Source organism: Myripristis murdjan, chromosome 10 (assembly GCF_902150065.1).
Source record: "Myripristis murdjan chromosome 10, fMyrMur1.1, whole genome shotgun sequence".
NCBI classification, from domain to species: Eukaryota; Metazoa; Chordata; class Actinopteri; order Holocentriformes; family Holocentridae; genus Myripristis; species Myripristis murdjan.
The window spans coordinates 10,493,471-10,565,160 of NC_043989.1; the positions used below are offsets into that span (position 1 = coordinate 10,493,471).

The following is a 71,690-nucleotide window of genomic DNA, read 5'->3' on the forward strand; positions in this document are numbered from 1 at the left end:
GTCAGTGAATGATGGCCTGTTCCATACAGTGGAGCTGCTGATTCAGAACCATTCGCTGAGCCTGGTGGTGGATAACGGCACCCCCAAGAGCCTGGGCAAGCTAGCACGCCAGCCCTCTGTTGACCACAACACCCAGCTTTACATAGGAGGTAGGATCACACACACACACTGCACTAAACTCTGCATGCTGGATGGAACACATACATGTGTGTACAATAATAATCATATGTAAACGGTTAGGGTTTTTACACTTTCTCAGCTCAACAAAGTAAAGGTAAAACATTGATTTCCTCCTCTTTCCTCACAGGTGTGCCGTCCCAGGTAGTGGCATCAGGTCTACGGCCCGGGCCTGAACGCTCCCCTCAGGCCTTTAACGGCTGCATTCACAATGTTCGGGTCAACGGAGAGCCTCAAGACCTGGGCTACCGGGCGCCAGGAGGAGGGGCGGCACCACGAGCGGCCGATGGCAAGGTACTTACTGGGAGAAGGCATGCTGTTGACACAAAGGGATGTATATAGTGTCAGCAAATGGTTATTTGAGTGTGTATGATAGCAGTGGTGCTATTTGCCTCGCCTTAAATTGGACCTGGGTAATCTGTGATCTCATCAGCAAGCAGGAGGAACAGCAATAGCGTCAAAAGAACTTGCCTTATCCTCCGTGGCCCATCTGCTACCCTTGAGCTATGGTGTCCTTGTAACACAATAACAATAATAACAATCACAATAACAGCACACAATAACAGCAACATCACATTTTCACAGTAGAGAGCAGTGAGATAACTAACCGCAGCAGAAATCTGACTGGAAAAAAACGGTTTCAGTTGGATTGGAATGGAGTTAATTTATCATAGTGCAAAAAATGAATAAATAAATAAATAACAAGACAAAAGTGAGTTTTTCGATGTCTTGTTATGGTAAGTTACAAAAGGGAGCCAGAAATTTCAGCACTGGCAAAGAAATAGAGTCATCCTTGGTCAAGAAACATAGCAACCCCCTGCAGATATACAGTATATTAGAGTCATTCTGCACTATGGGGCAGAAGAAATCTTATTTATTTCTTCTTTCAGAATTCATGAAATGGTAAAAAATCAGCAGTATTAAATGACACTGGGTTTTTTTTATTGTGCCAGAGGGTTTGTGAGATAGATCCACTATCCTAACCAAGATCCCTGGAGGAACCCTTGTTTTTCTGCATATTAGAGAGAGTGGGATGTAGACAGAGAGAAAGATAGAGGGAGAGGGAAAAGAATAATGTTACTGTTGCCTACAAAACTATAAATTACTTAACAAATAGGCTGCAGACAGGGTTTGGCTTTAGGAGCTAAAGACACAGAAGTCCAGATCTGAAATGTCCTCAAATGCATGCAAGCAAACACAAATGCTGTCAGTGCACAAGGAGGCAAAGGGATTTTAGTTTTCACCTTGATGCTACCATATGGTAACAACATGACTCCCAACGGAGAGGGAGAGATGACAGCTTACAACCCAAAGTAATCAAATAATTGTAACAGTGCTTGGCATTTTATTTGTCACTAATTTTGATAATGACTGAGTAAAAACATGGGTTATCAATACCAACTATCAGTGCTCTTAGACCCCTCGTTTTTGTGTGCCTAGATTCAATGATGACCCAAACACAACAAAACATAACAAAAATGCTATTTTGAAGTAATACAGCTTAAGCCCCAATCACAAAACATTGCAGGTAGCAGCTATGGACAACTAGAAATCCATTTTGGCATGAGCACTGCACACCCAGCATCGGTGCAGGCTGTTGTATCAAGATGTATTCAACGTGAAAATGTTTGCTAGGTAGTGTTACAGCTCCTCTTTGCTTTTTCCTATTAGTTTTAAGAGGCTCCTTGACACTCTCTTTGGTTTCTCCTCCCAGTATTTTCATGCTCTTTTGTTGCTCTGTCCCCAGGGTGAAGGCATTCTCCCAGGGTGTCATTCCTGCAGTGTGTGTGCCCAGGGTGCGTGCAGGCAGGGAGGGGAGATGGGCATAACATGTGAATGTCCGGCAGGACGCACTGGAGCCTTGTGTGATCAGAAGACACCGCCTAGCTCCTGTCAGACCAGGTACATTGGGAAAAAAAATGAGATGTGTGTACATTTTTGGATATACACATGCAGACAAATGCATATGTTGGTGTGTGCACAAACACACATGCATGCGCTTTCTGACGCTGAACACATGCACACAAAGCATGTGTCAAGTCTCACATTTACAGTGTTAGCAATGTGGTTGCTGCAACTTTGAGAGGCTCCAATTGCATCTATTTAATGTTTGTTGCTAAAAAAAAATTTAACATGAAACTGACATTGTTTTAATTAGCAAGGGTTAATTAGGTAGCGCTATTGTAAAAATAATAATCATAATAGTAATCATCATCATAATAATAATAATAATAAATGCTCCAACAGTGGAAACAACTATTCTCCACCGTTATTTCTGAGATGTCTACTCATGTGAGTGTTCACATTAAATTGTCGAGAACTGAGAAGTTTTGAATAGCTTTAATTTTCTGAACTGTTGTTCAGAAAATTAAATTACAATGTTAAGGAAACAAGAAAACACTGAAAAGTGGTGTGTGTGGGCTGTGAAGTCATCCGCTGAGTTTGCCTGGTCGCTCGGCTGTATTGGAAATGAGTGGATTTCTGGTGACTTGTTGATGTTTTTTTCGCAGTGTGTGCTTAGGGTAAGATGTTGTTCTAGTAGGTTTGCAAAGGGCTTGCACACTGCACACACTCACACACAGCATATTTGGCAGCCTTCACAATTTTCTTAGGATGCTCTTGCCCATTTCCAGTGTGCTTCCAGGGTCCCAGGGGAACTTTACTCCCGTATTTTGATTAAATTTCCATATGTATTAAATTTTCATGATAGTGAGGTGCCTAAATAGCGAAATGATGAACTGTGAATGGTGGGAAAATTAATGGAAAATTATTTACCTAAATAGTGAATGATTGTCTGTTGTTACAGTTTTTGTAATGTATTTTCATTAATATTGCACATGCATGAAAACTTTATGCAAACTGTCTTGTCTTGCCTCTCTCCGCTCCCTCTAGATGTGTTCATGGTCTGTGTGTGCCGAAGGGTCAGTCCTACGTGTGTCAGTGCGCTGACGGCTACCAGGGCCAGTACTGTGACCGGCGCCAGGAGCCTCCAGCCTGCAGGGGGCAGCGTTGTGGGCACGGGGAGTGTCGCGTGTCAGAGGCAGGAGAGCCGGTCTGCCACTGTCAGCCAGGCTACAGTGGCCCCGCATGTGAAACTGGTAAGAGAGAGTGGAGGTGGCAGGGAAACAGGAGAGAGAGAAAGAGAGGGAAATGACAGATTAATCCTGAATATGAGATAAAAGCTTTTGCATTCAGGTTATAAGGCAGTTTCCTGGACGGAGATGTAATTAAGACATCACAAGGCCTTAATCCAGAATAGCTAATCATGGCCTACAAAGTGACATTCTAAAATTTATCTTGACTCCAGATTAGTTACTTTTGGACTGGGGTCTTTGATTAAATGTGATAATCCACCAGTTTCAAGTTTTTCTTGGTTTGGATGCCATGCTTGGGGTATTTTCTTTTACCATTTTGTTTGGTAATTTTATGGTAATTTTCTAGTTATTTCCCTGTAATTTCTTACTCATTTCTACTAATGAAGATCTACAACTGTTTCGAGCCATGACCCAGAAAGTGAATTTGAGTTATTCCAGTTTAAAAAGGCATTTTATTCTGTGAGTAGGCCTAATCCCTGTCTGGAAAACTGTCCCTATATGTACATAATGTAAGCATGTAGATTAGACACTAAGCTTCAGTTATGGATTCGTGATCCTGGTTCATCCATGTTAAACCATGCCAGGGAGAGTGAGTTTTAAGATAACTTTTCAGTATATCTTAAATGTTTATCATGTAAAACCATCCGTCTAAATTCAAAGGTTGTGAGTGACAAAGTACAAAAACCAAAGTACACAAGAAAACTCGGTCACTCTTTATTTAGACTGTGCAGTGTTAATATTCAACCTAGTATCACCTTTGTACCAGCTGACTCTGACAGTGCGGTACTTCAAGGGATGTTAATCCCAGTTAAAAATGAGCATTTTCTCAGTTAATATTATTCTTGAGTATCATCATCATCCATCAAGATTTGAGAGTTCCTAAAAGTCAATCACTTTAATAAAATGGAGTTGTAGGGCAACAATATTGTTTTGATACTGTTGACTAGCAGAATTATATCTATGAACAGCACAAAGTCAGTGTACAGTCAGCTAACTGTTTCTGTTACTACTGTTTGTTGAGCAGGGAAAACCGGTGTAGTTGAAGAGTCAATCAAATGACTGTGGGAGGAATAAAAAGCAGAAGAAAACAGCTGATCGGCTGCTCTCAGCACAGAAGAGACTTACACAATTGTTCCTACATCTAATGATGGCAATTAAGGAAAAGATATCGTGAAAAAAATATGTTTTAGTTTTCCATCCCTTTAACTTCTAATGAACCTGTGCAGTGTAAATGCTCAAGACTATCAGCTGACCTTTAACTTAGCATCAATTTGGTCAAGGTTATGGGTAGATCGATGCTGAACGGATACAAAGTTGATAGTAAATTGAACAATTGCAAATGGACATTTTCAAATAAAGTGTTGATGAGAACTGTCGTCAGTGTATGTTATATCTGGAGCTCGTCTCTCCCCTTGTCGTGCAGAGCTGACGTGTCAGGGCGAGATGGTGAGGGAGCAGCTGAAGCGCCACCACCCCTTGAAGACGTGCACGTCCACCAGCAAGATTCCCCGCATGGACTGTCCCCGATCATGCCAGGCCGCAGCGCCCTCTGGTGTCTGCTGCGGCGTCTCCAAGAGCCGGAGAAGGAAGGTGGTTTTCCGCTGCAGCGACGGCACCTCGTACTCCGAGGAGATGGAAACTGCCCTGGAATGTGGCTGCTCCAAGTGCCCTTTGTAACGGCGCCGCGCCCTGCCTCCGTTCTGTTCCTCCATTTGTTTGTTTGTTTTGCAACACCCGCCGCTGCCATTTTGTGACACATCAGCGGCGCAATCCTTTTGAGATTTTTCCTCGCTGATGAGCACCATCCTTTTGTGATTTTATTTTATTTTATTTTTTTTTTTTTTAACACAATGATTTTGACCACCGCCAATTTGCTGCCAAGTGAAAATACAAGCAAAAACAGAAAAGGGACCTGTGTGTGTGTTTTTTGACAGAGAGAAAATATATTGTAAGATATAAGTGAGAAAAAACATAGAACTTATTTTTATTATGGGATTTTTTTCTTAAAGAAGATAAAAGGACTGATGAGTTTGTTTGTTTTTTTTTTGTTTTTTGTTTTTTTATATGTTGATTATATAATGTGTTACATATGAAAAGTTATTTTGTACCATGTAAGAAAAAGTACACAACAAAATAGATTAACATTCCTAAAAGTATATGAATTTATATGTATGTATAAATCTATATAAATATATGCCTAACCCAATGAATTTTATATTTTTAAGTGTATTTGCATGATGTTTATGTGAGTGCTGATGTGTGGGAGGCTTTGGACACTGAGAGAGGAGGGCTGTCTCTTTTATAATGGCGGTCACGTCATTTCAAAAGGGCCACCAGGAAGGGATTGGTGCTCAGCTCCCTAGGTATCAGAATAAGCAATGGCAGTCTTTTTTGTGCCCTCATCCTCGGAGGCTGAAAAGGGAACTGTACGCGCCTTGCTAATCCGCTTCATAACATAACGGACGTCATCCTCACATGTGAGTTCTCTGAGAAAAGATAACCGACTCTCCCCGCCAAGGTTGTTCTGACGTTGCGCCATAGGAAGCCATCTTTGCTGTTGTTCCTCTTCAGTTTGCTGTTGCACACCAGACGTGGGTCCAATATGAAATCTGACAGATATTCAGGTGGTTATTCAGCAGTAATGAAACATAACAAATAGAAGAGTTTCCTTCTCAAATCAGCTTTTCTGAAACATTTTCAAAAGGCATGTCCTTGAATATCACACTGAACCTTTGCCCTCTGGCTGCTAAGGTGGAAATTGAACTTAAAAATAAGGATCCCAAGGCGATTCCTGATGGAGGTACACCTGCGTCATTTGTAGGAATTTTATTTCCAAATATAAATGCCTTGGTATCCTTATTTTGACAGTCAGATTTGTCTTTACTGACAGTTATATGGAAAGTTTTAAGGGTTTAATGATGATTTGAATGCTCATTTTGTATTGGAAATAACATTTTGGTGTGTTGCATGAGACAAACAGTCTAGAGACGGTTGTCTTCATCACTTAGAGGCTCATACACTGTTCACACATGAAACAACACCTGTGTCCATGACAGTGCAATCGAAACTCTATGGCTGCCATCTTCTGGGCAATAAGGAAGGCGAAGCAACTGGGGTCGGGGCTTTATCGCTTCTACATGCAAAGGCGAGATCATTAATCCCAAATTAATTCCACATTCACTGCTTTTGGTGTAAACAGTTGGGTTTTACTGTCACTTATGTGAGGTTTATATAATGCATGTCTTTGTAGCCTCGTGTGGAGGATGAACTTACAGCACTAATAAAACGTCCAGATACTAAAGTGTATGTTTCCCTCTCCCAGTATTTATTTGTGATGAAGTTAATGTAGCCTGAGTCCACTGATTTGAACTGTAAACCGTACGATACGTAAGGTGCATTCAGAGTATTTACACTTGAAGTATTCAGGGGAATGCAAGAGACCAACTCAGAAATTTCCACTTTTAATTTAAACCGTGAACTGAAATAATTTGATAACAACAAAACGCTTTATTACACAGTGAATACAGGGGGAGGAAATCAATAAACGGACCTGCATTTATTTGATTGGAAATGTGCGCTCATTATGAACCACCTCAGTAATGACTGTTGTCAGCTTCTGTGACTCTATGAGATGAAAGAGTGTGGTTAGGACCAAGGTACCATGACCCAGCTCTCTCACCAAGTCTTGCTACATCATTACGGTTTGGAACCGTCTGTAGGTGACTAACACTATTAAAGACATAGCAAAAGACAATAATGTTACTACTACTGTATTGTTTACTTTATGAATACACATTGTTGCTTTGTTTACTACAGGGTGCCAGGTATTGTCACACTTTTACAGCTAATTTACAGCAATCCTTTTTCTTTTGTTGAGCTTTGGTCGTTCAAAATGCTTATCAGTATTATCATTGTTTTCCCGGTTTGGTGCTTCTGCCTCTCCACTCAACCTTCTTCCATGCTGTCACTTTTTTTCTTTATTCCTTCCCTCATTTTCCTTTCTGCTAAGCCCTCTGTTAGTGGGCTCTCTGTCTTCCCTCCCTTCCTTGCCACTTCTATTATTTCTTCCTTTCCTTATTCCGCCTTTACAGCACGACAACACCTACAGCTCCTCTTCCCTACATCCCTCTGTTTTTGTCTCTTGCCTTTTCTCCATCGCTTCAGCCATTTTCACCACTTCTTTCCTTACCTCTCCCTGGAATCTCTCGCTGTCTCATCTTCCTCCCCATCACTCCTCTTAAATATTGAATTCTGAGTGAACAGAATAAAACTCTACACATCATATAAGATGCCATGATAATAAGAATAACAAGTATTAAGTCAGTGACAAACATGTGCAGATTACTCACATTCTCCAGGTCCTAGGTGAAATAAAAAACATGACTATGTGAGCAATGATAATGGATACTTATGTTGAATGTTGAAATTAAACTACCATTGAAATTAAATTGATCTCAAGTGTCTGAGTTGGGAACTTGTAACAACTGTGTTACAAAAACTCACTGTGTGAATCAATATTTTCTCTCTCTCTCTCTCCCCAGTATTTGCTTAAGGTTATTTGGGTTCCATTGCGGGAAAAAGAAAGAAAAAAGAAAAAGAAAAAAGAAACAGAAAAAAGAAACTTTTTTTTTTTTTTTGCATTTTTTTTTTTTTGCATTTTGGGTGAAATTTGGCAAGTCAACCCTGAGTAAGTATATTAGTCAGGCATATTGATTCCTCTTAATTTTTGAAGGGATAGAACGAATTTTTTTTATGAATATGTTGCTGATGTAAGTTTACTGTGGGAGATAAGAATGTAGTGTTTTGTATTATTTTGCCAGTGACAATGATCTGTGGACTGAGTCCATACAGATCTGTCATAGAGATTATTCACAAATTAAAATCCTTATCATGCAGGGAAACATTCCATGTAATAAGGCTGTAATAATGATTAGAGGAAGAAAAATAAAAAGATCTAATATAAGATAATTGCAATATGTTAAGTTTATCTCTGTGTTTTTTAATTAAACAAGCTCATTAATTTTCTATGCAAATGCCCTACTGGGCCTGCTTGTGGTGCCAGAGGGAAGGTGGATATCAATGTTGTAACCAAATGTCAAGGAAATGCAAAATTTTGAGGCAATAGTGTGCAAGAGTAAAACTTTTGCCTAGTCGCACCGATAGAGGGAAGGTCCTGGAGTCCCCGAAAATGACGAGTTCAATTTGACCTGTAGGTGGTGCTAGAGGAAAAGTTCTCAAGCCAACATGCATGCCATCACTGTATTTCATGGTGATTCACCAAACAGAGTTGGAGAAATGCCTCCCTGGACCTAACTGCTGACCAACAGTCACTGACATGGTTGCCCCACATCCCCAGCAGGTCCAAAATATAGATACTGTATGAATAAATACAATACACTGTGTGTATGGAACTAGGACCTGTCAGCTTCAGTCAGCTCTATTTGTAAAATTGTAAATACACTTTTGAGTCCAAAGATGTATCAGCCAGGTCTGCGAAGTGCAAAGTCCTGTCACCATCTGAGTACATCCTCAGTTAATGTTAACAGCTCCTCATGCTGCTAAGAGCAGCATGGACAAGACATTGCCTACCCCTGACGATTTGGCAGAGGTTGTTTGAGTCTGTGTCCATGCCCTCACCAAACGCTCACATCCATGACCAGCAAAGTTTCAAACACAGAACGCCTATCTTCCTGATGGTGTCCACAGTCGGGTTCTTGGGTTGTCGTTCGAGTGTCCTGAATGTATGAAATCACTGTAAAATCTATGATTGACTATTCACCTAAGGACCTCTCCCATCAGAAAAAAGTCTGTTGCTTATCTGTTGATCATTCTGATCTCATGAGACTAACTCGAGCCTCTCATTTTTGACTCATTTAGCAATAATCTGCATCTAATTTATTGCTTATAAGGCCTTTTAGGAGTAATAAACCTGACCCAGTGGAGTGCTTCTAAAGGCCCTTTTGAGCAATGAAAAAAATAAAAATGGGATGACCATAGGAGACTTCTTTAGGGCAAATGAAGTTGACTTGAGCAATACTTGAGAAGTAGGATGAAGAGAGACCTCATCATCCCCAGTCTCATCCATGTGTTGGTTATAGTAAAGAGAAGAATGATCCCTGTTTGAGTTATCATCATATGTAAAACATCTCCTCCTGATTTATTTATCTTATATCTTATATGCCTGAAACATGATATTTATCTGAGATAATATAAGACATAATTGAGACAGAGACTTATCTGAGAGCTTGTTCTACTATCATTTTCCGTCTAGTGGAGACTGTAGAAATGAGACACCTGTAAGAAAATGCAGAAAACTCAAACAGCGTCCACCATGAGACTGAACCATGTTTACTTCCCAGGAGTCACAATTGAGATTAGTGAATCAAATTCCCAAAATCTCTCTTTCTTCTGGATTATTGCTCATTTTTGTCTTGGATATGTAAATGTGATATAAAGGATTTCATCCTCAGTTTTACTGTGCTATGGGTGGACTGACTGGTATGGATCAACAACACTCATCAACCAACAGTGCTGTGTTATGGTCATTTGCAAATTTGACTAAGAAAAATATTTTAAGATATTTAAGCTTACCTTTAACAAAGCGACTCCATATCAATGAGAGGCCAGATTGTTAATTTGCTGAATGTAAGCTTATACTAAAATTATATTGAAAATGATACCTTATCAGTATAAATCTATTCTATACATACATATTCTATATGGATGTTTTGCAGACTATGCAAAGTCCAAAGGTCAAAGGTCTATTGATATTCTATAGATATAGCTTAGTATTTATTATTGTTGTTGTTGTTGTTATTATTATTATAGGGTATTCAAAGATTTTTCTTTCTTCTTGCATTCTTGTAATGATCCGCTTTATTTATTTTGTTATTTGGTGTGTTTTATTTTTCTAAAATTATATTTCTCTCTCTTCTAGTGTTGAGAGGTGTATTTTGTGTATTTTACTATGGTTCCTGTGCAAAGTCTGGACAACCAGCTGTTGGAAAACTCAAAGAATTACTCAATTTGGGTTCAATAAAGTACATCTATCTATCTATCTATCGATCTATCTATCTATCGATCTATCTATCTATCTATCTATACTTTGTTACATTTGATGACTAAGTATATGCAAATTTGTAACAAGATAGATTTTGATGGGTTTTGACTCTTCATAAAACTAAAACCCAGTGTGCAGAGGACTGGACCACCTGTTTATTTGCTATGGGATAACTTGGCACAGAACTGTGTCATAACAGAAAGTAATTCCCCTGTTTTCCCGAAAACACACAGGGGTTGCAAGTGCCAGTGGGTCAACAAGTCAAAGTTCAAAATAAAGTCTATAAATGATTCAGCAGGGACTTACAGGCAACTCACTACCACTGACTGCTATACCTGATACAGGTAATTATGCTTTTTGTGACCAGTGTTATGCTTTACTTTGTTTGTTTGTTGGTATTTTAAAGCTCTTGATGTGTCTATATTGTGTTCTAGGGAGAACAAACAAGGTGGTGAGGTGATAACCACATTACTTAAAAAAAAAAAAAAAAAAAAAGGTATGTCACTGTTATTACTTGCTCTTATATCTCCCAGTGTCACTGGATACAGTTTTATGCACATATTTTATGTCTTGGCTGTATTGCATTTTGGCATCCCTAATGTCATTGCAAATGTACAACACATAAACACAAAGATCATCTTAAATCCTTACTCTTAGATTGTCAGTTTTTTGTTTTTTGTTTGTTTTTTTGTTTTTTTGTTTGTTTGTTTGTTTTTGTTTTTTGTTTTTTTGCATTTTGCATTTTGCTATGACTGTGTTCAGATAAATTTCTTTATGAGCCAGATTTAATTGCAAGCACTAAGAAATATGACAAGTTGGTCACACAGTGGACAAATGCAGACCACACAATCCCCTGATGTCTATTTTCCTTTGAGATTAGAAATATTGTTTCCTGGAAGGAGGGACATAATGGGCAAATGCTCAAAATCAGTGTGGATAATACAGTGAGCTTTCAGTATAAACAAAAAAAAAAAAAATGCTGCTTCTCACTGCTGCTGGCAAAGCTACAAACATACAACAATCTATACTGGCACAAAGCTTGAAAATGTGAGGAAAATGCGTCTCTTCTTTCAGGGAATCATGAGGATCCAGGTTGTCTGTGTGTTGCTGGTGTCTCTTTGTGCCACCGTGCTCTCCCAGCCCGCAGACGTCTATCCCCGTTACCAGAAGTTCATCGACCAACATATCAACAGGCAGATGAGAATCGACAGGTGTGACGCGGTGATAAACGGCAAGAGAATCAGCAAGACCAATAGCAACGAGTGCAAGGAGACCAACACCTTCATCCGGGCCAACCTCAATACTGTCAGGTCAGTCTGTGAAAGGGGTGGAGTGCCAGCTGGAAACGGCTTGACCAGAAGCCTAAACCCATTTGACATTGTCGTCTGCACACTGAAAAACCATGGAGGGACGGTTCCCCACTGCCGGTACAGGGGTCAGTCCCGCACCAGGTATATTAATTTCGCCTGCGACCGAGGTTATCCTGTTCACTTTGATGGAGATATTGTACACTTGGAGAACTGATTCAACAGATGCTGTGTAACTCAGCTGCCTGATAAATAAAATAAAAGTTTAAAAGCTTATATTTGTCTCTTCATGTGATGACAGTCTTGCAATAATTGACCAGAATGACAAATAACATGTATATAATTCTTGTTAATAATGATAAGTATACTGTTATTGGCCAGTGCATAATCACCATCTCCTGAGTAAACATTTCTTTGCTGTCAGTCAGTCAATCAGATAATTGGGTGGTTTACAGTAATGAACATGAACAAAGATAAGTCTGCCCAAATGTTTGAGAAAATGAGGACAGTGAAGTAGATGGAGCAAGTTTTAGATGAACAGCAAATCACAGAAAATGTTTTAATTTCACTTTAATTAGAAACTTTATTCTTATTCTTGTAATTACTGCAGTGATTGACAGATGTGAAAAGGATCAAACAAAGTCCCTCTGAGTTTGGTCTGTGGTTTATTGTGTACATTTATAAGTTACTAACAAGCAACACTGAACCAGGGTTCATTTTGAATAAACCTGTTGACCTAAGTCTGTTTTGTTTTGTTTTGTTTTTTGTTTTGTTTGTTTTTTTTGGTCTCATCCTCATTTTACCAAAAGATGGCAGCAGAACAAAGAAAGAGAAAAAGATATTAAGCTTGGAAAAGCAATTTAAGCATTTCCTTTCATCACAGAGGAAACCTTGAACATACAAGTCGCAGGTTGCATGAAGTCCTGTGTCTGGAGAATTACATCATAACCTGTGAGCGAGCTTATCGAAGAAATACTGTATACTCTCAGAACTGATAAAACAGCTGCTGTGTAACTCAGTTGCCAAATAGATAAACTAAAGGTTTGGAAGGTTATTTTTTTCTTCAATTTATGCGAAAACCGTACAATAATTGACCAGTTAGCTGTGAATAACAGTAGAAATAACATGTATATTATTCTTTTTAATAATGATAGGTATAATTTTATCAGTGATCATGACCGTCTTTTAAGTTCACATTTGTTTTCTTGTGAGGTGGTAAGTCAGAGTGTGTGGTTTGTTCATAATATGCAGCATATCACAAACATAAGTTGAAATCTGCACTTATTTTAGAGAAAAGGAAGGCAAAGTGCAGAATTTGATTACTCAGTTTATTAGTAGTATTTTTACTATATGTAGTAGTATTATTCCCTGCAAATGAACTGCTACTTTTGAAATCGATGACAAAATCATCAATCAAACCTTTGGGCCGTGCAAACATGGTCTCTTATTGTGTATTTTTATAAGTCACTTATATATTTACAGACCTTTGGGATCAAGGCCTCTTCCAACACAAAAACTGTATAAACAAGGTTTCATTTTGAATATTCCTGCTGCCTCAAGTCCAGCTGCTCACATACAGTATCTGCTTCCCACCACAAGATGGCAGCAGCGTAAAGAGAGAGGCAAAGGACTTTTTTTTTTTTTTCCTAGATGGATCCTGTAATTCTTCCTCGCTATCTCAATATCTCAGTTACAGGAAATCTCATTCATTTTATCACATTTACAGGAAAATCAATATAAACCCTTGAGGTGCTGGTTATATCTCATTATCCTCTTTCTTCAACATTGTGTGAAGGAAAAAACACCTTTGAGCAAAACATATAAATAACACCTGCACAACAAGACATTTTCAGATATTTTTGTGTCTTCAAGTGATCAGTGGATTTATATTTTCAGCCTGTAAAAACGTATGTATTTGCTGTTGATGATTTTTTTACATCACAGAGAAGAACCTGTGAGTGAAATGTCTGCATTGTTTACTGTAAGTTATTTATGGAAATCAAACACAAGTCTTCATTACAGTAAAAAACAAAATAAAAACCTACTGACACTGGTATTGTTGAATTTCTTTCATATGTGCAGATTTGAAAGATTCAGCTGACATTTTTTCCACTGTGGTATTAGAGTGCGAGGCCAACATGACAACAGGCCAATCAGATTCAGCTTGAAATTTGTTCCCTCCCATTTAATGTAATCATAATACGGCAAATCTTCATCCAGGATGGTTTAAATGAACAGCTCTCTCAAGTGGATTCACCAGAAAATGTTGTTGGTATTTTGTATGCTGTTTGTGCTCAGTATTGGACGTAAGTATTGTGTGGAGAGGTCAGCTTCACTCCTGATTTATTTCAAGAATTGTCATTTTAATTCAGTTTACATGCAGATACATGTAAGTGTAATTCTGCTGCTGTTCTACATTTGATTTGTTTTTACAGGATGCACAGATGATCAGAATTTCACGACAGTGACTGCTCATGTTGGGGAAAATGTGACTCTAACGTGTATGCGACACGACTCTTCAGACACAAAATTCTTATTTTGGATCCGACTTGTTGCTGGAAATTTTCCTGAAGTCTTAGGAAGAACATTTAGCTTTCCATATATAAGCCATGATGGAGTGGCTCGCATTACAGCAAAACAAGAGCCTGGAAAATTTGTTCTACATATTACAAAAACACAACTAAGTGATACTGCAATTTACTACTGTATAAAAGTATATCAAATAAGAATGACATTTTTGAATGGAACATTTCTGAGAATCAAAGGTAAATAGAGCAATATCAGCAATGACTTTCAGGTTCATGAAAAAGTATAAAATGATCATGTTGATATCCAAAATATCTTTTCAAAACAGTATTTTTAAACAGTCTATTGTTCTTTATTGCATAAATGTGTCATGTTTGTTATGTGTTACATTTCTCAGACTCAGAACCAAACATCACTGTTGTCACTCAAGTCTTTCCGTCTGAGCCCGTCTATGAAGGAGACCCTGTGACTCTCCAGTGTTCACTCCTCTCTGACTCGGAGAACAAAGCCTGTCCAGCAGAACACAGTGTGTTCTGGTTCAGAGCCGGATCAGATGAGTCTCATCCCAGGATGATTTACACTCATGGAAACTGGGGTGATGGATGTGAGAAGAGTCCTGAGGCTGGCTCTCCTCCACAGAGCTGTGTCTACAGCTTCTCCAAGAACAGCGTCAGCTCCTCTGATGCAGGGACTTACTACTGTGCTGTGGCCACATGTGGGGAGATCCTGTTTGGAAAAGGAGCTAAACTGGACATTGAAGGTAAAGGAGCTAAACTGGACATCAAAGGTAACCAAACCATTTTCATATTAACATGGAAATCTGCATTTGAATCTTCACTGTCCTAAATAAAGTCCATGAAGTCCACCTAAAAGCAATCATTCATTTTAAATGAGTTAAAAACAGCATCTTGCCAAATGGATTACTTAATGTTAATTGCACTGATGTTTACTGTTTTTGAACTCACTTAATGTGTTCCTTTTCATAAAGTTTCAGCCACCAGAAGGCCTATGTTATTTGAGGATGAAGAAAAGGTCAGGCAGGTACTTCTGTTACTTCTGTCCTCTGCCTTGGCTGTGGCTGTTATGGCCGTCCTCATCTACACCATCAAGAGAAACACACCCAACTGTTGTAACGGTATTATAAAACTTTTTCTTATTTGTCTGTGTAAAACATTATTTCGCTGAATCTCACTTTACTCTCTCACAGTAAAATTAGTGCTGTACATTTCTTCAGTCAACAACAAAGTTAGTATATATGAAATGAATTTTGCTTTGGTGCTGGGAATCCTTATTTGACTGCTGTTGTTGATCGATTTCTCATTTTCCGCTGCAAACAAATTCTGCAACAGCACGTGGTGATCGGGACATCCAGCAGGTAAGGGACTTCAAGATGGAGCTGATCATAAAAACAAAATTTGCAAAGACGTTGTTGTTTGGTGTTTTTCTCTATTCGTGCATGTTGATTTCTACAATCTCTTTTTCCTTTCCTCAGAGAGTTGCAGACACGTTAGTTTATTCTGCAGTAATGTTTACCAGGAGGACAAATGGCAACAGCAGAATGAGGAAGAGAAAAACAGCAGAGGCAGAGGCCGTCCACGCTGCTGTCAGGACTCGGGATTAGCAGCACAAACAAACCAGATGTGGGAATGGATTCATTCATTAGTGACATGTCAAAGGAACTGAAGTGGGTAATGTTGTGATATGGAGGTGCCTTTTTGGCATCTTTTGTGGATATATTTGTACATATATTTTTCACCCAGTGTGTTGTTAAGTGATCACTGGAGCTCCAGAGATTTCACACCAACCTGTCAGGCGCTGAGCGTGTCGTTCAACAGGCCAGCGGTCAAGTCCTCTCTTTCTACTACTGTAGATGTTGCTTGCTGTCACATACTTAAAAAATCTCTTGAGCAAAGTGCTAAACAAATGGTTATTCTTTTTATGTGGAGGTTAATAATAATAAGACAACAATGTGTGTGCCTTTATTACAGAATCATGTATGTAACATTAAAAATGGTAGACATACAGACAAAATTTTCCCTCTGAAGCACCAGTATAATCATGGGATGCCTTTGGGACCTTTGTCCACAGTTCTAATTTATTTAACTTTCTGTGGAAATTGTTTATTGTATTGGTCTTACTTTAGTTATCTTCTCCCACTGAAGAACAAAAGTCTAATAACTGTGATGTGGTTGCAGAAAAGAATTAAGACAGGGTGGAATAGAAATTTCACAAAAAAAAAAAAAAAAAAAAAAAAAAAAAAAAAATCAGTATTAGTATGGAAAAATATTTAAAAAATCATTGAAACTTTGGGAGAAAAGCATTATGGTGAAATCACAATTTGTCAAGTTATTCAAAACTTTATATGTTAATTATTGGGTAAACTGTCTGTATCTGAGTGAAAAAAGCAAAAAAAAATGTACCCAATTCTTCTTGTGGCTTATTGTTTTATATAAAAAAGACTATCAATTTATAGGTGAACTTCTGAAATGTATTATTTTGCACCATTCACTTCAAATTAGAATAACATATATTGGCACACAAAAGGCACCCTGCAGTATTATTGACCCTGAACTGGCCCGTAGTGTGACCTTGCTTGGCCTGAGTCAGTACATGAAATATAGTTATTTGGCGAGTCATTGTTCATTATTGTAAAACAAAACGAGTAATAATTACAAATATAGCCTCTTTTTTCTAGCCTCTTTAGATTTGAATGGCTGGTGGTTAAAGAGACTGCCTCATAAGGCTGAGATCACTGATTAAATCCATACAACAGAAAATAAATGTCCAACACCAGCCACACTCAGACTCCACCTGCTCACTTATTGTAAGCTGCCCTGGATATGAAATGCATTAGGATACCAGGGAAAAAAAAAAAAAAAAAAAAGATGAAACTGTCACCACATTAATGACTTGTGGCAATGAATATAAGGCACCAGCTGAGGAAACTGGAGGACATAGATAGACAGATTGATTACGTCTGTCAGCAACTCTCAGCACGTCTGATGACAGTGATACTTGCAGTGATGCCCAGTCTTTCAGCCAAATGATCTTTTTTAATGCAGCAGGCAGGTGAGCTGAGAATTCAAATGTACCAACAACTTACCTTTGAAATCTCTGATCATGATTTATAATTGCACCTTGTTATCAGTTTTGTTAGTTTTTTTTTTTTGTTTGTTTCCCTTTTGCTTTTATCTTCACATGTATTTTATGTTCTATTGCCTCGATTTATTGACTTTAAATTCTATTGTATAACACAACAGTATGCAAATAAAGTTTGCTTGATTGATTGTTGTTTTTTTGTTGAATGATAGTTGTGATTCACTCATTCACTTATTAAGTCTTTCATTCATCAGTTGATTGATTGATTGATTCATTCATTTACTCAATTAATTTTTGTAATATATGGTGATATAACTGAGTTCAAATCTGGCGCCAATCTGCAGTGTGGTCGTTTGAATTCTGTCCCAGCTGTTACCTTCTTATTTTTTAACACTTACCAAGAAAATGAAAAGCCAAAGGTAAGATGTCTCCCATCACAGGAAACCCCTTGTACTCACGGTGAAAGAGCAAAAAATGCAAATAAACAAACAAACAAATACATAAATAAAAATATATGAGGAACTTTTTCCCAGCCAAGCCAACAAAACAGTTTCTCATTCTAATTGTTGTGTGTCCATTTGTGAACTTGATCTAATTTATCAGACAATAAAATTTTTCTAACATATCAGTCAATAAAACACACTTGACCACCCTCTAGTGTCCTGTCACTCAGAAGTGTGTGCTGACTCACCAGCCTGTAGGAAACAAGTGTGATATTTGCCTGTTATGAAAATTATAAATCAATTCCATTTCCAATTTATTTTGCAGTTGTACAGCTTCACAGTGAATGAAGGCCTGCTTGGTATGTCGGTGTTTTATGTGCACATTTCGACATTCACTTTCAAATGCTGAGTCTTCTCCACACACAACTGGTTGACTGCTGTGACCTTTACTGCTTATAAATGAAAAAAAAATAATATGGGTTTCTGAAATAGTGACTGACTTCTCACCAGCTGATTTCATAACATGACCAGGACAGAGCTCTATGATTACAGTAAGAGTGGGATATAAATGGTGGAAGTCCGTCTCAATAAATTAATAAACAAATAAACTCATTTCATGTAGTGGGATTCTAAAATATTTCCTAGTGACAGCACAGAAATCAGTGACAGACAAGCCAGTTCTAACCGGATGGCTGATGTTTGTGGTTTTCATACTGCAGGAAGTTATAAAAAAAAACCCTGTTTTCTCTTGAAGTACCAGCTCAGTCTACAGCTGACTCAGAAATGGGCTGCTGTGTGAGTGTCTTTGTAGTTCAAGGCCCTTCCTGCCACTAAAGTGTCTCACAAAGCAGAATCAGGATGCATTCACTGACCTGAACAGGCTCCATGCTGCACACATCTATAACTCACAGGCTGAACCTCCTAAATGTGACACATTGTCACCACAGTGTCATTTCATGCGAAAACACATCCAACAGGTTGTGTGTGTGTGTGTGTGTGTGTGTGTGTGTGTGTGTGTGTGTGTGTGTGTGTGTGTGTGTACCTGGTATTGCTAATGTTGTGGGGACATAAATCTGTTTACACAGTCACGTTGTGGGGACTCGCCTCCCTTATGGGGACAAAAAGCAAGTCCCCATAAGGGAGCACCATTAATTTTAGGGTGAAGACTTGATTTAAAGCTAAGATAACTTTAGGGTTAGGGTTAAGGTTAGGCAGGTAGTGGTTAGGGTTAAGGTTAGGATAAATCTCCAGGAAATGAATGTAAGTCAATGTAATGTCCCCAGAAGTGATGGAAACCAACGTGTGTGTGTGTGTGTGTGTGTGTGTGTGTGTGTAGAAGGTGGTTGAAAAAGGGGATATTATGCAAATACCCAAATAAACCACAGTAACCAACACTGACCTTAGTGGAGAGCTCAAATGAACTTTGAACTCAGTTTTTAAATGCCTTCATTATAACTATTTTTAGGAACCAAAAATTAAAAAAAAAGAACTGGCCAAATTTAATCTCAAAGGGATTCATTTCACTAACTCCCGTCTAATGCTATTTCACTATTCTGCTTTTCAAGTTGTTCTGAAAAGACGAGCTGCAGTTGTGCTGTTTGAATGTGCTTCACACACGACAAACAGAGGACTTATTTATCCAGGAAGGTCACACTGAGATTTGACACAGGATCTCTTCTGACAGGGTGTTTTGGCAAACAAAAATGATTAAATGTATTGCCATTTTACTTTTGTTATTCTAAACAGCTGTTGTCTTACAGGATGGGAAAATCCTTTGCCACACAGGGAGTGATGTGATTTACATTTCCAGCTGCTGCACCAGTGGTTTGTTTGCAATAAACAGTCATGTGTATCACTTGTGTGCACGAGATAGTTAACATGAGCTGAAGAGTAAAAGCAAGAGAGTGGCAAACTTTATTAGTTGAAAATTCAAGAAAAAGAAAGTGAACCTCGGCATTGCCCAGAATAACCACGACACTTTACTGAAGTGCCATTTACTAAAAGAAGAACAGGGTTTCAGGATGTTTATACAGAAACTGAGCTCAGAAGAATAATTCAGGCTACAATTTATCAGCAACTGAAAATTGTGAAACAACTGAAACACACATTAATATTATGATACAGCAAGTGGGACAAGCTCTCTTCAAATTCAGTACAAATGCGGTAAAAAAACACCAATGTGACAGGAAATGTGCTTGTGAGTTCTACTTGAACCTATCAGGTGCGCTTCATCTCCTTCACTCACACAAAGACACCAAGAGTTTCTGACCAGAGAGAGAAAGTCATGATGATCAAACTATGGGTTACAGTGTTCCTCCTCCATCGAGTGTGTAAGTACAATCCCATTCTGTCCAAATATTTTATTGAACAGGCTAACCATATTGTTAGAAAGTTATTGATCATTTAAGTTATTGACCGTTGTTGGCAAGAGCACTAAGGAAACAGCTGATATGATGACCTTCATCAGCTACAATGACTTAAGAACAGACACATATCATACATAAACCTGTTTCAAGAGAATTTTAGATTAGTCAAGACAGTGAAAAACATAAATGAATAAAATGGTTTTCTTGGAAATTAATATTGTTATGTTTTTCTACTGCACTGCACTGTTATATGCACACCATTTTGTTCTCCATTTTATTCAGATACTTTGACATCAGTGACCACAGTGCAACTTGGTGAACCTGTGACCCTTGAGTGTTTCTTCTCTGCTGAGGGCTACAGCAGTAGGAAAGTCCAGTGGTACAAACAGAGCATTGGGGAGACTCTGGAATTAATTACAACTTCGATTGTAGGACCTAAACTGAAGGTTGAATCTATCTCAAGATATGAACTTAAAACTTTTATTAATATGAGCCACCTGACCATCTCAAGCACAATACAAGAAGATGAGGCCATGTATCACTGCGCAGTGACCTACTGGAAAGGTGATGATTGGAGTGGCACATTTTTGTCCTTAAAAGGTAATCATGTGCTATATTTCTGCCACTCATCTGAACCTGGAATTATGTCACATTTGGTTAATAGAAAGAGCTCATACTTTTGACATTTACACATTTAAAAATATGTTCTTGTACCAGGTCTGGTCATCATGTGTGTCAGTGTTCATGTCAGAGCTCCAAGAACTGGATTTTCCTCCAAGAACACTTGATTTTTATTTATTACAGTTCTGCCATAAAAAGACACCACACAATCCTATTTTTTCATTCAAAATTGTCTCAAGTGTGGCGAGCGTGTGGAGGTAAATTTATTTCAAAAACAGACTGAAGTTTCATGTGCGATGTAATGAAATACTTCTTAAGCTTTGAACATGTGTTTGAAGATCCCCAGCATTCGACCATGTTTTGTAATACACAGGAAACACACAGAGGATGTCAGACTATACTGTTGTGCAGAGGCCAGTGTCTGAGCCCGTCTATGAAGGAGACCCTGTGACTCTCCAGTGTTCACTCCTCTCTGACTCGGAGAACAAAGCCTGTCCAGCAGGACACAGTGTGTTCTGGTTCAGAGCCGGATCAGATGAGTCTCATCCCAGGATCATTTACACTCATGGAAACAGGAGTGATGGATGTGAGAAGAGTCCTGAGGCTGGCTCTCCACCACAGAGCTGTGTCTACAACTTTTCCAAGAGCAGCGTCAACTCCTCTGATGCTGGGACTTACTACTGTGCTGTGGCCACATGTGGGGAGATCCTGTTTGGAAATGCAACTAAACTGGACATTGAAGGTAAATTCAGCATTTTCAGGTCAAGGCAGAAAATTTTCTTTCTTTCTTTCCCTTCGGAAATGGAAACGAAATGGGAATCTGAATGTTTAATTTGATGTGAACCATACAGTAAAACTTAGAACAGAGTGTTGATGACATTGTTGATGAATCTCCTTTTCTTTGAAAAGCACTGACAAAATTGTTTTCCTATGTTGTCTAGAAAAAGGAAGTCCAGTTTTCATTGCTCTGATCACGACCGCGGTCTGCCTGGCCCTGTCTGTAATTGGAAATATTGTTCTCATCTGTAACCGAAATCCAACCCAATCAGTGTGTGAACGATGTAAAGGTAAGCTGTCTTAGATGGCCAAAGTAAAATTGTACACAAAGAAAATAATGCTGTGGAAAAATGTACATTTGCTTTAATTACCTCCGCCCAACAGAGCTGGATGGAAGTTCAAAGGAGGGTGAGGTGTTGGCTGTGATTAACGTTTGATGAACATCCAACATGTGGAACTGGCATATCTTGACAATGCATATTGTTGGTGGGGGTTATTCGCTTCATTGAGTGCAGTTTGATTTAACACTTAGCATTCATGGCCTGAATTATGACCAAAGAAATAATACATTAATCATTTTGCATATTGTTCATTAATCATGTAAGCAGCCAACACTGTTAAGACTTACACAGTGAACAGTAGTTTGTCAGCTTTCCTAAGAAGTCATCTGAGAAATTCAATAAATTTTCCACTTAGGACTTAATTCAAAGACTTGTGTTAGTAATTCATAATTTGAACATATCTGTGTAAAAGATTGGTGATTTAATAATTTTGTTTCAATCCAGGAATAGGACATGCCTCTTTGCAATCAAGACACGACAAATTGAGCAAACCAGCAAATGATCTTGTAAGTGATAATAACACATGGCAGTTCTTTGTTATTCCATTACGATACTGTCTTTATGACACATGATGAACATTTTATTGCTTCCCATGCAGACTGAAGAGGAAAACCAAATGAGCTACGCTGCTCTAAGTTTCTCAGAAAGAAAAGCTACAAGAGGAAGGAAGAAGAGGGAGTCATTTGAGGAAAGTGTGTACTCTGACGTTAAATGTTGACAGTGAGTGTAAGTTTCCAGATGTCTACTAATGGCGCTTTTCCACTAGCACCTACTCGGCTCGACTTGGCTTGACTCTACACGGTTTGTAAGGTTTTCCATTAGGTGGTAGTACCTGGTACCAGGTACTATTTTAGTCGAGCAGAAAATGTGACGTAAACGCCGTGCAGGCCACTGATTGGACTGGGAACAATGACACATGAGAGCGACTCTTTCACGAAAACTAAACCCGGCATCTTTTTTAAAAAAAAGGGCAACAGCGACTGTGCACATTGATCATCACTGAAGTTGGCAAAGTTGGAAAATGGCAAGCAAACCGGTACCGTGGTCAAATGAAGCGGTGGAGACTTTTCTGTGCTTGGTTGTGGGGCTGCCTTGCTATGACGACTCCACCCACGATGAGGTGGTACTCAATTGTAAAGGAAAACGACAGAAACCAAGTCGAGCTGAGTTGAATTGCACCAAGTAGAGCCGAGTAGATGCTAGTAGAAAAGCGCCATAACAGCACCTGGTCCATGTCAGTGGCTGGACTTCATGATTTACACCCAGTCCAAAAAGGATTGTTTGTCCCAAACCAAGACGCTGAACTCCTAGTAGATCCTGTAGCAGACCCTGACCTCTGACCTCCATGTAAGCCAGAAAAACAATATCCCCAGTAGCTTCATCACTGTCATTATTTATATTGTGCTGCCATCTTTATGCTAACAATTTCCACCGTAAATTTGGGCCGGTTAAAGTGGTGAGTTTTTCCATTGAACTAAACAATCCCACATAGACAACACAAGAGCAATGTTTGTTTCTATTCTATTGTATTCTATATTATTTATGTGAACCTGACAATCAACAGTAGAAAAGAGAGAGTGAGAGAGAGAGAGAGAGAGAGAGAGAAAGAGAGAGAGAGAGAGAGACAGACACAGAGAGAGAGAGAGAGGAAGCACTAATAATAGCTCACTACCACTTGTTAGTGACAACTGCTACTGCTAAGATTACTGGTAATAAATAAATTAATTTGCAAGGCCTACTGGCACGTTGCATCTTCAACAATACTTTATGGACACCAATAACAAAGAAACAAACGAGCTCAAACGACTGGTTATGGAAGAACTTACCGCAAAGATTCTCCACCCACCAGGCTCACAGAGATTATGAAGGGGCACTTCATCCAAAATACAACAAAAAAATATTTTCCTACTGACCAAAGTGCAATCCGTCCATTCGGATTGTGTGCAATTTGGCAAGGTTTTCTGTTGTTACCATCCCAACCATCAAAAATGTACATGTGGCAAAACTCAACAGCAGCAGCTCCTTCCAAAAACATTGACACAGACACCCAGCATAATCCACAGCCCTGTAGGACAGAGTGTCGTATCTGTATCTGTCCACCCCCATAAAGTAGGAATTACAGCTGGATAGATACAGTAATACAGTAGTACAACAGGAAAAAGCCCAGAGCAACACTCCTCACCTCTGAGGACTGAGGATTTTACCGGGTATCTATGTCGTTATTCTTGGAAAGAGCTGTTGTGTTTGATTTTTCCAAGTGTTTTGACAGTTTCAATTCCTCAAAAGAATACCCATCCAGTATTTAGGGGCTGGAAAACGGGAATCGAGGAAGGCTGGAGACCTTGCCAACTACCTGCATTGGCAGATTGCACAAGTGGGAAAATATCTTTCCTTTGTATTTCGGGTGAACTGTTCCTTTAATTCTAGTGATCGCTACCAAGTTCAAGTTTATTCATAGCCCGTAATCACTGATTACAGACTCAACAGACTGGATGTCGCCAGGATCAAAAAAAGCATGCAGGCATTTAATGTATACAGTATCATTTAGTATTATTTGTACACATAGAAGAAACATTTCAGATATAATTAATAGACACATATAAATCAGATTCTGATTCTTTACTGGGTTTTTCTCTTGAATTGCAATTAAAGTTTTTCTTGGTACAGTTGAATTTACATTTTGGTTGACTGGAAGTTAATGATGTACTAAATCATTTGGAAAACAAATGTGAAAGAAATACCCATTTTTTCATTTTTTTTTTTTTTTAAACAAAGCAACTTTACTGAATGTATGTATTCTTTATACACAGAAACATGAAATAACCTAAACACTGACCACTAATCTATTGTAATATTGTCAATAATGTCACAGTTTATCTTTGTAATAAAAGTCAAGATTACTGCACATGATAAGAGCTAATAAAGCTGAGCTACATATGAGATGTTTTGTTTGCAGTTTTTATGCGACGATCTTCACAGTGAGAAACTTCACCGTTGGTCTTTTCTCACAGCAGAGCATAAACTCTGGCTCTGTGACTCTCGCTTTTTTCTTCCTCTTTTAACTTTTCTTGTGGAGAAATGCAATGCTGCATAGTTCATCACCTCTGCTTCACCATCCTTCACCAAATAACTGTATATTTTCCCAAAAGGATTTTAGAGATTAGTGCTGTAACAGCTGGACCACTAAAGTTGAAATGGGTCACACATCAAAGCCACAGGGGTTTGTAACTTTAACCTTTTCTGAGAGGGGTTACTAATCAGTGACTGTTACATTTGTTTATTTCTAACAGAGATGTTGGTCCTGCTAATGGCACTAGAGGGAGGGTCATGGGGTTGTACAAATCGCAGATTTCATCCTGTGGCCAACCCAAATGTTCTCACAAAATTTACACTTTAATAACTAACATTACCACTGTGACAACATTTTGGCCTGCTGGTGGAGCTACAACAAAGGTCATGGAGTCACCAAAGTCTACAGATATCAAAATCTAGCCAACATGAATGCTGTAACCAAATGTAGATACATGTAGATAACATGTAGATACTGTATGTTTTCTCTTTCAGGACTGTTAACAACACTATTAACCAAATGTAAGGCGTAGCAGCTCAAAAATAATTTGTGTGAATCATCAAAGTTCTTTTGTCTTGCTAGTTTCACATTACTGTGACGCCTTTGAAACGACAAACAAAGCCACATGCAGCAGCTCAGCTCAGAGATGCGGCTGTGGCTGGCCATCTCTCTGCCTTGTAAAGATCACCAAGACTGTTTACCCACAACAGACCCGGCTAGGGGCATCAACAGGATGTGCAGCCAGAGTGGAGGTACAGCACACCTCAGCAGGCCAATCTGAGGGTACACACTTTTAGTTTTGTCCTCCTGGATGTGCATTCATTTACATTCATGTAAAAATCAATAAAAACAAAACAAAACAAACAAAAACAAACAAACAAACAAAAAACAATGTATAACCAAACAATAAAAACAATTTAGAAACAAAATCTCCCTCTTGTTTTGTCTTTTTAGTCTTAAAAATATCCTGTGATCTTGTCATTTTTTATTTTGAAGTTTAACAATACATAATTTAAATTAAATTAGTTTCACAAAAACTCTGATAACCTAGTTTCATTCCCTCCCCATGAGGTATTACTGTTTTGTGTCTCAAATAAAATTAGATATCCAATATATATCAGCAACAAAACATGTTAAAAATAGACTTACCTTTAAACTACAAGAGCTGAAGTGATGTGGGCACCACCAGTGAATCAGCAGCATTCTTCTTCCCGTCAGCAACTATGTAAGAAAGGTATTTTATAAACCTCAGAAACTGCAGTGGGACTAAAACCAGTGACTAAAAGTGCATGGGCCTTCTCTCACTGAGCTGATATGAGTGTGTGTAACCATCCTGCCCTCTGTGACTGCTCTTATTAAGCCAAAACATAAATAAATATTTATCTAATATCTAATCAAAGAATCTAATGCTATAAGTGCTCCACTTGCCTTAAAAAAAAAAAAAAACATTTCCTGAAACTAAAACTGAAATAGACAGGAAGAATAGCCCCTGTGAGTTGACACCATATTGTGACAGCCCAACCACAATGAGGCACATTTTCCATTTATCATTGTTTGTTAGTCAGTGGTTGTGTCAATGTGTGCATGTTCATGTTCAGCGGGTCAGCGCAGCACCAAGAGGGCACTTATACAAAGCACTGTGCACATCCATTTGCACCCATATACAGTTCATAAGTCCATAAGTATATAAGTCCATGGACAGCCACACAAAATTCATAATTTTGCCTTTGTACACCACCACAGTAGATTTGAAATGGAGTAATCAAGATGTGATTGAAGTGCAGACTTTCAGTTTTAATTTAAGGAGTTGAACAAAAATAGTTTCAGCAGACTTTCAGCTTTAATTTAAGGGGTTGAACAAAAATAGTTTCAGCCTAATGCCACAAAACTGATAGGATGGCACTTCACAGCACAGAAGGACAATGACCCAAAACATGCTGCCAAAGCAACCCAAGAGTTACTGAAAGCAAAGAAGTGGAATATACTTCAATGGCCAAGTCAGTCCTCAGACCTCAACCTGACTGATCATGCTTTCATTTGCTGAGGATGACAGACCACCTTTAAAACATTAATAATGCCCAAAAAGTAGCTGAATTTAAATTCTATATTGTTAAACTTCAAAATGAAAAATGTCAAGATCGCTGGATATTTTTAAGACAAAAAAAAAATATTGTTTGGTTATGCATTGTTTTTGAATGTAAATGAATGCACATCCAGGAGGCAAAACTAAAAGTGTGTACCCTCAGATTAGCCTGCTGAGATGTGCTGTACCTCCACTCTGGCTGCACATCCTGTTGATGCTCCTAGTCGGGTCTGTTGTGGGTAAAAAGCCTTGGTGGTCTATCAGAGGCAGAGAGATGGCCAGCCACAGCCGCATCTCTGAGCTGAGCTGCTGTATGTGGCTTTGCTTGTCGTTTCAAAGGCGTCTGTGTTTTAATCACACTGAATGCAGTGCTGTGAAGCAAGAAAGGCAAAAGAACTTTGATGATTCACGCAAACTATTTTTGAGCCGCTACACCCAACCTACCTTTGTTTATAGTGTTATTCACAGTTCTGAATAATAGAATGTATCTGTGAAGCTTCACAAGGTGTAAGCAGAAACAATGATCTGACCGCTGATAACAGTGACTTTCCTTCTGAGTCATTTTAACTGTTTTTTAATCTGCCAAGGTGCCTCCACCTCAGTCTGCTGTATGATTGTAGTACTATCACGTTATTATTACTATAACATTACAACCATACATTAGTAAAGTAATTTGGTAAAAGTATTTCAAACAACATTGTCTGTGTTGTGCCAAGTGATGGGTCACTGGTTGTGACACTGGACAGCATATTCAGATGTAGGAAACAAAGCATCACAAGCTCGGAGATGAAAGCTTAAATTTTCACTTGAAAACATCTAAATCAGTGTTTCCCAAATACTGGGTCGCGACCCACATGTGGGTCGCATGAGATTTTATTTGGGTCGCCAAGTAAATTTGTAGTACCGTATTGATCTGAATATAAGACGATATTTTTTCCATTGAAAATGCCCATGTACTGTACTTGCATATGTTCCATGCTTGAATACAGTAGGCTACACTTCCCCCGCTCTGGCACGGTTGGAAGGGGTGTGCTCCAGCACAGTATGGGCGTTCATGCACGAGCACATGAACGGTCACGCACGCAGCGCGCGAACGTGGATACAACGTAAATCATGCAACTTTCCTCCTGCCTCCGCAAAATCGTTTAATGCACGCAGCGCGATTACCGGCGAATGGCCGCATTGCGCAATCAGTAATCAACCATGTTGTCTGTGTCGCTGTCCATTGTGCTGCTGCAACCGTGTATAAACAAAAGTTGATTTATGATGAAAGGTATATATGACAGTCTGTGTGCGCCGTGCACCTGTCAGATCCGGCAGACCTGACCGGGTGGGCGCGGTGCCGACTGAGGCACCGGGCGGCATCAGGTGGGCCGGCCGGTGTGCGCCGCCACCCGGTTGAATGTGGCAGCCAGCTGACATGCTGCTCCGGCTGTCAGTTGGGCTTTCTGAAGTTACCTCCAAAACTGTCAAGGTAAATAAACATCCCTTAACCGTGGCCCTGAGTGCAATGTGAGACGGTGGTGGTCTCAGAAAGAAGAGCTAAAAAAGAGAAGAAGGGCTTTTTGTGGTCCAAAAACTGGTCGATTCAACGAGACTGACAGGAGGGTGTGCGATTTTGCGAATGAGAAACGTAGTGAAGGACTGCCCGTTACGAGGGCTGTGATGCAGCAGAAAGCACCTGAAGTTGCCACAGAGCTCAACATACCCTGCACTGAGTTTAAAGCTAGCATGGGCTGGTGTCGCAGAATGTCCATATAAAAAGTATATTTCCAAAAAAGGGTCTTGAAAAAGAGGGGTCGTCTTATATTCAGATCAATACGGTATTTCTTCCATGTCCAGTCTAGCCTATTTAAGATCTATATCTGCAGTACACCTTTTAGCCACATGAGGGAGCTCGTTGTTATTTTTTTAATTATTTTTTTTAAACCATACTCGCACTTTCCGCTCAGATCATCAATAGTGTGTTTCCACCATATTTTCGCCGTAATTCGCGCGCAGCCAGCCACAATGGATGCTTGGCTGATCAAAAAGAGAGCCCCGGATAAAGACACTACTACCCAACAAGAGAACAATCTATATCTTTTTGAGATGGCTGTTTCACCTATTTAAGATGAAGTGATGTGGAAATGGCACGAAAAATGGCCAGAAATGGCAATTTATGTACAAGTTTGCTCTTGTGATTTATAGATAAAGAATACATTGTGATTTGGGTCGCAGTGGTTTGTCATTTTTAAAAAATGGGTCCCCAGAAAAAAAGTTTGGGAAACACTGATCTAAATGATACTTGTATGGTCTTTTCCTAGCTGTTCACTCTTACTTACAAACCTCTCTCTTATAGGACTGTATTATCTAAAATTTAAGTTAAGAGTTCCTCAAATTTGAGCCTTTTACTTTGGTCTTGCCTCAGTGGCAGCCGTTGTGGGTTGTATGCAGTAGTCGAGATGTAAAAAAAATTCAGGGGGGATGGTCAACTTTTTTCACTTTATGAAAAGTGAGGATGGCAGTTTTACAGGGGGGATGATTTGGACCGTTTTTATTTCAGGGGGGATGGCATCCACCCTCATCCTCAACTCGAGTACTGGTTGTATGGTGTGTTTCTTTGCACAAAGTTGACAGATGTAATGAGTAGAGTTAAGCAATATTTGCATCTGCATCTGCATCCAGTGTATATAAGAAAATGATCTAAAATTACATGAGTAAAATGGAAACATAATAATTAGGATACTCTGTCGTTACGTACCATAATCTTAAAAAAAAAAAAAAAAAGAAAAAGAAAGAAAGAAAGAAAGAAAGAAAGAAAAAAATCAGATTTGTGCTCCAGTCATGTTGATGTGTTGATCAGCAACTATAACCCTATCAATAAAGTATTCTGATTCTGATTCTGATTCTGATTATAACCAAATCTATGTGGTGGATCACCATGAATTCTGGTGACATCATTCATGTTACTTACAGGCTGTAAACTGAAGGTTTTGGTGACCTCACGACCTTTTCTGTAGCACCATGAGCAGGGGAGATTTTCAGTATTGCACACTAATAAAAACTGTTTTAGCACTGTCATGAAATTTGGTTACAGCATTCATGTTGGCTAGATGTTGATATCTGTAGACTTTGGTGACTCTATGACCTTTGCTGTAGCTCCACCAGCAGGCCAAAATGTTGTCACAGTGGTAATGTTAGTTATTAAAGTATAAATTTTGTGAGAACATTTGGGTTGGCCACAGGATGAAATCTGCGATTTGTACAACCCCATGCAGGCCCGACCCGTGGCATAGGCAGTATAGGCAAATGCTAAGGGCGCCATCTGCTGGAGGGGCGCTGCTAGCGGCCAGAGGGGCGCCAGAGTGTGTGCATTTTATTATAAACGGGTGCTTCCCATCCTTGGAACGCGGCGTAAAATCAGTGTAACCCAATGGTAGACCGCAGCACAAAATATCCCTGTGTCAGTGTAAACGGACATAGCGTTGCTTAGCAACAAACTACTCTGCGCTCCACTTCCTCGTTTGGTTGCATTTGTTTCAAGACTTTTGTTAACAAAATGTCAGACTTTGTGGTGAATTTTGATTTGCTGGGTGGCCTGAGCCTGGATGAGTGGTTGGAGGAGGTGCTTGGTGTCTGTTAAAAGACGCTGAATTCACCACCAGCAACAATGTTTTCGGCGGTGTGGTAAAGAAACTCCGCCGAGAAGGACGTGACAAATCTTCCCACCACCAAGCCATAACCGAGGCAGACTGCCAGAAGATTAAGCACTTTCAGGCACGAAGTTCAAACACACCTTGGGGGCTTGTCTGTAAAATCTTGTTTGACGTGCAGCATCATATGGGACGCAGGTCGAACGAGGGCAAAGCCTGCGGGGATTCATATATGAGCAGCCGGGTAACCCACTGTGTGCGGTGGCCTCCCTGGAGAAATAGCCTACCTCTCCCTGCTGCCTCCTGATCCACCTGCCTTTTATCTCCACCCAAAGCGGACACAGTGTGACAGCGTCGATGAATGGTAAATTAACAGTATACTTTTACTATTATTGTTATTGGTACATCCGATGTTAGGCATACGGCTGCGCTAAAACGCACCTGTCACGAAACGCACGCCACCGTCTCTGCAAAGAGAAGTCCAAACATAATTGAACAATATTTTAACAATTGCACTATTAATGGAAATATCCAATTCAACATTAACGAGCTTAACAAGCCCAAACAGCCTGATGTGACATGATGATGGCGCTAGATGAAAAAGCAATCTTAGCGTCTGTGTTGCTTGGCAACCGTTCTGTCCACTCTATCTTGCTTGGTCAGTTTTTCTTGTGTGTTTATTTTATGGGCTATATGTAGGGTAACCATTTTATATAAGCAATAAGCCCCTTGAAGCCGTGAGTTAGCCTACAGTAATTTTACAACTCCGCTTCGCGTTGTGTCTTAGATAAGAACGCCCCTCAGCTGTTGTAAAATGACTGTAACCCACGGCTTCTCGGGGCTTATTGCTTAAATAATGTTGCACTTTCTGTTCGATCTGAGTATGTTGTAACAGTGTGGCTTGGTTGGTTAAATAAATGGAGAGAGAGAGATAAAACCTCCAAAGATATATTTCCGTTTACAGTTTTGTGCAGTCAATAAGAGAGAGAAATGAAGTCTGCTGAGTTAAACGTCTTTGTCCAGTTCAGCACTGAGGTGAGGACAGCGACACAGTAGCCACTCATGTGCAGACACGTCCTTTTTTTTTTATTGGCCCACCCGCTAGTGTTCTACCGGCGGGTTTTTGTCGGCGTCGGGGAGGGGGAGGGGTTATATTAGGCATGGAGGGGCGCAAGGGAGCATGGGAGTAATTTCGCCTAGGGCGCCAACATAGGCAGGGCCGGCACTGACCCCATGACCCTCCCTCTAGTGCCATTAGCAGGACCAACATCTCTGTTAGAAATAAACAAATGTAACACTCACTGATTAGTAACCCCTCTCAGAAAAGGTTGTACAAATTAGTGAGATCTGCTTGTGTTCTCTTTGGATGTAATGTAAACCAGCACATTTTTGGTCCTTGATCAGTTACAAACCCCTGTGGCTTTGATTTGTGACTCATTTCAACTTTCGTGGTCCAGCTGTTACAGCACTAATCTCTAAAATCCTTTTGGGAAAATATACAGTTATTTGGTGAAGGATGGTGAAGCAGAGGTGATGAACTATGCAGCATTGCATTTCTCCACAAGAAAAGTTAAAAGAGGAAGAAAAAAGCGAGAGTCACAGAGCCAGAGTTTATGCTCTGCTGTGAGAAAAGACCAACGGTGAAGTTTTTCACTGTGAAGATCGTCGCATCAAAACTGAAAACAAAACATCTCATATGTAGCTCAATTTTATTAGCTCTTATCATGTGCAGTAATCTTGACCTTTATTGCAAAGATAAATTGTGTGACATTATTGACAATATTACAATAGATTAATGGTCAGTGTTTAGGTTATTTCATGTTTCTGTGTATAAAGAATACATACATTGAGTAAAGTTGCGTTGTTAAAAAAAAAAAAAATGAAAAATGGGTATTTCTTTCACATTTCTTTTCCAAATGATTTAGTACATCATTAACTTCCAGTCACCCAAAATGTAAATTCAACTGTACCAAGAAAAACTTTAAGTGCCATTCAAGAGAAAAACCCAGAAAAGAATCAGAATCTGATTTATATGTGTCTATTAATTATATCTGAAATGTTTCTACTATGTGTGCAAATAATACTAAATGATACTGTATATATTAAATGCCTGCATGCTTTTTTACAAAGGAAAGATATTTTCCCACTTGTGCAATCTGCCAATGCAGAGGTTTCCAGATACAGATTTTACAGATACAGTTCCCAACAACACTCTGTCCTACAGGGCTGTGGATTATGCTGGGTGTCTGTGTCATTGTTTTTGGAAGGAGCTGCTGCTGTTGAGTTTTTCCACATGTACATTTTTGATGGTTTGGATGGTAACAACAGAAAAACCTTGCCAAATTGCATACAATCTGAATGGACATATTACACTTTGGTCAGTAGCAAAATATTTTTTTGTTGTATTTTGGATGAAGTGCCCCTTCATAATCTCTGTGAGCCTGGTGGGTGGAGAATCTCTGCGCTAAATTCTTCCATAACCAGTTACTGGTGTGCATAAAGCATTGCTGAAGATGCGAATCTTAGCAGTAGCAGTTGTTATTAACAAGTAGTAGTGAGCTATTATTAACGCTTCCTCTCTCTCTCTCTCTCTCTCTCTCTGTCTGTCTCTCTCTCTCTCTCTGTCTCTCTCTCTCTCTTTTCTTCTGTTGATTGTCGGGTTCACATAAAAAAATATACAATACAATAGAATTGAAACATTGCTCTTGTGCTGTCTATGTGGAAATGTTTAGTTCAATGGAAAAACTCACCACTTTAACTGGCCAAATTTACGGTGGAAATTGTTAGGCAGCACAATATAAATAATGATAGCGATGAAGCTACTGGGGATATTGTTTTTCTGGCTTACATGGAGGTCAGAGGTCAGGGTCTGCTACAGGATCTACTAGGAGTTCAGCGTCTTGGTTTGGGACAAACAATCCTTTTTGGAATGGGTGTAAATCATGAAGTCCAGCCACTGACATGGACCAGGTGTGTTATGGCGCTTTTCCACTAGCACCTACTCGGCTCTACTCGGTGCAATTCAACTCAGCTCGACTTGGTTTCTGTCGTTTTCCTTTACAATTGAGTACCACCTCATCGTGGGTGGAGTCGTCATAGCAAGGCAGCCCCACCACCAAGCACAGAAAAGTCTCCACCGCTTCATTTGACCACGGTACCGGTTTGCTTGCCATTTTCCAACTTTGCCAACTTCAGTGATGATCAATGTGCACAGTCGCTGTTGCCCTTTTTTTTAAAAAAAAATGCCGGGTTTAGTTTTCGTGAAAGAGTCGCTCTCATGTGTCATTGTTCCCAGTCCAATCAGTGGCCTGCACGGCGTTTACGTCACATTTTCTGCTCGACTCAGCTCGCTTGGAACCCCGGCTGAGTAGGTACTAAAATAGTACCTGGTACCAGGTACTACCACCTAATGGAAAACCTTACAAACCGTGTAGAGTCAAGCCAAGACGGGCCGAGTAGGTGCTAGTGGAAAAGCGCCATTAGTAGACATCTGGAAACTCACACTCACTGTCAACATTTAACTTGAGAGTACACACTTTCCTCATATGACTCCCTCTTCTTCCTTCCTCTTGTAGCTTTTCTTTCCGAGAAACTTAGAGCAGCGTAGCTCATTTGGTTTTCCTCTTCAGTCTGCATGGGAAGCAATAAAATGTTCATCATGTGTTAAAAAGACAGTATTGTAATGGAATAACAAAGAACTGCCATGTGTTATTATCACTTACAAGATCATTTGCTGGTTTGCTCGATTTGTCGTGTCTTGATTGCAAAGAGGCATGTCCTATTCCTGGATGGAAACACAATTATTAAATCACCTGTCTTTTAGACATACATATATGTAGATATAGATAGATATATTTAAATTATGAATTCCTACCACAAGTCTTTGAATTAAGTTCAAAGTGGAAAATTTATTGAATTTCTCAGATGACTTCTTAGGAAAGCTGACAAACTACTGTTCACTGTCTAAGTCTTAACAGTGTTGGCTGCTTACATGATTAATGAACAATATGCAAAATTATTAATGTATTATTTCTTTGGTCAAAATTCAGGCCATGAATGCTAAGTGTTACATCAAACTGCACTCAATGGAGCGAATAACCCCCCCAACAATATGCATTGTCAAGATATGCCAGTTCCACATGTTGGATCTTCATCAAACGTTAATCACAGCCAACACCTCACCCTCCTTTGGCCATTCACTGTGCAGCCAGTTCTTCCTTGACTCATTACCCACCTTTCTACAAAGTTTCATGATGTCACAAAAAATTTGTTAGAAAGTTACATGCATTTTCATTTGAAGAACACTGCTCCAGCACTCTTTAGAAAATCAGAGTGAAAAATTAATCAGCTCTTCCTTGGCGTTCATAACTTTTGGAGATATCTAGGTAACTTCCAAACAAACAAATAAACAGACAGACTGGGGCTAAAACTTCCATCCAACTCTGTTGGGCGGAGGTAATTAAAACAAATGTACATTTTTCCACAGCATTATTTTCTTTGTGTACAATTTTACTTTGGCCATCTAAGACAGCTTACCTTTACATCGTTCACACACTGATTGGGTTGGATTTCGGTTACAGATGAGAACAATATTTCCAATTACAGACAGGGCCAGGCAGACCGCGGTCGTGATCAGAGCATTGAAAACTGGACTTCCTTTTTCTAGACAACATAGGAAAACAATTTTGTCAGTGATTTTCAAAGAAAAGGAGATTCATCAAAGATGTCATCAACACTCTGTTCTAAGTTTTACTGTATGGTTCACATCAAATTAAACATTCAGATTCCCATTTCGTTTCCATTTCCGAAGGGAAAGAAAGAAAGAAAATTTCCTCCATGACCTGAAAATGCTGAATTTACCTTCAATGTCCAGTTTAGTTGCATTTCCAAACAGGATCTCCCCACATGTGGCCACAGCACAGTAGTAAGTCCCAGCATCAGAGGAGCTGACACTGCTCTTGGAGAAGTTGTAGACACAGCTCTGTGGTGGAGAGCCAGCCTCAGGACTCTTCTCACATCCATCACTCCTGTTTCCATGAGTGTAAATCATCCTGGGATGAGACTCATCTGATCCGGCTCTGAACCAGAACACACTGTGTTCTGCTGGACAGGCTTTGTTCTCCGTGTCAGAGAGGAGTGAACACTGGAGAGTCACAGGGTCTCCTTCATAGACGGGCTCAGACACTGGCCTCTGCACAACAGTATAGTCTGACATCCTCTGTGTGTTTCCTGTGTAATACAAAACATGTCAAATGCTGGGGATCTTCAAACACATGTTCAAAGCTTAAGAAGTATTTCATTACATCGCACATGAAACTTCAGTCTGTATTCGAAATAAATTTACCTCCACACACTCACCACACTTGAGACAATTTTGCAAAGATATGAATGTGTGGTGTCTTTTTACGGCAGAACTGTAATAAATAAAACTCAAGTGTTCTTGGAGGAAAATTCAGTTCTTGGAGCTCTGACATGAACACTGACACACATGATGACTTGGTACAAGAGGATATTTTTAAATGTGTAAATGTCAAAAGTATGAGCTCTCTCTATTAACCAAATGTGACATAATTCCAAGTTCAGATGAGTGGCAGAAGCAGGAGAAAAAAATATAGCACATGATTACCTTTTAAGGACAAAAATGTGCCACTCCAATTAGCACTTTTCCAGTCGGAGACTGCGCAGTGATACATGGCCTCATCTTCTTGTATTGTGCTTGAGATGGTCAGGTGGCTCATATTAATAAAAGTTTTAAGTTCATATCTTGAGGTAGATTCAACCTTCAGTTCAGGCCCTACAAACAAAGTTGTAATTAATTCCAGAGTCTCCCCAATGCTCTGTTTGTACCACTGGACTTTCCTACTGCTGTAGCCCTCAGCAGAGAAGAAACACTCAAGGGTCGCAGGTTCACCAAGTTGCACTGTGGTCACTGATGTCAAAGTATCTGAATAAAATGGAGAACAAAATGGTGTGCATATAACAGTGCAGTGCAGTAGAAAAACATAACAATATTAATTTCCATGAAAACCATTTTATTCATTTATGTTTTTCACTGTCTTGACTAATCTAAAATTCTCTTGAAACAGGTTTATGTATGATATGTGCCCGTTCTTAAGTCATCGTAGCTGATGAAGGTCATCATATTAGCTGTTTCCTTAGTGCTCTTTCCAACAACGGTCAATAACTTAAATGATCAATAACTTTCTAACAATATGGTTAGCCTGTTCAATAAAATATTTGGACAGAATGGGATTGTACTTACACACTCGATGGAGGAGGAACACTGTAACCCATAGTTTGATCATCATGACTTTCTCTCTCTGGTCAGAAACTCTTGGTGTCTTTGTGTGAATGAAGGAGATGGAGCACACCTGATAGGTTCAAATAGAACTCATAAGCACATTTCCTGTCACATGGATGTTTTTTTTTTTTTTTTACCGCATTTGTACTGAATTTGAAGAGAGCTTGTCCTACTTGCTGTATCATAATATTAATGTGTGTTTCAGTTGTTTCACAGTTTTCAGGTGCTGATAAATTTTAGCCTGAGTTATTCCTCTGAGCTCAGTTCATTTTATTTTATTTTTATTTTAGACTTTATTTGAGCAGGGACAGTATACATTAATTAACATCTGCAACAGCTGTAAATGTGTCAGTGTTAGCCAAAGCTAATTTTCAACTGTAGTCCCTGGGCCATAATGTTAAATAGGCAAGAGCTATAAAGATCCTGAAACCCTGTTCTTCTTTTAGTAAATGGCATTTCACTAAAGTGTTGTGATTATTCTGGGTAATGCCCGGGTTCACTTTTCTTTTGGCTTGGAGACTTTCTATTTCTTGAATTTTCATCTAATGAAGTTTGCCACTCTCTTGCTTTTACTCTTCGGCTCATGTTAACTACCTCGTGCACACAAGTGATACACATGACTATTTATTGCAAACAAACCACTGGTGCAGCAGCTGGAAATGTAAATCGCATCACTCCCTGTGTGGCAGAGGATTTTCCCATCCTGTAAGACAACAGCTGTTTAGAATGGTAAAATGGCAACACATTTAATCATTTTTGTTTGCCAAAACACCCTGTCAGAAGAGATCCTGTGTCAAATCTCAGTGTGACCTTCCTGGATAAATAAGTCCTCTGTTTGTCGTGTGTGAAGCACATTCAAACAGCACAACTGCAGCTCGTCTTTTCAGAACAACTTGAAAAGCAGAATAGTGAAATTGCATTAGACGGGAGTTAGTGAAATGAATCCCTTTGAGATTAAATTTGGCCCGTTCTTTTTTATTTTTGGTTCCTAAAAATAGTTATAATGAAGGCATTTAAAAACTGAGTTCAAAGTTCATTTGAGCTCTCCACTATGGTCAGTGTTTGTTACTGTGGTTCATTTGGGTATTTGCGTAATATCCCCTTGTTCAACCACCTTCTACACACACACACACACACACACACACACGCACGCACGCGCGCGCACACACACACACACACACACACACACACACACACAACCTGTTGGGTGTGTTTTCGCATGTGGTGACAATGTGTCACATTTAGGAGGTTCAGCCTGTGAGTTACAGATGTGTGCAGCATGGAGCCTGTTCAGGTCAGTGAAGGCATCCTGATTCTGCTTTGTGAGACACATTAGTGGCAGGAAGGGCCTTGAACTACAAAAACACTCCTTACTGCTGCTACTTCAAGAGAAAACCGTTTTTTTTTTTTCTTTTTTTTTTTTAATTCCACCATTTATGCTCCACTCTTACTGTAATCATAGAGCTCTGTCCTGGTCATGTTATGAAATCAGCTGGTGAGAAGTCAGTCACTATTTCAGAAACCCATATTTTTTTTTCATTTATAAGCAGTAAAGGTCCGAGCAGTCAACCAGTTGTGTGTGGAGAAGACTCAGCATTTGAAAGTGCATGTCAAAATGTGCACATAAAACACCAACATAACAAGCAGACCTTCATTCACTGTGAAGCTGTACAACTGCAAAATAAATTGGAAACTGAATTGATTTATAATTTTCATAACAGGCAAATATCATACTTGTTTCCTACAGGCTGGTGAGTCAGCACACACTTCTGAGTGACAGGACACTAGAGGGTGGTCAAGTGTGTTTTATTGACTGATATGTTAGAAATATTTTATTGTCTAATAAATTAGATCAAGTTCACAAATGACGGGTGGACACACAACAATCAGAATGAGAAACTGTTTCGTTTGCTTGGCTGGAAAAAAATTCCTCATATATTTTTATTTATGTATTTGTTTGTTTGTTTATTTGCAAATTTTGCTCTTTCACCGTGAGTACAAGAGGTTTCCTTTGAAGGGAGACATCTTACCTTTGGCTCTACATTTTCCTGTTAAGTGTTAAAAAATAAGAGGGTAACAGCTGGGATAGAATTCAAACGACCACACTGCAGATTGGCACCAGATTTGAACTCAGTTATATCACTATATATTACAAAAATTAATTGAGTGAATGAAAGAATCAATCAATAAATCAACTGATGAATGAATGACTTAATGAGTGAATGAGTGAATCAAAACTACCATTCAAAAAAACAACAATCAATCAAGCAAACTTTATTTGCATACTGTCGTGTTATACAATAGAATTTAAAGTCAACAAATCAAGGCAGTAGAACATAAAATACATGTGAAGATAAAAGCAAAAGAGAAACACAAAAAAAAAAAAAAACACTAACAAAACTGACAACAAGGTGAAATTATAAATCATGATCAAGGATTTCAAAGGTAATTTGTTGGTACATTTGAATTTTCAGCTCACCTGCCTGCTGCATTAAAAGATCATTTGGCTGAAAGACTGGGCATCACTGCAAGTATCACTGTCATCAGACGTGCTGAGAGGTGCTGACAGACGTGCTCAATCTGTCTATCTATGTCCTCCAGTTTCCTCAGCTGGTGCCTTATATTCATTGCCACAGGTCATTTAATCTTTTTTGCATTTCACTGATATGTTTTTTTTTTTTTTTTTTTTTTTTCTCCCAGGTATCTGGTATCTTGCTGCATTTCATATCCAGAGCAGCTTACAAAAAGTGAGCAGGTGGAGTCTGGTGTTGGAAATTTATTTTCTGTTGTATGGATTTAAAGATTATTTTTTTCGGCATTTTCTGCTTTATTTGACAGTCACAGTGAACATAGACAGGAAAGGCAGGGAGAGAGAGGGGGGGATGACATGCAGCAAAGGACCTGAGGTTGGATTCGAACCCTGGTCGCTGCAATCGGGACTAAGCCCTGGTATAAAGTTTTGAATAACTTGCCAAATTGTGATTCACTGTAATGCTTTTCCCCCAAAGTTTCAATCATTTATTTAACATTTTTCCATGCTAATGCTGAACTTTTTTTTTTGTGAAATTTCTATTCCACCCTGTCTTAATTCTTTTCTGCAACCACATCACAGTTATTAGACTTTTGTTCTTCAGTGGGAGAAGATAAGTGTAGTAAGACCAATACAATAAACAATTTCGAAAGAAAGTTAAATAAATTAGAACTGTGGACAAAGGTCCCAAAGGCATCCTTTGATTTTACTGGTGCTTCAGGGGGAAAATTTGTCTGAATGTCTACCATTTTTTTTTTTTTACAGATATGACTCTGTAATAAAGGGACACAAAAATACAATTGCACAAATATTAAATGAATCCATTCCCACATCCGGTGTCTTTGTGCTGCTAATCCCGAATCCTGAAAGCAGCGTGGACGGCCTCTGCCTCTGCTGTTTTTCTCTTCCTCATTCTGCTGTTGCCAGTTGTCCTCCTGGTAAACATTACTGCAGAATAAACTAACGTGTCTGCAACTCTCTGAGGAAAGGGAAAAGAGATTGTAGAAATCAACATGCACAAATAGAGAAAAACACCAAACAACAACGTCTTTGCAACCTTGTTTTTATGATCAGCTCCATCTTGAAGTCCCTTACCTGCTGGATGTCCTGATCGCCACGTGCTGTTGCAGAATTTGTTTGCAGCGGAAAATGAGAAATCGATCAACAACAGCAGTCAAATAAGGATTGCCAGCACGAAAGCAAAATTCATTTCATATACATAATAACTTTGTTGTTGACTGAAGAAATGTACAGCACTAATTTTACTGTGAGAGAGTAAAGTGAGATTCAGCGAAATAATGTTTTACACAGACAAATAAGAAAAAGTTTTATAATACCGTTACAACAGTTGGGTGTGTTTCTCTTGATGGTGTAGATGAGGACGGCCATAACAGCCACAGCCAAGGCAGAGGACAGCAGTAACAGAAGTACCTGCTTGACCTTTTCTTCATCCTCAAATAACATAGGCCTTCTGGTGGCTGAAAAAAACAAACAGTAAACATCAGTGTAATTAACATTAAGATGCTGTTTTCAACTCATTTAAAATGAATCATTACTTTTAGGCGGCCTTCATGGACTTTATTTAGGGCAGTGAAAAAGCAGATTTCCCTGTTTATTTGAAAATGGTTTGGTTACGTTCGATGTCCAGTTTAGCTCCATTCCCAAACAGGATCTCCCCACATGTGGCCACAGCGCAGTAGTAAGTCCCAGCATCAGAGGAGCTGATGTTGTTCTTGGAGAAGTTGTACACACAGCTCTGTGGAGGAGAGCCAGCCTCAGGACTCTTCTCACATCCATCACCTCTGTTTCCATGAGTGTAAATGATCCTGGGATGAGACTCATCTGATCCGGCTCTGAACCAGAACACACTGTGTTCTACTGGACAGGCTTTGTTCTCCGAGTCAGAGAGGAGTGAACACTGGACAGTCACAGGGTCTCCTTCATAGACTGGCTCAGACGGAAAGACTTGAGTTACAACAGTGATGTCTGGTTCTGAGTCTGAGAAATATAAGGAGAAAAAACATGCATTTTTCTGTAATAAACATAGATGTGTATTCATAAGCAATAGACAAACATGACATGACATGACATGTTTTCATCTAAACATTTGGTAATTCACATATAAATTTTGTAACTATTTATTTGAAAATATATTTAAAAAAATCACCACATCCTGCGAACAAAGTGTCATTTTTTTGTGGATATTGCTCTATTTACCTGTGATTCTCAGAAAAGTTCCTTTCAAAAAATCCATTCTTAATTGTTCTACTTTTATACAGTAGTAAACTGCAGTATCACTTAGTTCGGTTTTTGTAATATGTAGAACAAATTTTCCAGGCTCTTGTTTTGCTGTAATTCCACGAGTTTTAGTAACACGATCACTATCAAAGCTGAATGTTCCTCCTAAGACTTCAGGAAAGTTTTTAGCATCAAGTCTGATCCAAAATAAATATGCTCTTGTCAAATTGTTCAAACGCATGCATGATAGAGTCACATCTTCCCCAACACGAGCAGTCTTTGTCACGAAGTTGTGATCATCTGTGCATCCTGTAAAAAAGCCAATGCAGAGCAGTAATTAACAGAAGTAACTAGATCAAGAGTCATATGTCACCATATAATTTATTGTTATAAAATGACGATACTTGAAATAAATCAGGGGTGAAGCTGACCTCTCCACACAATACTTACGTCCAATCCTGAGCACAGACAGCATGCAAAATACCAACAGCATTTTCTGCTTGATCCACTTGAATCGGCTGTTAATTGAAACTACAGAGGAAGGTGATCTGCCCTGATATGATTACTGTATATCAGATGGGAGGGGACAAATGCCAAGCTCAATCTGATTGGCCTGTTGTCATGTTGGCCTTGCACTCTAATACCACAGTGGAAATAATGTCAACCGAATCGTTCCAACCTGCACACATGAAACAACATCAGCAGCAGGTTTTATATTGTGAGTTAGTGGCATGTCAATTCATGGTGGACCTCCACATTTGACACCAACACACAACACAGCAAGTCTTTTGTTCACAAGATTTCTTCTCTAAGGAAAAAAAAAAACATAAATAAGCAACAACAACAATAAACAAACAAAACAAAATAAAAGCATGTCTTTTTGTAAGATGTGAAAGACATTAAAGCAATGTTTTCATCCTGTCGCCATGCACACTCCAAATAAATTCCTGAGATTCCTGTTTAATAAGTTTCCGTTACTGAGATATTTGGATGATTTATCACTGAGTGTGTGTGAAATAAGTGAAGCTGTCATGCTCTGCTGTGAGGTGCCATTTATTTTAGTTTAATTAAAAGCTGTTCCTGTGTTCTTCAACACAAACATGTTCAAACTGGACGACGATGAGACAATATGACACTATGGAGCAGATTTCCTGCATTGTGACCACTTACTGGTTAATGTCTCATTTTCACAAATCATGGTCATATTTTTCATTTTTAGGGAAGTTAAGATGTTTCCGATGAGGGAACGTCAAAATGAAACAGTTTTCTAGAAAGGTAAAAAACACAGCGCTCATTTATATAGTTAAAAAAAATTATAATATCTATTAATTTGAACAAAATGTAAAACTATGAAGTCGCTCCCTCATTATGCTGCTGCTGCTGCTGCCATCTTTTGGTAGAAAGAAGATGAATCATCAAACAGGACAAAGGAAACCAGTTTATTCAAAATGAGCCATCTGTGCTCACTGGTTTACATTCAATCTCAATATCCTTCTAACTTTGTATTTAACTGAAAATACCGCATGTCATCCAAAAAACATTTTTCTTATTTAAACTCAAAGTGGACAGAATAAGACAGAACGGAATATCAACTTTATTTTGTTAAAAAGAAAAAAAAAAAAAAAAAAAAAAAAAAAACTTTAGTTTTTAATATGTGCCAGTTTTGAGTGAGTCAAAAATATAATTCAAATATAGTCCAAAATACCACTGCCATTCAAAAAATGACTAACTTGTGGTGCTGGTGTTCTCATCATTCGCTGCTATTTATGATGTTTCTCTCATGTTTGTCACCTGTTTGGACATTGTTTGTCAACTGTTCATTAAAACGTGTATCTGTAAGCCTTGTTTGTTCTGAAGTGAGGTTGACTGACAGATAGTTGGACAGACCAGAAACATGATCTTCAGCACCAGGGACAGTTCCCCAGACTCAGGCTGGGTGAGGTGATGGAAGCACAGAGAGTTGGGATTTTCCCTAAACCTGAACTGAAGTCTGGTTTTGTTTCCTCCATCAAATGTCTGTCTCTTCATTATGAACTGAGCCTCTGAATTCTCTGCATCACCAGATTTGTATTTCAGCTTCAGGGGCATCTCTTGAATGTGTTGAATTTTTTTGGCTCCTATTCATTCACATTTTTTCAAACTCTGCTTTTGTCTCTTGAGGCATACTTTCTGATCCATGTTGATTTTTGTCCATTAGCCAGTGTCCATTGTCCTAAAGAGACCTAACATGAAAACTGTGATACTTAAGACATACAAGCTGATGACTTGATGACAATGTACATTCTCCAACACATGCTGAGTGTAATTAGGTCAAGTTTGAAGGTGTTTGTTTCCGTCTTGTAGTCTTCTCAAATAAAAATATGATTTACAACAGAGCCAATTATGCAAATATTTTTAAATTAACAGAAGACACAGGAACCTCTGCTAAGTAATGAACACACATGGTTGTTATATAACACAAGTGAACTTAGACTTTTCTACAGGTCTGGGAAGGCCAGGACACGCCCTCTGGTGCCTTGTGGCCTCATGTGATTGGCTGGTCCACAGAGAGGAGATTAAAATAGAGATTGTTTTGAATGCACTCCTCCCACCACTTCCTGATTTGTTATATGTGATGATGCCGATACACTCGGTGTAAATATTTATGAGCTTGTGTTCAGATACTGTTGACAAACCAATCATTGGAATTAATTTTTTTGTTTTGTTTTTTTAAGTGTGCTGTACCACATAGATACTCTACAAGCTCTCTCTCTCTCTCTCTCTCTCTCTCTCTCTCTCTCTCTCTCTCTCTCTCTCTCACACACACACACACACACACACACACACACACATTCATGCACACACACTCATACACACACACATACGCTTAAAAATGCATTCTAATGTTCTAATTCTAATGTTATTATGATCAGATTTGTTTTTTATTTTCTCCAGCTACTCCCCCGAATTTAATTAGCTTTTACTGTCTGTACCCCTGAGTTACATATATTTACCCATCACACCTTTTTTTTTTCTGAGTAGCCCCGGTCTGAGACAAGACAAGACAGGAAGAATAGTTCCAGTGAGTTCACACCATATTGTGACAGCCCAACCACAATGAGGCACATTTTCCATTTATCATTGCATGCGAGTCCTACTGACCTGCGGCAGGACTCTGCAGTCTTGTTGTTAGTAGATTCATGTAATACAACATTAGAGAATCACCAAATAACTTCTTAACAATATAATAATGGAAAATAATAAGATGAAGTGCAGTGTGGTTTGACTTGGGTCATCCTGAGATATTTGGCTGCTGTAGTTTTTTTTTGACAAAGTTTCATTTTTCATGTCAAAACGAAGAAGCCGGTTATACAAACAACTATGCACACCCATTTGCATTCATATATTATGTTATCATACTTTATATATTGTGTGCATTTTTGTGAATTATACATCATACAGCATACACATACATGCACATTACGTGCACACATTGACACAACCACTGACTAACAAACAATGATAAATGGAAAATGTGCCTCATTGTGGTTGTCAATATGGTGTGAACTCACAGGGGCTATTCTTCCTGTCTATCTCAGTTTTAGTTTCAGGAAATGTTTTTTTTTTTTTTTTAAGGCAAGGCGAGCAGCTTATAGCATTAGATTCTTAGATTAGACATTAGATAAGATTTTTAAAGATATTTTATATTTTTAAATGTAATTAATTTATTGATTAATTAATTTATTGATGTGTGGGTTTTATAATAAGAGCAGTCACAGAGGGCAGGATGGTTACACACACTCATATCAGCTCAGTGAGAGAAGGCCCATGCACTTTTAGTCACTGGGTGTAGTCCCACTGCAGTTTCTCAGGTTTATAAAATACCTTTCTTACATAGTTGCTGACGGGAAGAAGAACGCTGCTGATTCACTGGTGGCACCCACATCACTTTAGCACTTGTAGTTTAAAAGTAAGTATATTTATAACATATTTTTCATGTGTTGCTGATATCTATTGGATATCTAGTTTTATTTGAGACACAAAACAATAAAAAAGCAAAATTAATCATCATTGGATGTTTCATAACTTTGTACTATAGTTCACTTTGTATACCTCCCCCTCCATCAATTCTCTCTCTGCCAAATGCACTGCAGTTTTTAAACACATTGGGAGTGAGGGAAGGGACTGAAACTGGGGTTTCAGAGTTTGGATGAATGTTCATGTTTTGATCTGAGCTATCAGGGCAGTTTATGACTGTAGATCATGCACAACATTAACAATGCTCAAATAGTAACTCAGTTTAAATTCTATATTGTTAAATTTCAAATTAAAAAATAACAAGATTGGAGTATGTTTTTAAGAACAAAAAACATCATTGATTTTTACATGAATGTAAATGAATGCACATCCAGGAAGGCAAAACTAAAAGTGTGCAGCCTCATATTAGCCTGCTGAGGTGTGCTGTACCTCCACTCTGGCTGCACATCCTGTTGATGCCCCTAGTCAGGTCTGTTGTGGGTAAACAGCCTTGGTGGTCTATCAGAGGCAGAGAGATGGCCAGCCACAGCCGCATCTCTGAGCTGAGCTGCTGCATGTGGCTTTGCTTGTCGTTTCAAAGGCGTTGCTGTTTGAATCACACTGAACGCAGTGCTGTGAAGCAAGAAAGGCAAAAGAACTTTGATGATTCACACAAACTATGTTTGAGCTGCTATACCCAACTTACCTTTGGTTTATAGTGTTGTTCGCAGTTCTGAATAATAAAATGTATCTGTGAAGCTTCACAAGGTGTAAGCAGAAACAAAGATCTTATCACTGATAACAGCGAATTCCACTTCAGTTTGTTGTGTGATTGTAGTACTATACTACAATAATGCTATGTAATTAGAACTGATATAAAACAAAGGGACTAAACATCTTGTTCACATTCATTCCTAAGATCACCACCTGGTGCTTTCCAAAAAATTTCTTCCCCCAGATTTTCTGAGAGAAAATGGACAAAAACATTTCTCCATCAGCACTGACATAACAACTCTGCTGGCCCCTCTGACTGCCAAGAACATCGGGGGAATCCTGGACAACAGTGCTGTGACAACCTGCCTCTGCAGGTTTTCCATCTACAACATTCATATACTATGCTTGTGTGTTACAGGGGAAGTGATGTAATTCCTAGTCCAGGCTGCTGACATCTCCCACCTACACTACTGCAACACTCCTCTGGCCGAGCTACCCAAATATGCTATGAGGCATCTACAGCACATCCAGGATGCTGCAGCCCAACCAAATTTCTCACATCATTCGGCTGTTCTACTCATTTCATTAGCTTCCCATCTCTGCTCACATCAAATTAAGACACCAGTACTCACCTACAGGGCAGTGCAACAACCTGCCTTTGCATATGTACCATCTCAAGTTATATATAAACATCTCGCTTTACTCCTCCAGCCTTACTTGTCACCTACCCTCTCAATTGTGTCCTACACCCAGAACTTGTTCATCCTAGTCGTTACTCTTCTCATCTCTTGTACAACAATGGTGAAACAAGCTTCCCTCTTCTGTCATAAGTGCTGAATTGTTCATACTGTATTGTCTGCCTTTCACTGGAGACTGAGAAAAAAATTGGCAACACTTTACAATAAGAGTACAACAATTAACGTTAGTTAATGTTAGTTAATGCTGTAATGGTTAATTAACTGTTAGTTAATGATTATTATGGCATTTACTAATGTTAATAATATCTACAATAAACCTTAAATAACATATAAATTAATACCTTAGCATTAACAGCATTAGCACATGATTCTTAGGCACATTAGTTAACGGTTAGTTAACTGTTACATAATGTTTATTACCTGTTACTTAATGTTTATTACAGCATTAAAACATTAATTGTTGTACTCTTATTGTAAAGTGTTACCAAAAAATCTCTTCAGATTACACTTGCCATCACTGTTCTCTTCTGAGTCAGACACAGACTGAGCTGCTTTCTTCAGGACGTTATGAAACCAGGTGACAGTGCAGAAGTCAGTGATACAACTTGCAACAAATAATACACACAGTACACACAAACACAACATCAACATTTACAGGAAAGGCTTATTGCGTGTGGCGTGTGCCTTCAGATAGCAATAGCTGGATTAAGGCTAAAGACAACATAACATAAAATACAGGTGAAGATGAAGGCAAGAGCCAAACAGAATGTCTGAATAATGGCCAAGAAGGCAAGTAAAATTATTGCAGCATATGGATGGATAATATAACTGAAAAGCCACTCACACAGGTAAAGGTTCAGTTAAAAATGTTTGCTTCACATACGGGAGCAGAGTCCATAATGATATCAAGGCTCCTTGGTGGTCGCCTTGCCTTCATTGTCATTGGTGATCTGTGCAGTGAGACTTTCTTCATGTACACTTTAGATCCTACATATTTATTTTTTAAGGTGTTTGGCTATAATTCATGTTCCAGGCAACAAACAAGAGCGCAAGGGGTTCACTGTCTTACTGATGAAATCAATTTACCTCACTGTACATCTGTTAGTACCTGACAGCATTTTAATAGCACATTAAAGAAATGAGGAAACAAGCTCAAGGTCCCAAAGGCGTTACATAACTTACATAAAAATTAGACACACGATTAGCACTTTTTTTCAATGAATTTATTTCAGCGTAAGTTAAAGCTGCAGGGTGGCTGTCACTTCTGACACAAAATATTTCTGGAAGGTAAAGCACTGTTATTTTACTATTGTTTTATTGTTGAAATATCATAAATAACATCTTTCAATATGTCCCTCTACTTTCTGTACAAAGCACGCACTGACATTTTCAAACAAGTAATTTGTTTTAACGCAGGTTTCTGTGAGTTTTCTGGAGCTGCAGTAACCTTTGAATTATTTCAGGCTAACAGGCCTTAAAATACACATGTATCCACAAGTCATGGAAATAAAATGCAAACACATAATATAAATTATATAGTGGCTGATTTCTGTATGTAACAACAGATTGTAGGGTAACCTACAGTAAGAAGAATCTTTTTTGTCAGCCCAGAGAAAATAGATCATAACATTTGCCATTATACTAGTAAAATGCAGGTGCCAATTCTGCAGACGTTACATTTCCCACCAAAGTTGAAGTTGAATGACAACAAAGATGAAGATCATCTTCAACTCCCGTGTCCTCTAGGAGGAAATTTGTCGTGGGCTGCTATGCATCACAAATGCAGATCAACACAAAATCAGTAATCATCAATTGATATACCTCGAGAATAACAAAAATAAAGTAGCAGAAAAATGCACAGGATAACTGAACAGAAAGAAGTGTATCATCATAAACTGTAAAACAGAACAACAGAGTAAAATGTGCAGTGCATCATAATCCACATCCAGTTCATTTCAGCTGCTATTTCCTCCCAAAACCTTTGACATCAGAATAGACCGTCTCTTTCTCTGCTGCCCTGGAAGCCTTCATTCGACCGTCGCCACCTGTCCTCCTGGTAAAGGTTGGTGCAGAATAAACCAGGGTGGCCTCATTTCTCTGTGGGATTACATGGCAAAAAGTTATCATTCGGTACATATCAATATAAACACATTCCCAACCTTTTGTTACTTTTTTTTTTCAGGTTTGTTTTTCATTTCCCTACCTGCTGGCTTCGCTGATAATCACTGGCTGTTGTAGAATTTGTGTGCAGGGGAATTGCAGCTGGTTAATAAAATGAAAAATACATCAAAAACAGCACGAAAATAAGGATTCACTTGGTTGACTGAAGGGATGTACAGCATTGCATTAAGGTAGCTTCAACAAAATAATGTTTTATACAGCAAAGCATGAGAAACTTGTATAAATACCGTCACAGTGACTGGGTGTTTTTGTCTTGATGGTGTAGATGAGGAAGGCAATAACAATCAGACATATGGCCAATACAGTGGACAGCAGTGACAGAAGTATATTCTGGGCCATTTCTTCATCCCAGCTGGCTGCAGAAACATTATGAAAAGGAACAAATCATCAAAGGTAACAAACAGTAAACGTTCGTGTAATATAATATTAACTGATCCATTTGATAAGTTAATGTAAAGTCAAAAATAAATATTCGCTTAGAGCGTATCTTTTTGGGTTTTACTTGACTCCAAGGACAGTAAAAATACAAATTTCTATGCCGATGTCAAAATGGTTTGGTTACCTTCGCTGTCCAGTTTAGCTCCATTCCGGAAAGACGGAAAGACTCGAGTGACAACAGTGATGTCTGGTTCTGGGTCTGAGAAATGTAAGACAAAAAATAAAACATGCATTTTTCTCTAATAAACGTAGCTCTGTATTAATAATCAATAGACAAACATGACATTACATGACATGTTTTCATCTAAACATTTGGTATTTCACATATACATTTTGTAAATATTGATATGAAAATTTGAGTCTCCTTTTTTTGTGGATATTGCTTTATTTACCTGTGATTCTCAGAAATGTTCCATTCAAAAATGTCATTCTTAATTGTTCTACTTTTATACAGTAGTAAACTGCAGTATCACTTAGTTTGGTTTTTGTAATATGTAGAACAAATTTTCCAGGCTCTTGTTTTGCTGTAATTCCACGAGTTTTAGTAACACGATCACTATCAAAGCTGAATGTTCCTCCTAAGACTTCAGGAAAGTTTCCAGCAACAAGTCTGATCCAAAATAAAGTTGTTTGTTTCAACTTGTTCCAACGCATGCATGATAGAGTCACATCTTCCCCAACACGAGCAGTCTTTGTCTCGAAGACCTGATCATCTGTGCATCCTGTTAAAAAGCCAATGCAGAGCAGTAATTAACAGAAGTAACTAGATAAGAGTCACATATGTCACCATATAATTTATTGTTATAACATGACGACACTTGAAATAAATCAGGGGTGAAGCTGACCTCTCCACACAATACTTACGTCCAATCCTGAGCACAGACAGCATGCAAAAGACCATCAGCATTTTCACTTGAATCCGCTGTTAATTGAAACTACAGTGGAAGGTGATCTGCCCTGATATGATTATTGTATATCACATGGGAGGGAACAAACGCCAAGCTCTATCTGATTGGCCTGTTGCCATGTTGGCCTTGCACTCTAATACCACAGTGGAAATGATGTCAACTGAATCTTTCCAACCTGCACACATGAAACAACACCAACAGCAGGTTTTATATTGTGAGTTAGTGACATGTCAATTCATGGTGGACCTCCACATTTGACACCAATAATCAATATGGCAAGTCTTTTGTTTACAAGATTTCTTCTGTAGGAAAAAAAAAAACATATATAAGCAACAACAACACACAAACACAAAACAAACAAAACAAAATAAAAGCATTTCTTTTTGTAAGATGTGAAAGATATTAAAGCAATGTTTTCATCCTGTCGCCACACATTGGTAGATGTTCTCCAAATTCCTGAGATTCCTGTTTAATAAGTTTCCATTACTGACATATTTGGATGATTTATCACTGATATGGTTTCAGAGTGTGTGTGAAATAAGTTGTGACCACTTACTGGTTAATGTCTCATTTTCACAAATCATGGTCATATTTATTTTTTTTTAAATAAGATATTTCTAAGATATTTAAGATATTTCTATTGAAGGAACATCAAAATGAAACAGTTTTCTAGAAAGGTGAAAAACACAGGGCTCTTATAAAATTTAAATATACTGTGTGAATATAGATAGATAGATAGATAGATAGATAGATAGATAGATAGATAGATAGATAGATAGATAGATACACACAGTGGAGGAAATAATTATTTGATCCCTCGTTGATTTTGTAAGTTTGCCCACTAGACTATAATTTTGTTTAGTTTGACAGTGAGAGATAGAATATCAAAAGAAAATCCAGAAAACCACTTTATATAAAAGACATAAACTGAATTTGATCCCCTAGCAAAATATGACTTAGTACTCGGTGACAAAACCCTTGTTAGCAAGCATGTTTCATGTAGTTGATTACCAGGTTTGCACACATATAAGGAGGAATTTTGGTCCACTCCTCTTTGCAGATCATCTCTAAATCCTTAAGGTTTCAAGGCTGTCACTTGGCAACTCAAAGCTTCAGCTCCCTCCACAGATTTTCTATGGGATTAAGGTCCGGAGGCTGGCTACGCCACTCCATGACCTTAATGTGCTTCTTCTTGAACCGCTCCTTTGTTGCCTTGGCTATATGTTTTGGGTCATTGTCATGCTGGAAGACCCATCCATGACCCATTTTCAGTGTCCTGGCGTAGGGAAGGAGGTTGTCACTCAGGATTTTATGGTACATGGCCCATGTGGACAAGGCATGGAGGTGAATGTTTTTCACCTCCATGCTGGATGGTGGGGATGGTGTTCTTGGGGTCATAATCAGCATTTCTCTTCCTCCAAACACGGCAAGTCGAGTTGATGCCAAAGAGCTCAATTTTGGTCTCATCTGACCACAGCACCTTCTCCCAAGCATTCTCTGAATCATTCAGGTGTTCAGTGGCAAACTTCAGATGGGCCTGTACATGTGCCTTCTTGAGCAGGGGGACCTTGCTTGCACTGCATGATTTTAATCCATTACGGCGTAGTGTGCTACCAATGGTTTTCTTGATGACTGTGATCACCGGCTGCCTTGAGATCATTAACAAGTTCCTCCCTGTAGTTATAGGCTGATCTCTCACCTTTTTCATGATCATTGATACCCCACGAGGTGAGATCTTCCGTGGAGCCCCAGACCGAGGTCAATTGATGGTCATTTTGTGTTTCTTCCATTTTCACATTTGTAAGGAACATGCATTTGTGGGATGAGCAGCAGAGCTGAGAATGTGGGTTGCGCCCATGAAAAATTTGCCAAATCTTCTCTGCCAACGCCAAACAGCTTATTCTGCCATTGACTCTTGTTTGGTATTTGGTGGACGGATGATTGAAGTTTGAAGAATCAAGACATATTGGCAATTTAACAATTTATCCATTTAACAAACAGGAGCCTCAGTAGCGTGTGGAAGAACCATACACAGCCACAACAGCCTGGCACCTCCTCCTCATGCTGGTCACCAGCCTGGTCACACACTGCTGTGGGATGGCATCCCATTCTTCAACCAGCATTTGTCGCAAGTCAACCAACTTGGTTGTGTTGGTCACTCTGGCACAAACAGCATGCCCAAGCTGATTCCACAAGTGTTCAATGGGGTTGAGGTCAGGACTGCTGGCTGGCCACTCCATCCTTTCCACTCCCAAATTCTGGAGGTAGTCTCTGATAAACCCCACTCTGTGGAGGCGAACATTGTCATCTTGGAGGACAGAGTTTGGTCGCAGAGTGTGGAGATATGGGATTACCACTGGTTGCAGAATCTCATCTCGATATCTCTCTGCATTGAGATTGCCTCCAATCAGGCCCGGACTGTACATCGGGAAAACCAGGAGATTTCCCGAAGCGCCGGCCTGTCACTGGCCCGGTGGCCTGCCCGTCTTATTTTTTTTATTTATTTATTTATTTATTTATTTTAAACAGGTCGCCGGCCAGGCCAATCAGCTGTCCGTCCGGTCCGGCTGGCCTCACCAGTCTGATCTTTTTTTTTTTTTTTTTTTTTTAAGTCAGAGAGACAGGCCAGGCCAATCAGAGGCCAGCAACCTGTGAAGAGGTCAAGACATGATTGGTTTGTTTTGATTAACACCCGCCCCAACAGTCCGAGTCCGTTGTAAACAGGCAGCGCATGTCCGCCCGCAAGACACCAGCAGTCTTGCGGGCACTGCAGTCCTGCAGTGCCGCCCCCCCCCCCACCCGTGAATTGTGCATTTAGCAGCTTCCACTATCCCTAAACGGTATCTTGCGGCCACACTACCCGCTATACATTATGCCGACTCCGTTATTTGCGCCTGGAGGTGTGCCCATGGGCGTGTTTATGCGCTTTCCCTACAATTGCTATCTTGGCCACACACGTTAGGGAGAGTGTATAGCGGGTCCTCAAACCACCCACTATCCCATTTGGGCTTTTACAAGAGCGCACCCAGGCGGCTTCGTGGACATGTGGACGTGCACGTGTGGCTCCACCTCCCCAACTAACTCGCCTATAATAAGCAACCTTGCTTTATCTTCAGTTGAACCCCTGAGAAAATGGAGGAGATAGTACTAAATCACGATCTTCCTCTCTCCATCAGGGGTTTCGGTTTGCGGATTTGGGATAGCACAGCCTGCTCTTAAAGGCAATGGCACCTGGCACACTGATTGGTTTAAGTGGCGTAATGCCCAAACCACGGCTATGTATAATGTAACGGATAGTGCAAGTGTTTTAGGAATAACGGCAGGTGTGCAAGATAGCAACTTTTGCAGGGGAACGCCTCTTACGCAATGCTAAATCCCCAAATAATGGGTTTAGGGACTCTGACGCAAGATAGGGCCCTTGGCCTTCACTTTGGAGATGGTACTAGGACTCACTCCAAATAATGCCACAACTTGGTTTTGTGGAACACCAGCTTGAAGTTGCCCTATCGCACGGGCCCTATCCAGATCAATCAAACGTGGCATGCCGATTCTTGGAGCAGACACCTATTGACCACTATAGCATGGCCCATGTAATGTTCCTTACAAATGTGGCACCATTTAAAAGAGAAATAAACAGGCTTTCCAATGGTATTAGATTTATTGCCAAGAAGCAATAAAGCTGGATTTTCTTTTTGATATTCTATTCCTACAATTAAAATTATGTTGTGTTCATTTCTTTGTCAGTGGACAAACTTAAAAAATCATGAGGGATAAAATAATTATTTCCTCCATTGTTTATTACCATTTAATTTGAACAAAGTGTAAAACTATGAAGTTAATCCCTCGTTACACTGCTGCTGCTTCTGCTGCTGCTGCTGCTGCTGCTGCCATCTTTTGGTAGAAACAAAATGAGTCATCAAACAAAACAAAGGTAACCGGTTTATTCAAAATGAATCATCTGTGCTCACTAGTTTAGATTCAATCTCAATATCCTTCTAACTTTGTATTTAACTGAAAATACCGCATGTCATCCAAAAACCATGTTTTTCTTTTTAAACTCAAAGTGGACAGAATAAGACAGAGCAGAATATCAACATTATTTTGTTAAGTAAAAAATCTTTAGTTAATTAATACCAGTTTTCAGTGAGTCAAAAATATATTTCAAATATAGTCAACACATGTAGGTGCCAAAATACCACTGCCATTCAAAAAAACGACTACCTTGTGGTGCTGGTGTTCTCATCATTCGCTGCTATTCATGGTGTGTCTCTCATTTTTGTCACCCGTTTGGATATTGTTTGTCAACTGTTCATTAAAACATGTATCTGTAAGCCTTGTGTGTTCTGAAGTGAGGCAGACTGACAGATAGTTGGACAGATTAGAAACATGATCTTCAGCACCAGGGACAGTTCCCCAGACTCAGGCTGGGTGAGGTGATGGAAGCACAGAGAGTTGGGATTTTCCCTAAACCTGAACTGAAGTCTGGTTTTGTTTCCTTAAATGTCTGTCTCCTCATTATGAACTGAGCCTCTGAATTCTCTGTATCACCAGATTTGTATTTCAGCTTCAGGGGCATCTCATGAATGTGTTAAAGTTTTTTGGCTCCTATTCATTCACATTTTTTCAAACTCTGCTTTTGTCTCTTGAGGCATACTTTCTGATCCATGTTGATTTTTGTCCATTAGCCAGTGTCCATCCTCCTAAAGAGACTTAACATGAAAACTGTGATACTTAAGACATACAAGCTGTGTGCAGACTTGATAACAATATACATTCTCCAACACATGCTGAGTGTAATTAGGTCAAGTTTGAAGGTGTTTGTTTCCGTCTTGTAGTGTTCTCAAATAAAAATATGATTTACAACAGTGGCAATTATGCAAACATTTTCAAATTAACAGAAGACACAGGAACCTCTGCTAAGTAATGAACACACATGGTTGTTACATAACACAAGTGAACATAGATTTTTCTACAGGTCTGGGAAGGCCAGGACACGCCCTCTGATGCCTTGTGGCCTCATGTGATTGGCTGGTCCACAGAGAGGAGACGAAAATAGAGACTGTTTTGAATTCACTCCTTCCACCACTTCCTGATTTGTTATATGTGATGATGCCGATACACACGGTGTAAATATTTATGAGCTCGTGTTCAGATACTGTTGACAAACCAATCATTGGAATTAAATGTGTTTTTTTTTTTTTTTTTAAGTGTGCTGTACCACATAGATACTACAAGCTCTCTCTCTCTCTCTCTCTCTCTCTCTCTCTTTCTCACACACACACACACACACACACACACACATACACACACATTCATGCACACACACACTCATACACACACACATACGCTTAAAAATGCATTCTAATGTTCTAATTCTAATGTTATTATGATCAGATTTGTTTTTTATTTTCTCCAGCTACCCCACCGAATTTAATTTGCTTTTACTGTCTGCACCCCTGAGTTACATAATATTTACCCATCACACCTTTTTTTCTGAGTAGCCCCGGTCTGAGACAAGACAAGAGGAATAGTCCCAGTGAGTTCACACCATATTGTGACAGCCCAACCACAATGAGGCACATTTTCCATTTATCATTGCGTGCGAGTCCTACTGACCTGCTGCAGGACTCTGCAGTCTTGTTGTTAGTAGATTCATGTAATACAACATTAGAGAATCACCAAATAACTTCTTAACAATATAATAATGGAAAATAATAAGATAAGGTGCAGTGTGGTTTGACTTGGGTCATCCTGAGATATTTGGCTGCTGTAGTTTTTTTTTTTTTTTTTTTTTTTTTTTTTGACAAAGTTTCATTTTTCATGCCAAAACGAAGACTACTATGCACGCCCATTTGCATTCATATATTATGTTATCATACTTTATATATTGTGTGCATTTTTGTGAATTATACATCATTCAGCATACACATACATGCACATTATGTGCACACATTGACACAACCACTGACTAACAAACAATGATAAATGGAAAATGTGCCTCATTGTGGTTTTCAATATGGTGTGAACTCACAGGGGCTATTCTTCCTGTCTATCTCAGTTTTAGTTTCAGGAAATGTTTTTTTTTTTTTTTTTTTTTTTTTTTTTTAAGGCAAGGCGAGCAGCTTATAGCATTAGATTCTTAGATTAGACATTAGTTAAGATTTTAAAGATATTTTATATTTTTAAATGTAATTAATTCATTGATTAATTAATTTATTGATGTGTGGGTTTTATAATAAAAGCAGTCACAGAGGGCAGGATGGTTACACACACTCATATCAGCTCAGTGAGAGAAGGCCCATGCACTTTTAGTCACTGGGTGTAGTCCCACTGCAGTTTCTCAAGTTTATAAAATACCTTTCTTACATAGTTGCTGACGGGAAGAAGAACGCTGCTGATTCACTGGTGGCACCCACATCACTTTAGCACTTGTAGATTAAAAGTAAGTATATTTATAACATATTTTTCATGTGTTGCTGATATCTATTGGATATCTAGTTTTATTTGAGACACAAAACAATAAAAAAGCAAAATTAATCATCACTGGATGTTTCATAACTTTGTACTATAGTTCACTTTGTATACCTCCCCCTCCATCAATTCTCTCTCTGCCAAATGCACTGCAGTTTTCAAACACATTGGGAGTGAGGGGAGGGACTGAAACTGGGGTTTCAGAGTTTGGATGAATGTTCATGTTTTGATCTGAGCTATCAGGGCAGTTTATGATTGTAGATCACGCACAACCTTTAAAACATTAACAATGCTCAAATTGTAACTCAATTTAAATTCTATATTGTTAAATTCCAAATTCAAAAATAACAAGATTGCAGTATGTTTTTAAGAACAAAAAACATCATTGATTTTTACATGAATGTAAATGAATGCACATCCAGGAAGGTAAAACTAAAACTGTGCAGCCTCAGATTAGCCTGCTGAGGTGTGCTGTACCTCCACTCTGGCTGCACATCCTGTTGATGCCCCTAGTCAGGTCTGTTGTGGGTAAACAGCCTTGGTGGTCTATCAGAGGCAGAGAGATGGCCAGCCACAGCCGCATCTCTGAGCTGAGCTGCTGCATGTGGCTTTGCTTGTCGTTTCAAAGGCGTTGTTGTTTGAATCACACTGAACACAGTGCTGTGAAGCAAGAAAGGCAAAAGAACTTTGATAATTCACACAAACTATTTTTGAGCTGCTACACCCAACCTACCTTTGGTTTACAGTGTTGTTCGCAGTTCTGAATAATAGAATGTATCTGTGAAGCTTCACAAGGTGTAAGCAGAAACAAAGATCTTATCACTGATCACAGTGACTTCCCTTCTGAGTCATCTTTGACTGTTTTTTTAATCTGCCAAGGTGCCTCCACTTCAGTTTGCTGTGTGATTGTATTACTATACTACAATAATGCTGTCTAAGTAGAACTAATATATATAAAAAAAAGGGACTAAACCTCTTGCTCACAGAAATATATTTAAATGAACTATATTACTAGAGAATGTCTGTATCATTAGACTTGGCTAAGCTGAGGTCATTGGCTCACCTTGTGGCATATTTACTTCTCAACCTCAAGGCATGAGGCAACCTTGTGACACTGATGGCAAGACTGCCTCATGCCTCTGACCTCGCTCTCTTCAAATCTTCTCCAAATAACAACCTGCTTTTGTTTATCTTGACCAGATCCTGCTGCACCTCCAGCCTCACTGCAACCACTATGTCTGTGTTTGATTACTTTGTATGCTTCATCACCTCCATCCCACTGAACATCCATTCCTAAGATCACCACCTGGTGCTTTCCAAAAAATTTCTTCCCCCAGATTTTCTGAGAGAAAATGGACAAAATCATTTCTCCATCAGCACTGACATAACAACTCTGCTGGCCCCTCTGACTGCCAAGAACATCGGGGGAATCCTGGACAACAGTGCTGTGACAACCTGCCTCTGCAGGTTTTCCATCTACAACATTCATATACTATGCTTGTGTGTTACAGGGGAAGTGATGTAATTCCTAGTCCAGGCTGCTGACATCTCCCACCTACACTACTGCAACACTCCTCTGGCCAAGCTACCCACCTCTGCTATGAGGCATCTACAGCGCATCCAGGATGCTGCAGCCCAACCAAATTTCTCACATTATTCCCCTGTTCTACTCATTTCATTAGCTTCCCATCTCTGCTCACATTAAATTAAGACACCGGTACTCACCTACAGGGCAGTGCAACAAACTGCCTTTGCATATCTACCATCTCGAGTTATAAACTCCATCTCGCTTTACTCCTCCAGCCTTACTTGTCACCTACCCTGTCCATTGTGCCCTACACTCAGACCTTGTTCATCCTAGTGGTTACTCTTCTCATCCCTTGTGCAGCAATGGTAGAACAAGCTTCCCTCTTCTGTCATAAGTGCTGAATTGTTCATACTGTATTGTCTGCCTTTCACTGGAGAGAAGAAAAATCTCTTCAGGTTACACTTGCCATCATTGCTCTCTTCTGAGTCAGACACAGACTGAGCTGCTTTCTTCGGAACGTTACAAACCAGGTGACGGTGCAGAAGTCAGTGATACAACTTGCAACAAATAATACACACAGGAGACACAGAAACACAACAACAGTGGATAGAAAGGCTTATTGCCATGTAGCGTGTGCCTTCAGATAGCAATAGCTGGATTAAGGCTAAAGACAACATAACATAAAATACAGGTGAAGATGAAGGCAAGAGCCAAACAGAATGTCTGAATAATGGCCAAGAAGGCAAGTAAAATTATCTCAGCGTATGGATGGATAATATAACTGAAAAGCCACTCACACAGGTAAAGGTTCTGTTACAAATGTTTGCTTCACATACGGGAGCAGAGTCCATAATGATATCAAGGTTCCTTGGCTGTCGCCTTGCCTTCATTGTCACTGGTGATCTGTGTAGTGAAACTTTCTTCATGTACACTTTAGATCCTACAAACACTACACCAATATGTTTTTTTTTTTTAAGATCTTTGGCTATAACTCATATTCCAGGCAACAAACAAGAGCGCAAGGGGTTCACTGTCTTACTCATGAAATCATTTGACCGCAATGGACATCTGTTAGTACCTGACAGCATTTTAATAGCACATTAAAGAAATGAGAAAACAAGCTCAAGGTCCCAAAGGCGCCCTGTGATGTCACGGACCTTTTCCGTAAAGACTATGCCATATTGTGAAGCAAAAAAGTGTTTTTGAAATTACATGAAGTTACATAAAAATTAGACACACAACTAGCACTTTTTTTCAATTAATTTATTTTAGTGTAAGTTAAAGCTGCAGGGTGGCCGTGACTTCTGACACAAATTATATCTGGAAGGTAAAGCACTGTTATTTTACTATTGTTTTATTGTTGAAATACCTCATCTTTCAAAGGGTCCCTCTACTTTCTGTGCAAAGCACGCATTGACATTTTGAAACAAGTAATTTGTTTGATACATGCGTATTTTAAGACTAATTGGCCTTAAATACACATGTATCCACAAGTCATGGAAATAAAAAGCAAACACATATATAAATTATATAGTGGCTGAGTTCCGTATGTAACAAGCAGATTGTAGAGTAACCTATAGTAAGAGGAATCTTTTTTGTCAGCCCAGAGAAGATAGATCACAGCATTTCCCATTATACAAGTAAAATGCAGGTGCCAATTCTGCAGATGTCACATTTCCCAGACACAGACATGATCAACTTCAACTCCAGTGTCCTCTAGGAGGAAATTGTGGCGTGGGTTGCTATGCATCATGAATGCAGATCAACACAAAATCAGAAATCATCAGTTGATATACCTTGAGAATAACAAAAATAAAGAATCAATCCACATCCAGTTCATTTCAGCTGCTATTTCCACCCAAAACCTTTGACATCAGAATAGACCGTCTCTTTCTCTGCTGCCCTGGAAGCCTTCATTCGACTGTCACCACCTGTCCTCCTGGTAAAGGTTGGTGCAGAATAAACCAGGGTGGCCTCATTTCTCTGTGGGATTACATGGCAAAAAGTTATCATTCGGTACATATCAGTATAAACACATGCCCAACCTTTTGTTACTTTTTTTTTTTCAGGTTTGTTTTTCATTTCCCTACCTGCTGGCTTCGCTGATCATCACTGGCTGTTGTAGAATTTGTGTGCAGGGGAATTGCAGCTGATTAATAAAATGAAAAATACATCAAAAACAGCAGGAAAATAAAGTTTCAATAGATTAAAGCAGATTTTATTTCATTGTTAATACTAACTTCTTGGTTGACTGAAGGGATGTACAGCATAGAGTTAAGGTAGCTTCAACAAAATAATGTTTTATACAGCAAGGCATGAGAAACTGGTGTAAATACCGTTACAGCAACTGGGTGTTTTTGTCTTGATGGTGTAGATGAGGAAGATGATAACAATCAGACATATGGCCAATGCAGTAGACAGCACTAACAGAAGTATATGCTGGGCCATATAGTTATCCCAGTTGGCTGCTGAAACGTTATGAAAAGGAACAAATCATCAAAGGTAACAAACAATAAACATTTCTGTAATATAACATTAGCTGATCCATTTTATAAGTTAATGTAACATTAAAAAAAAAAAAAAAAAATCAATGTTGGCTTAGAGCATATCTTTTGGGGTTTTTTCTTGACTCCTAAAACAGTAAAAATGCTAATTTCTACACCAATGTCAAAATGGTTTGGTTACCTTTGATGTCCAGTTTAGCTCCATTTCCAAACAGGATCTCCCCACATGTGGCCACAGCACAGTAGTAAGTCCCAGCATCAGAGGAGCTGCCGCTGTTCTTGGAGAAGTTGTAGACACAGCTCTGTGGAGGAGAGCCAGCCTCAGGACTCTTCTCACATCCATCACTCCTGTTTCCATGAGTGTAAATGATCCTGGGATGAGACTCATCTGATCCGGCTCTGAACCAGAACACACTGTGTTCTGCTGGACAGGCTTTGTTCTCCGAGTCAGAGAGGAGTGAACACTGGAGAGTCACAGGGTCTCCTTCATAGACTGGCTCAGACGGAAAGACTTGAGTGACAACAGTGATGTCTGGTTCTGAGTCTGAGAAATATAAGGAGAAAAAACATGCATTTTTCTGTAATAAACATAGATGTGTATTCATAAGCAATAGACAAACATGACATGACATGACATGTTTTCATCTAAACATTTGGTAATTCACATATAAATTTTGTAACTATTTATTTGAAAATATATTAAAAAAAAATCACCACATCCTGCGAACAAAGTGTCATTTTTTTGTGGATATTGCTCTATTTACCTGTGATTCTCAGAAAAGTTCCTTTCAAAAAATCCATTCTTAATTGTTCTACTTTTATACAGTAGTAAACTGCAGTATCACTTAGTTCGGTTTTTGTAATATGTAGAACAAATTTTCCAGGCTCTTGTTTTGCTGTAATTCCACGAGTTTTAGTAACACGATCACTATCAAAGCTGAATGTTCCTCCTAAGACTTCAGGAAAGTTTTTAGCATCAAGTCTGATCCAAAATAAATATGCTCTTGTCAAATTGTTCAAACGCATGCATGATAGAGTCACATCTTCCCCAACACGAGCAGTCTTTGTCACGAAGTTGTGATCATCTGTGCATCCTGTAAAAAAGCCAATGCAGAGCAGTAATTAACAGAAGTAACTAGATCAAGAGTCACATATGTCACCATATAATTTATTGTTATAAAATGACGATACTTGAAATAAATCAGGGGTGAAGCTGACCTCTCCACACAATACTTACGTCCAATCCTGAGCACAGACAGCATGCAAAAGACCAACAGCATTTTCTGCTTGATCCACTTGAATCGGCTGTTAATTGAAACTACAGAGGAAGGTGATCTGCCCTGATATGATTACTGTATATCAGATGGGAGGGGACAAATGCCAAGCTCAATCTGATTGGCCGATTGTCATGTTGGCCTTGCACTCTAATACCACAGTGGAAATAATGTCAACCGAATCTTTCCAATCTGCACACATGAAACAACATCAACAACAGGTTTTATATTGTGAGTTAGTGGCATGTCAATTCATGGTGGACTTCCACATTTGACACTAACATGGCAAGTCTTTTGTTCACAAGATTTCTTCTCTGAGGAAATCAAAACATAAATAAGCAACAACAGCAAACAAACAAACAAACAAAACAAAAGGATGTAAAACACTGGTAAAAGTGAACAAAATTCGGATGGATAGCTGATGAAAACTCAAAAAATCTGATCATAAGATTAGAATGTATATCTGTACACGGGTGTGTCTGCACTGACATATGTGTGGTGGTGACGATGGATTCTGCCTTTACAGTTATAGGCTGTATGATTTATGATTTATTAACCTGTAGAAAAGTCTATGTTCACTTGTGTAATGTAACAACCATGTGTGTTCATTACTTAGCAGAGGTTCCTGTGTCTTCTGTTAATTTAAAAATATTTGCATAATTGCCTCTGTTGTAAATCATATTTTTATTTGAGAAGACTGCAAGAAGGAAACAAGCAAACTTGACCTAATTACACTCAGCATGTGCTGGAGAATGTACATTGTCATCAAGTCATCAGCTTGTGTGTCTTAAGTATCACAGTTTTCATGTTAAGTCTCTTTAGGACGATGGACACTGGCTAATGGACAAAAATCAACATGGATCAGAAAGTATGCCTCAAGAGAAAACAGCAGAGTTTGAAAAAATGTGAATGAATAGGAGCCAAAAAAAACGTTAACACATTCATGAGATGCCCCTGAAGCGGAAATACAAATCTGGTGATGCAGAGAATTCAGAGGCTCAGTTCATAATGAAGAGACAGACATTTGATGAAGGAAACAACATCAGACTTCAACTCAGGTTTAGGGAAAATCCCAACTCTCTGTGCTTCCATCACCTCACCCAGCCTGAGTCTGGGGAACTGTCCCTGGTGCTGAAGATCATGTTTCTAGTCTGTCCAACTATCTGTCAGTCTGCCTCACTTCAGAACACACAAGGCTTACAGATACACGTTTTAATGAACAGTGGACAAACAATGTCCAAACAGGTGACAAGCATGAGAGAAACACCATAAATAGCAGTGAATGATGAGAACACCAGCACCACAAGGTAGTCGTTTTTTAAATGGCAGTGGTATTTTGGCACCTACATGTGTTGACTATATTTGGATCATATTTTTGACTCACTGAAATCTGGCACATACTAAAAATTAAAGATTTTTTTTTTTTTTAACAAAATAAAGTTGATATTCAGCTCTGTCTTATTCTGTCCACTTTTAGTTTAAATAAGAAAAACACGGTTTTTAGATGCCATATCATATTTTCAGTTAAATACAACGTTAGAAGGATATTAAGATTTCATCTAATCTAGTGAGCAGATGGTTCATTTTGAATAAACCGATTTCCTTTGTCCTGTTTGATGACTCATTTTGTTTCTACCAAAAGATGGCAGCAGCAGCAGCAGCAGCAGTGTAAAGAGGGAGCTGACCATTTGAGGTGCTGTCGGTGGCAAGATGTTAAAGTCAGAATACACAAACATCTAACTTGGTGGATCAGACAGCAAAGACAGTGATTATTGCAGGATAGATACACTCCAATAAATCCAAACTTAAAGCTGCAACTGCAGAAAAACTAACATGCTATAGGGATATGTGACATGAGCCATTTGGTTGATGCTTAAATCCAGAGCAGCCTTAAGTTTTTTGAATATCTATATCTATCTATCTATATCTATATCTATATCTATCTATATATATATATATATATATAGAGAGAGAGAGAGAGAGAGAGAGAGATTCACAGATTCACAGTGTTTTTGGATGGGTGGCCCACTGAACCCTTAAGCCTGGCAGTGTTAGTGCCGTGCTTCCACACAGAGCTACTTCATAGTTTTACATTTTGTTCAATCACTTTCAGAGAAAGTGATTGGCTGCAATCTTCCTTCTCTGCAAGAACTGTACGTGGCCAGGACCTGGAAACGTGCAGACAAGATTGCGGCCGATCCCTCCCATCCCGGCCATAAACTGTTTGTGTCCCTCCCCTCTGGCAGAAGGCTGCGGTCCATCAGGACTAAAACCTCACGCCGTTTCTTCCCCTCTGCAGTAGGCATCATGAACACACGCCAACACACACGCACACACACATACTCACACTCTACAGTGTGTACCATATGTACAATATGTGAATTGTAAATTTGTATATTTAGTTTTATTGTTATTTTTCCCAGATATTTTATATTTTGTTGTGTGATATTTTATTGTGTGTTATTTATTTATGTGAATCACCTTAACCCCAAGTCAAATTCCTTGTTTGTGAAAACTTGGCAATAAAGATCTTCTGATCCTGAAAATATAAATGGTAAAATATATTTTTTGTGTTTTTTTTTTTTTTTCACCTTTCTAGAAAACTGTTACATTTTGACGTTTCCTTATCAGAAATATCTTAACTTCCCTAAAAATGAAAAATATGAGCATGATTTGTAAAAATGAGACATTAACCAGTAAGTGGTCACAACACAGAAAATCTGCTCCATAGTGTCATATTGTCTCATCGTCGTCCAGTTTGAACATGTTTGTGTTGAGAACAGGGGTGCCGCCAGGGATTTTGGGCCCCATGAAAAGAAATCTTATTGGGCCCTTGTATAGCCGGTCAATAGGCAAACCTTTTTATTTCAGGCCTTTCGAGGGCCCCATCCCCCATTGTGGCCCTGGGTAATCAGTCCCGCTTTTCCCCCCACTACAACGCCCCTGGTTGAGAAACACAGGAACAACTTTTCTTTAAACTAAAATAAATGGCACCTCACAGCAGAGCATGGCAGTTTCAGTTATTTCACACACACACACACACACTGAAACCATATCAGTGATAAATCATCCAAATATCTCAGTAACGGAAACTTATTAAACAGAAAGCTCAGGAATTTATTTGGAGAATGTCAGTGTGGCCACAGGATGAAAACATTGCTTTGATGTCTTTTACATCCTACAAAAAACATACTTTTATTTTTTTGTTTGTTTGTTTGTTTATTGTTGTTGTTGTTGTTTTTAACTTATATTTTTTTCCTCACCGAAGAAATCTTGTGAACAAAAGACTTGCTGTGTTGACTGTTGGTGTCAAATGTGGAGGTCCACCATGAATTGACATGTCACTAACTCACAATATAAAACCTGCTGTTGATGTTGTTTCATGTGTGCAGGTTGGAAAGATTCAGTTGACATTATTTCCACTGTGGTATTAGAGTGCAAGGCCAACATGGCAACAGGCCAATCAGATTGAGCTTGGCGTTTGTTCCCTCCCATCTGATATACAGTAATCATATCAGGGCAGATCACCTTCCACTGTAGTTTCAATTAACAGCCGTTTCAAGTGGATCATGCAGAAAATGCTGATGGTCTTTTGCATGCTGTCTGTGCTCAGGATTGGACGTAAGTATTGTGTGGAGAGGTCAGCTTCACCCCTGATTTATTTCAAGTATCATCATTTTATAACAATAAATTATATGGTGACATATGTGACTCTAGATCTAGTTACTTATGTTAATTACTGCTCTGCATTGGCTTTTTTACAGGATGCACAGACGATCAGGTCTTCGAGACAAAGACTGCTCATGTTGGGGAAGATGTGACTCTATCATGCATGCGTTGGAACAATTTGAAAAAAACATCTTTATTTTGGATCAGACTTGTTGCTGGAAACTCTCCTGAATTCCTAGGAGGAACATTTAACTTTGATTATGATGGTGTTACTGAAACTCCTCAAATTCAAGCAAAACAAGAGCCTGGAAAATTTGTTCTACATATTACAAAAGCCAAACTTAGTGATACTGCAGTTTACTACTGTATAAAAGTAGATCAATTAAGCATGACATTTTTGAAAGGAACATTTCTGAGAATCAAAGGTAAATAGAGCAACACTGAGTTTCATGTTCACCAAAAAGTTTGAAATTGTTATCCCAATGTCCAAAATATATTTGTCCATATACATAATTCATATATAAGTCAAGGGAAATGTTAATTCACATTTTTTTAACAGATTGGATAAGCATGTTTTTTTTTTGTTTTTTTTTGTTTTCCCTTAGATCCAAAACGTGACACCAGCAGCATCATTGAAGTCTTTCCGTCTGAGCCAGTCTATCCAGGAGACCCTGTGGCTCTCCAGTGTTCACTCCTCTCTGACTCGGAGAACAAAGCCTGTCCAGCAGAACACAGTGTGTTCTGGTTCAGATCAGATGAGTCTCATCCCAGGATCATTTACACTCATGGAAACAGGGGTGATGGATGTGAGAAGAGTCCTGAGGCTGGCTCTCCTCCACAGAGCTGTGTCTACAACTTCTCCAAGAACAGCGGCAGCTCCTCTGATGCTGGGACTTACTACTGTGCTGTGGCCACATGTGGGGAGATCCTGTTTGGAAATGGAGCTAAACTGGACATCAAAGGTAACCAAGCCATTTTCATTTCAGTTCAGAAATTTGTATTTTTACTGCTCTAGGAGTCAAGTAAAACCCCAAAAGATACGCTCTAAGCCAAGATTTATTTTTTTACGTTACATTAACTTATAAAATAGATGAGTTAATATTATATTACACAAATGTTTACTATTTGTTACCTTTAATGATTTGTTCCTTTTCATAATGTTTCAGCAGCCAACTGGGATAACTATATGGCCCAGCATATACTTCTGTTAGTGCTGTCTGCTGCATTGGCCATATGTCTGATTGTTATCACCTTCCTCATCTACACCATCAAGACAAAAACACCCAGTTACTGTGACGGTAAATTTCTCATGCCTTGCTGTATAAAACGTTATTTTGTTGAAGCTACCTTAATGCTATGATGTGCATCCCTTCAGTCAACCAAGAGGTTAGTATTAACAATGAAATAAAATTTGCTTTAGTCTAGTGAAACCTTATTTTCCTGCTGTTTTTGATGTATTTTTCATTTTATTAACCAGCTGCAATTCCCCTGCACATAAATTCTTCAACAGCCAGTGATGATCAGCAAAGCCAGCAGTTAGGGAAATGAAAAACAAACCAAAAAAAAAAGTAACAAAAGGTTGGGCATGTGTTTATGTTGATATGTACCAAATGATAACTTTTTGTCATGTAATCCCACAGAGAAATGAGGCCACCCTGGTTTATTCTGCACCAACCTTTACCAGGAGGACAGGTGGCGACGGTCGAATGAGACCTTCCAGGGCAGCAGAGAAAGAGACGGTCTATTCTGATGTCAAAGGTTTTGGGTGGAAATAGCAGCTGAAATGAACTGGATGTGGATTGATGCTTTGTTTTTGTTATTCTCAAGGTATATCATTTGATGATTTCTGATTTCGTGTTGATCTGCATTTGTGATGCGTAGCAGCCCACGACAAATATGCTCCTAGAGGACACTGGAGTTGAAGTTGATCTTCATCTATGTCTATGTCTGTCTTAGGGAAATGTAACATGTCTGCAGAATTGGCACCTGCATTTTACTGGTATAATGGCAAATGTTGTGTTCTATTTTCTCTGGGCTGACAAAAAAAATTCACCTTACTGTAGGTTACTCTCCAATCTGCTTGTTACATATGGAAATCAGCCACTATATAATTTATAAATATTTTTGCATTATATTTCCATGACTTGTGGATACATGTGTATTTTAAGGCCTATTAGCCTGAAATAATTCAAAGGTTACTGCAGCTCCAGAAAATGTCAATGCATGCTTTGTACAGAAAGTAGAGGGACATATTGAAAGATGTTATTGATGATATTTCAACAAGCAATAGTAAAATAACAGTGCTTTACCTTCCAGAAATAATTTGTGTCAGAAGTCACAGCCACCCTGCAGCTTTAACTTAGGCTGAAATAAATTCATTGAAAAAAAGTGCAAATCGTGTGTCTAATTTCTGTGCAACTTCATGTAATTTCAAAAACACTTTTTTGCTTCACAATGTGGCATAGTCTTTACGGAAAAGGTCCGTGACATCACAGGGCGCCTTTGGGACCTTGAGCTTGTTTTCTCATTTCTTTAATGTGCTATTAAAATGCTGTTAGGTGCTAAGAGATGTCCAGTGCAGTCAATTGATTTCTCACAACATCAGTAAGACAATGAATCCCTTGCACTCTTGTTTGTTGCCTGGAATATGAGTTTTAGCCAAACACCTTAAAAAATAAATATATCCGTGTAGTGTTTGTAGGATCTAAAATGTACATGAAGAAAGTCTCACTGCACAGATCACCAGTGACAATGAAGGCAAGGCGACCGTCAAGGAACCTTGATATCATTATGGACTCTGCTCCCGTATGTGAAGCAAACATTTGTAATAGAAACCTTTACCTGTGTGAGTGGCTTTTCAGTTATATTATACATCCATACACTGAAATAATTTTACTTGCCTTCTTGGCCATTATTCAGACATTCTGTTTGGCTGTTGCTTTCATCTTCTCCTGTATTTTATGTTATGTTGTCTTTAGCCTTAATCCAGCTATTGCTATCTGAAGGCACACGCTACATGGCAATAAGCCTTTCTATCCACTGTTGTCTGTAAGAGCAGGATACAAATTGCAACGGTGATAAAGCAGCACTGATTATGCCAAATATACATGTTCCTGTAAATGTTGATGTTGTGTTTCTGTGTCTCCTGTGTGTATTATTTGTTGCAAGTTGTATCCCTGACTTCTGCACTGTCACCTGGTTTGTAACGTTCTGAAGAAAGCAGCTCAGTCTGTGTCTGACTCAGAAATGTGCTGCTGTGTGATTGTCATTGTAGTATTACAGAATTTCCCTGACTTACAGATTCAATGTTAACTGTTTGCTAACCATGGTGATTAGTGTTAGGACAATGTCAATGACAAGACACAAATGCACAGGTATAGCGATGTTCAACACAGACAATAGAAACAAAGCATTAATAAACAACTGATAACTTTTATTTATTTATTTATGTTATAGTGTTATTTTGGGAACAAAAAAAATCAAGATTTGATTTGCTGCACTATATTGTATGTCTTCAAAAATAAAAACAAAAAATATTCTAACAAACAGCTCTCAGTGTTTTCAATATTGACAGATTACATTGTTTTCAATATGACTGTTCTGACAACTATTGGATCTATTTTGTTTTATTTCTACTTTTTCAGTTATTTATTTTTTTCCCATACTTGGTGTCACCTCAGATTTGAAGTTGATTAAAAACACTGGTGTCCAGTACCATCTGACATTTTTCTATTCTGTGAAGTCAAAGATGTTCTACACAGAAGATGACTCATTACAAGCTGCGCCAGGGGTATGAAATGATATACACTTCCTGTCTCCTAAGTGGGCGTGGCTATCTCCAGTGGGCATGGCCATCTCTCCCTCCCAAGTCCCTCCATGTCGGTGCACAGTGTCACCACCTGGTCTGTACCTCCTGTCTGACTGCTACTGCATATGTGCTGCTCTCAAATGCAAGAAATTTGATCTGATAAAACCATCAAAAAAAAAACTGTGAAAACCTAAGCTTGTTATTTACAAATAGTTCTGTTTTCATGTGCTTTACCAATTGGGAGCAGGATGGTTGTTGTAACAAAAATCTAACTTTAGATATCAAGCTTCGGTTTTTCACGGTTATATTGAAACAACCATAAAACAAAATCTTTGGGGACTTTTTTTTTTTTTTTTTTTTTTTTTTTCTAGGATTCTTGGATTGATTTTCACCTAATAAGCCAGCATCTGGGTTAAGATTTTGTGAATGGACTCTTCATTAAAATATGAAAGAATAGTTTTCATATTTGCTACTGCACTGGAAACTGTTGCTGCAGAGAATCTGTCTGTTTATTTCTTTATTCATTTGTTTAATCATCAGATCCTGCATTATAAGTTCTTCACACTGAGTTCATCAGAGTGTTTGGTAAGGTAATAATGAAGACAGGCCCATGAGATTAGCTCCCTTTCTTACCTAAAAGTATGACAGGTAGCCAGCATGTGCTCACACTATAAAAGCTCATTATGCTTCGAGCAGCTTACCACTTCAAAGAAGACATGTGATCTCCCTTCAGTGCAGGGACTAAAAGGGCGGCACATGTTCTCAAAATAGAGCCAGGGATGAAGAAACACATCTCTTTCTGTAAGTCGGTGCATCATGTCTCTCCTCTCCTTAAGTCAAATACAACAGAATCTTGGTGTACTTTTCTTGTGCTGTTTAAATTTGACGAGATTCACAGCTGCTGATTCTACTGAAGCAAATAATAGTAGTTACTATTTGTATTTGTACCTGTAAAGGAAGATTTTTTTTATCTGTATTTGGATAAATCCAGAAGTGTTAAAAGTGTAAGAAAAAAATTTAAAAGTGCTATTCACCACCCTGAACATGTAGATACTGTATGTTTTCTGTTTCAGGAGTGTTAACACCACTATAAACCAAATGTAAGGCGTAGCAGCTCAAACATAGTTTGTGTGAATTATCAAAGTTCTTTTGCCTTTCTTGCTTCACAGCACTGCGTTCAGTGTGATTCAACCAGCAACGCCTTTGAAACGACAAGCAAAACCACATGCAGCAGCTCAGCTCAGAGATGCGGCTATGGCTGGCCATCTCTCTGCCTCCGACAGACCACCAAGACTGTTTACCCACAACAGACCCGACCAGGAGCATCAACAGGAAGTGCTGCAAGAGTGGAGGCACAATACACCTCAGCAGGCTAATCTTTTTTAATTTTAGTTTTGCGTTCCTGGATGTACATTCATTTTAGGTACAAATCAAAATCTCATCTTAATCGATCATTCAAGCATATGACATCCTGTCTGAGTTCATTTCATAGTTTTTGAGCATAATTAATATCATTATAGGTTGTGTGTGACCAAAAGTCACAAATCCATCTGACAAGCCTGACCATGTCTCTATGTCATGAACAACCAAACAAAATGCCTTTTATAATTGGACGACTCCAGAGTTTCAGTCCCACCCCTCCTATTCCACTCATTTGAAAACTACACTGCAGGAGGGATATGGAGGAGTGGCTGTCAAAGTAATTGGATTATGCAGAGCACAACAGTATGAAACATCCAGTGAGGATTAAAAAAAGAGAATTTTCAATTCAGTGCCCAAAACATCAGGTGTTAAAATTTGTTTCAATATCTGCTTAAATGTGAAGGTAAGAC

General features: G+C 38.9%; 6 protein-coding genes and 1 gene segment (V, D, J or C); 5 read left to right on the forward strand and 2 right to left on the reverse strand.

The window, feature by feature from the left end:
* The window catches only part of slit3 (slit homolog 3 (Drosophila)), a 300,414-nt gene extending 295,158 nt beyond the window's left edge, over positions 1–5,256 (forward strand). Inside the window, exons 34-38 of the mRNA XM_030062042.1 lie at positions 1–149; positions 308–471; positions 1,925–2,079; positions 3,070–3,275; positions 4,696–5,256. The exon at positions 1–149 is cut by the window's left edge and continues 6 nt beyond it. Coding sequence (XP_029917902.1) covers positions 1–149; positions 308–471; positions 1,925–2,079; positions 3,070–3,275; positions 4,696–4,949 — 928 coding nt within the window. The 3' untranslated portion in view covers positions 4,950–5,256. The remainder of the gene's footprint in view (positions 150–307; positions 472–1,924; positions 2,080–3,069; positions 3,276–4,695) is intronic.
* Positions 5,257–11,409: 6,153 nt separating this feature from the next.
* LOC115366999 (ribonuclease-like 3) lies at positions 11,410–11,856 on the forward strand. The gene has a single exon (XM_030062693.1). It carries the CDS (start codon positions 11,413–11,415, stop codon positions 11,854–11,856), a length of 444 nt encoding a protein of 147 aa, XP_029918553.1. The 5' UTR covers positions 11,410–11,412.
* Positions 11,857–13,902: 2,046 nt separating this feature from the next.
* LOC115367000 (signal-regulatory protein beta-2-like) lies at positions 13,903–15,786 on the forward strand. Its single transcript, XM_030062694.1, has 5 exons — positions 13,903–13,945; positions 14,075–14,404; positions 14,563–14,952; positions 15,154–15,206; positions 15,658–15,786. Exons 1-5 carry the CDS (start codon positions 13,903–13,905, stop codon positions 15,784–15,786), a joined length of 945 nt encoding a protein of 314 aa, XP_029918554.1.
* A 4,775-nt stretch (positions 15,787–20,561) lies between these two features.
* LOC115367001 (Ig kappa chain V region K29-213-like) lies at positions 20,562–21,775 on the forward strand. The segment is given in 3 exon segments: positions 20,562–20,673; positions 21,068–21,436; positions 21,636–21,775. Coding segments are annotated over 3 exon segments (621 nt in total).
* Positions 21,776–35,122: 13,347 nt separating this feature from the next.
* LOC115367003 (uncharacterized) lies at positions 35,123–36,926 on the reverse strand. Its single transcript, XM_030062695.1, has 4 exons — positions 36,863–36,926; positions 36,227–36,544; positions 35,461–35,829; positions 35,123–35,262 (listed from the first exon to the last, which is right to left on the reverse strand). Exons 1-4 carry the CDS (start codon positions 36,906–36,908, stop codon positions 35,123–35,125), a joined length of 873 nt encoding a protein of 290 aa, XP_029918555.1. The 5' UTR covers positions 36,909–36,926.
* An 18,647-nt stretch (positions 36,927–55,573) lies between these two features.
* On the reverse strand, positions 55,574–63,523 carry LOC115367004 (uncharacterized). Its single transcript, XM_030062696.1, has 6 exons — positions 63,477–63,523; positions 62,345–62,352; positions 61,872–62,201; positions 61,289–61,651; positions 60,946–61,068; positions 55,574–55,632 (listed from the first exon to the last, which is right to left on the reverse strand). The coding sequence occupies exons 1-6, from the start codon at positions 63,521–63,523 to the stop codon at positions 55,574–55,576; spliced, it is 930 nt and encodes a 309-aa protein (XP_029918556.1).
* A 2,427-nt stretch (positions 63,524–65,950) lies between these two features.
* Positions 65,951–67,598, forward strand: LOC115367005 (uncharacterized). Its single transcript, XM_030062697.1, has 4 exons — positions 65,951–66,002; positions 66,656–67,012; positions 67,220–67,348; positions 67,528–67,598. Exons 1-4 carry the CDS (start codon positions 65,951–65,953, stop codon positions 67,596–67,598), a joined length of 609 nt encoding a protein of 202 aa, XP_029918557.1.
* Positions 67,599–71,690: the final 4,092 nt, after the last annotated feature.

Bases quoted from the DNA above. Each gene is read 5' to 3' on its own strand.
- LOC115367005 (XM_030062697.1), top strand. From the start codon at position 65,951: ATGCAGAAAATGCTGATGGTCTTTTGCATGCTGTCTGTGCTCAGGATT. The intron at 66,003-66,655 runs GTAAGTATTGTG...GTTTTCCCTTAG, and splicing joins GTCTGTGCTCAGGATTGGAC to ATCCAAAACGTGACACCAGC. The intron at 67,013-67,219 runs GTAACCAAGCCA...ATGTTTCAGCAG, and splicing joins AGCTAAACTGGACATCAAAG to CCAACTGGGATAACTATATG.
- LOC115367004 (XM_030062696.1), bottom strand. From the start codon at position 63,523: ATGATCTTCAGCACCAGGGACAGTTCCCCAGACTCAGGCTGGGTGAG. The intron at 61,069-61,288 runs GTAACCAAACCA...ACGTTTCAGCAG, and splicing joins AGCTAAACTGGACATCAAAG to CCAACTGGGATAACTATATG. The intron at 55,633-60,945 runs GTAACGGTATTT...TCTGTGGACCAG, and splicing joins GACAAAAACACCCAGTTGCT to CCAATCACATGAGGCCACAA.
- LOC115366999 (XM_030062693.1), top strand. From the start codon at position 11,413: ATGAGGATCCAGGTTGTCTGTGTGTTGCTGGTGTCTCTTTGTGCCACC.
- LOC115367003 (XM_030062695.1), bottom strand. From the start codon at position 36,908: ATGATGATCAAACTATGGGTTACAGTGTTCCTCCTCCATCGAGTGT. The intron at 36,545-36,862 runs GTAAGTACAATC...CATTTTATTCAG, and splicing joins GTTCCTCCTCCATCGAGTGT to ATACTTTGACATCAGTGACC. The intron at 35,830-36,226 runs GTAATCATGTGC...TGTATTACACAG, and splicing joins CACATTTTTGTCCTTAAAAG to GAAACACACAGAGGATGTCA.
- LOC115367000 (XM_030062694.1), top strand. From the start codon at position 13,903: ATGTTGTTGGTATTTTGTATGCTGTTTGTGCTCAGTATTGGAC. The intron at 14,953-15,153 runs GTAACCAAACCA...CTTTTCATAAAG, and splicing joins AGCTAAACTGGACATCAAAG to TTTCAGCCACCAGAAGGCCT. The intron at 15,207-15,657 runs GTACTTCTGTTA...TCCTTTCCTCAG, and splicing joins ATGAAGAAAAGGTCAGGCAG to AGAGTTGCAGACACGTTAGT.